The sequence below is a fragment of the Cervus canadensis genome, chromosome 18 (genome assembly GCF_019320065.1).
Source record: "Cervus canadensis isolate Bull #8, Minnesota chromosome 18, ASM1932006v1, whole genome shotgun sequence".
NCBI classification, from domain to species: Eukaryota; Metazoa; Chordata; class Mammalia; order Artiodactyla; family Cervidae; genus Cervus; species Cervus canadensis.
In genome coordinates, this window is record NC_057403.1 from 57,033,435 (window position 1) to 57,098,078 (window position 64,644).

At 45.0% G+C, this 64,644-nt stretch overlaps 1 protein-coding gene across 3 annotated transcripts; it reads right to left on the bottom strand.

The window, feature by feature from the left end:
* Window positions 1-1,156: 1,156 nt before the first annotated feature.
* Window positions 1,157-49,304, bottom strand: GAN (gigaxonin). 3 transcript variants are annotated; one of them, XM_043435341.1, is made up of 12 exons: window positions 48,968-49,096; window positions 36,580-37,205; window positions 24,350-24,464; window positions 21,957-22,307; window positions 20,281-20,498; window positions 19,946-20,067; window positions 16,758-16,870; window positions 15,118-15,267; window positions 14,076-14,212; window positions 13,688-13,816; window positions 6,179-6,288; window positions 1,157-6,056 (listed from the first exon to the last, which is right to left on the bottom strand). In XM_043435341.1, the coding sequence occupies exons 2-12, from the start codon at window positions 36,606-36,608 to the stop codon at window positions 5,875-5,877; spliced, it is 1,656 nt and encodes a 551-aa protein (XP_043291276.1). In that variant the 5' UTR covers window positions 36,609-37,205; window positions 48,968-49,096; the 3' UTR covers window positions 1,157-5,874. The 3 variants fall into 3 exon arrangements, with proteins under 3 accessions (XP_043291276.1, XP_043291275.1, XP_043291277.1); XM_043435340.1 differs by lacking the exon at window positions 36,580-37,205 and having other exon boundaries at window positions 48,968-49,304; XM_043435342.1 differs by lacking the exons at window positions 24,350-24,464; window positions 36,580-37,205 and having other exon boundaries at window positions 48,968-49,077.
* Between the last annotated feature and the right edge of the window lie 15,340 nt (window positions 49,305-64,644).

Genomic DNA, 64,644 nt, shown 5'->3' on the forward strand with positions numbered 1-64,644 from the left:
TGTTATTAGAAATTAAAAGATACTTTTTCCTTGGAAGGAAAGCTATGACAAACCTAGACAGCATATTAAAAAGTGAAGACATCACTTTGCTGACAAAGGTCCATACAGTCAAAGCTATGGTTTTTCAAGTAGTCATGTATGGATGTGAGAGTTGGACTATAAAGAAAACTGAGCACTGAAGAATTGATGCTTTTGAACTGTGGTGTTGGAAAAGACTCTTGAGAGAGTCCTTTGGACTGCAAGGAGATCCAACCAGTCGATCTAAAGGAAATCAACCCTGAATATTCATTGGAAGGACTGATGCTGAAGTTCCAATACTTTGGCCACCTGATGCAAAGAGCCATCTCATTGGAAAAGACCCTGATGCTGGGTAAGAAGATTGAGGGCAGAAGGGGAAGGGGGCAAGAGAATGAGATAGGTGGTTAAAGAGCATCACCAACTCAATGGACATGAATTTGAACAAACTGATAGTAAAGGACAGGAAAGCCTGACGTGTTGCAGTCCATGGGGTTGCAAAGAGTCGGGCAAGACTTAGTGACTGAACAACAAATTAGATATTTAATTTCATAAGAAAGGGAAGGAGTTTAAAAGTCCTTCCACTTAGAGAACTTCAAAGGTAGAACTGAGCAAGAACTAACTTTCCTAAAGGGTACGAATCAGACCAGAGGAGATATAGTTATATGTGAGGTTCTCACATGTCACATATCACAATGTGACAAAGTTGAGACATGTTTAAAATTAAATAATAGAATTACCTCTGAAAAAATACAAAAATTTAGAAGTTTTACTAGGTGGTATGCCAAAAAAAAAAAAAAAAAAGAATAGATGAAGCCACCAGTTCAATAATCACTGGGACTTCACTGGCAACAGGCAGGGCCAACTCACCTGAGCTCATGTTCTCCTCAGATGTAAGCAGGTTTGTCACATTCCTCACCCTTGTAGCATAAACTTCTATCATTTCTGAACCAACCTCAAAAGATACTTCACGGATTACTAGAAAACTAGAAAAATGCTTTCCTCAACATTCTAAGACACAGTATCCTTTCCTTAAATGTGGTAAGGAAGTGAAGGGTAAGTGAAGCTTCAGCTTTTCAAAGTAAAAACAGCTTCTCTCTCAAACACAAATACTTATTACCTCTGCTCTTACGATATTTTAGTAAATTCTTAAATTTCCCACAGCTAACTGACAAAGAAAACCAAAGATCTTTCAGTTTATATCTGTGTAACTTGTAAAGGATATGTTTGGGAGTTTAAGTTACACTATAAGTGATTCTTATATGATTAAAATACTTGCCTGCCTATAACATTAAGTGATATTCTAATTGGCTGAACAGTGAAATGAGAGTCCACAGACTGGATTCCATGTTTTGGTTTCCATCCACATCTGAAGTAGGGAGTGAAGCTATATCTACTGGGATGCTTTCTGTCCACCAGAGACCACTGCACCTGTCACAGACATGTCAGGGTCAAAGAGTGTATTCTGGGAAGATCCTGCACCCCATATAAAAAGCAGTGAAAACAAAATTAAATGTGATAAGCATTATTAGGTATGCTGAGGATAGGGTCTCAAAAATCCTATGGAACAAACAGGGACCACAGAGCTGTGCATAATATAGGTCAGGCACTTTGCTTTTTTATTCTGTACAGGTTTCCAGCTCTATGTTAGCAGGCTGGCCCCTCTGTGTACAAAGCTTCTCATTTAAAAGTCCCATTTAAAAGCAAGTCACTTTCAATCCTGTGAAGAATGTCACTTGGATCGCAAGGACACTATAGTCATTGGTCATAATAAATGACTACCTACTGTGTGCTGAGCACTGGGATTAGCGGAAGACTAAGGTAGGGTCCCTCCCACGAGGAGTTTACAGGCTAGAGGGAGGGCAGTATTTCACCTGCCTCGCTGTGATGCTCCCCAGAAGCCCAAGCAGAATTCTGAGTAGGAGCTTTATCAACACTGGTGATTAAACCCAGGGTGGGCTTTTCTGTGCCAAGCGGGATCACTTCTCTCAGAGCCCACAGGGCAGTCCCTGAATCCAAGCAGCCTCACCCTTCCTTCCCTTCCACTGGGTGCTCTGTGAGGGGGTTCCAGCACCTTCAAAGTTGATGCAGTGCAAGTGCCACCTCATTCTTTCCCTGGACAGTTGCATGTCTTCATCTGACCACAGGCAGCCTCCTCTTGAATCAAGACAGCCAACATTCTAGAAGGTAATACTGTAGTGTTTTTAGAGCTCCTTGGAAAATTGCTGGGGATCCCTGGTCTGGCGCACCGTAGGAAGGACGCACCAGGCAGAAACCCGGTGGACCAAGGCAGCTACCACATTTCTCTAGAACCCTGCCCTGCTACCCTGAGCAACTGGAATGCTACAGCAAAGGAGCCCGGTCTTTACCACGTCAATACAAAGGATGTATCTCCGGTGCATCGCCCAGGGAACTCCCCGCTCGTAAAGGACAGAATGGCACTTCCAAAGCGTCGCTGAAGAGAGTGCCATCACTAAAGTGGTAGTGCAAGCTGAGAGGATCCTTCAAGACAAACAGTATACTGTCCAACAGCCCCCAAATATGCCTTTTCGGTTGCTGCACAGTTTGAAAAAAGCCTACTGTTAGCTATCAACTCCTGACGGCGATCAAAGAGTGGATTAATGAAAGAAATGGTGAATTTAGAAATTTCTTAGGCCAAATTTCTACAGTATACCAACTATGAGTTGGTAAGCACTGTTTTTACTATGCTAAAGAAAAGAAATGCAAATGCCAAGTAAAACTTACTACAAACTACAAATACATCAATATATTCACTCAACATGAGTTTAACACAGTAGTATAAGCTGAAGGGCCACAGGCTCAAGAATTTCTCTGAAGCACCAGGAGACAATAATATATGTAGTTTGGAATGACAATTCCAAAAGTAAACATATATAAACAGACTTACCAAATCACATCACACACACACACACACACACAAACACTCTCTCTCTCTCTCCCCCTCTCACACACATTTTTATGTCTCACAGGATATAAGCACTATCACAAAAAATTAAAAACTTCATTTTAAATTAAACACTTAAATCTTTGAAAAAAAACAAACAAACAATGTTTGGATGTATTAAACAAAGAAACAAACAAACCTACTTTAGACTGTAGCCTAGAAGAAATCCTTTCAATATTCACTTACTCTAACCTGAGACAACCTGGATAATGAAAATAAATTGCACTTCCCCCCAAGATATTGTATTTAAAATTTTAAGACCTTTAGCCACTAATTTCAGCATGTATCTGGTAAAAGTGCCTTCTGTTAAAAGAAGTATCAAAAATTTACCAAGAAAGGATGTTTCAAGGCGTAAGTGGATGGTTAAAACACAAACCTGCATGAAATGAGTTCAAATTTACTTCACAATACTAACATAACTGTGATTTACAAGAAAATCATGATTAATTTTGGAACATAATAAAATTAAATACATCCCGACACTTCAATGTAATATTTTTATATTTATATATAACAAAATAACAGTTTGGCACTTAGCAGCTTTTGTTGGTTATTGCATCCCATATTATGTGGCAAATTTACTTTTAGAAAACATTACCTAACTTCTGCAGCTACAGTGTCAACGAACTAAATAATAATAATAAAAAAACTTTTATAAAATGAATTGACCAAGTCATGCAGGCACTGATAGTATTGCAATAGGGATTCATTCACTCCTGAACAATGAACTGTCTCCTTGGAGAGGCCTGGCGTAGCCTGGAAATAACTTTAAACTTCAGAAATTAAAGAAAAGAGAATTGCTGACTGTCACGGCTTTAACAGGACATCGGTTACCACTTTAATGTACCTCAGTGGTGTCTTCTGGGTTCTGTTCTGTATGGGGCATTTTACCAAAGAAAACCCACTCTTTCGGCAGTTTCTTTCCCATAAAATTAACATCTAGTTTTACAAAGAAAGTTTTCTTTCTTTGCAGTGGCCATGTAGTTTGCCTTGATTAAAAGACATCCAAGACATCCTGGGGAAAGCGTGCAGACAACAGTTGAGTGGTACATGGTACAAAGCAAAGAGGCTGGCTTCGACGTACAGGTAAGATCTGCTATGTGAATGGCCTAGTGCCTCTGACAGAGAAGATAAAAACCCCGTGCCTCTGTGACCCATGTCTTCTGCCAGGATGGAGAGCGAATGTGCACACATAGCATTCTTCAGAATCCCCACAGGCAAGGCTGCTCAGCGACCTTTTCTAGCATTGGATTGACTTCTAACAAGTAGAAGAAAAAAAAAATGCACATAGGTCCCCCTTCTACTGTCCCTGCGTGGAAGAACACAAGTGATGTTTCATATGCATGTGAAAAGCATATGAACATTCTAGGCAGGAAGTTTCCAGAAGAAATTCCTATTCTCAAATTTATAACCAAAGGATACATTTATACATTTGTTAATATTTAAGACTAAATGCTGCTTCTTATAGCCATATACTAAGAGGGAGGGGAAAAAAAGCTGTAGAAAACAATTAGAAATAAAGACCTCTATATTGATTAGAAATCTGATATTGCATAAATTTCAAATGATAAAGTCATCAAGCACTTTGAAGTCCCTGGTTTCACATGAAAGTGGCATAATCCAAATGGAAAACAAAGTATCTTACAAGGTTAAGTGCCACTAAAGACAGACTTTTTTCCCCCATGGGAAGAGGGGTCAATGTGGGTTGACATGGAGATGAGAGAGGAAAGGATTAATTTGCTCTACTATGAACAGAATGAAATTAAGTTGAGGTAGTTTATTCTACCAGCCAAACTTTACTTGCTATGTAATTTGTCAGAAACTCGTACTAGTGAACGGCATTGAGAAAATTCTGCTACAAAGGCTAGATTCTTAACATGAATTCGCGTTCTAAGACATTTTCAAACCCTAGACAGTAGTAAACAAGACTTTGTGTGCTTTCAGGCAGATTTTTTTTTTTTAAGTTTTTGATCCCTATGTATTTTCTCTGGACTTCTTTTTTTTTTTTTTTGGTCATAGCAGACCTTTATTATTTGTCCGACTCGGGTCCTTCTTTTATAAAATCTCCTACTCACTAATGTCCTCAGATTTATAAAATGGTTCTGCTTAGTTGGAAAGGAAGAATGGCACTGCAGGAGGTCCTTCTCAACCCCAGACATGACAGCATGACGCATCTTCATCTGAATTAACACAGAAGCTACAACTTCCTTTAAAGTCACAGGAGGGCTGCCACCTGACTCCTTAATTTACTGACCCTTTAGATTACTAAGATAGAATGTCATACAAGAGAAATTTTATCTTAGTTTCGATTCATCATAATTTAGTTCAAAAAAGATTCTTAGGGTAGAGAACTAGTACACTGTTAAGTGGAGACTAACTGGCATTGAGTCCAAACTAACATTTTTAGGCACAAACCCTTAAATGGTTGGGCAGAGTTAGGCATAATATCTCCTTCCAAGTGCAGTGGAAAAGCAATCCTGGTATGTTTGGATATGTTGATTTGCATATACGGATTTTTTTTTTTTCCCCAACCAAAGCCAGGTACTTGAACACAGCGGTTAGTCACACATGAGATCCCCTCCGGGAAAATGCACCTTAGGGTTTTAACTTCCATATTTTACACGATTCCCACTTCCCTTTTCCTCGGACACTGCCTAGCCCCGGTTGGTCTAGGGACACACCTACAGGAGAAACGGATTCCCCACCTTGGTAGTTTTTTTTTTCAGTTTACGTGTTCTCCGGAACTAGAGCTGAAGCCCAGGCTTCGAAGCGTTAGAAAACCACCCGCGTTACCGCACGGAGGCCGGCGCGGGGCGAGGGGCCCCGCCGTCTGTCCCCTCGCGGAGCGTGGCGTCCGGCGCGAGGTCAGGAGCGGCGCGTCCCGCGGCCACGCGTCACGGCGAGTGCACGCGGATGCGGAAGAGGCCCTGCTGCAGCTGCAGGCGGAACAGCTTGCAGTTGGCGATGCGCAGGGCTGCGCACCCCGTGCGGCGCAGGTCGGAGGGCAGCAGGGGCTTGGTGTGGTGCCAGGTTCCCGTGCTCCTTTTGAACTCGCGCACGTAGTCGTAGTTGGTGCCTGCGCCCCGGGAGAACAAGCGGAGGTGACACACCCCCCTGGGGAGCCCGGGACCCCCGACCCCTCCCCCCATCCCCACCCCCGGGAAAGGGCTCCCATGAGATCACTCTTAACATGCTGACCCGTATCGAGATCTCCGATGACGTAGATACTGGCACCTATGGGGACGGCTCCATACACGAAAGAGGAACTGGCCGGGATGCATAAATTCTGGTCATTAAGATAGATCCACCTGAAAACAGAGGGAGAGGATGAAGGAGGCCAAGAGGGTGACCCATGACATCCGGGCAGGCTGAGATGACACAGCTCGGGGCGCCGCCAACAGGAGGAGGCACGACCCCCACACCCCTATCTTGGGGAAATGCTCATCTCCCTCCTGTCACTGAAGACTGAGTCGTGTCTGTTCCGGAAGGTGGCATGTATTGAATCACAGAGACTGCACTATCCAGTGTGCTTCTGTCCCTCAGCACAGTGCTTCTGAGAGTCACCCATGCTGTGGTTTCATCATTATCTCATTTCTTGTTATTTTAAGTAGGACTGCCCTACATGGATTGGAGAAGGAAATGGCAAACCACTCCAGTATTCTTGCCTGGAGAATCCCAGGGACGGGGGAGCCTGGTGGGCGGCTGTCTGTGGGGTCGCACAGAGTCGGACATGACTGAAGCGATTTAGCAGCAGCAGCAGCAGCAGCCCTACACGGTGTAGCAGAATTTGTCAACCATTGACCTGTTTAGGTTCATTTGGGCAGCCTCTAATGTCAACCTTCCCTTGTGGTTCAGCTGGTAAAGAGTCTGCCTGCAATGTGGGAGACCTGGGTTTGATCCCCTGGTCCGGAAGATCCCCTGGAGAAGGAAATGGCAAGCCATTCCAGTATTCTTGCCTGGAAAATTCCATGGACAGAGGAGCGGGACAGGCTGCAGTTCATGGAATCGCAGAGTTGGACACGACTGTGGGGTTAACTAACTTTCCCGTGTCTGGCTATTGTGAGTGAAGCTATTTTGGACATTAGAGGGCAAAGCTCTTTTGTGGGCTTATGCTACGGAATTGCTTGTTTATACGGTTAAAGGTATATTTCCTTTGATAAGAAAATGCCCACTGTTTTCCAGGGTGCTGTGTCCTTCTGCATGTCAATGAGCAACGTGTGAAAATTCCAGCTGCTGGTCATTTCTGCCTGCTCTTGGTACTGTCGGTCTTTTTTCACTTTAATGATGCTGAGCATCTCTGTGTGTGCTTACCGGACACTTTGTGTATCTACTTTGGTGAAATGTCTGCTCAAAGATCTGTTCATTTTTCAAACTGGGTTTTCTGTCTTACTGAATGTTAAGATTCTTTTTTATTTTACGGTTACAAGTCCTTTGTTGGATATGTACATCACAGATCCTTTTCCCCAGCATGTAGAGTGTCTTTTCATTATCTTAATGGGGGCTTTTGAGAACAGCAGTTTTTTAAGTTTGGTGAATTCCAGTTTATCATTTTTTTTCCCTTTTTATAGTTCATGCTTCCTATGTCCTTCTAGAAAATCTTTGCCTATTTCAAAGTTGCAAAAGTTTTTTAAATTAAAATTTCTGGAAGTTTTTCTTGTTTCAGTATTAACATTTAGGTATTATGATACATTTCAAGTTACCATTGGTATATGGTGTGCGGTATAAGAGTCAAGTCCTTTTTATCCTTATATCTAGGCATAGAGATAGCTAGTTTTCCCAGCATCATTTGCTAAAAAGACATTTCTTTCCCTGCTAAATTGCCTTGGCTCTTCTGCTGAAAATCAATTTAATAACCACGAAAAGGAGCCAGGGCTCCATGAAGAAGTGGCTGATTCCACAGCTGAGACAGAAAACACAAGATGAGCCTGGACCATCTTGTGCTGCTGTGGAGGAAGCATTTCAAAAAGGATGAGGTGTGTCAGAGGACACAGCCGACATGCAGCTCCTGACGGCCACAGCTGGAGCAACTGGAGCCACACAGGAAATGACAGTCCTGGATAGGTAACTCAGAGAATAAAATAAACATCCATGAGTCCATACTGATATAAATAAATGGCTCAATCCATTAAAAAAAAAAAAATAGGAAGGGACAGGTGTTCTTTACAGAATTCCAGCTAAAAAAAAAAAAAAAGAATTCCAGCTAACAAAGGGAGAAGGAATGAGGGAAGCAGAAAAATCACCAGGAGGCAAACACCATGGTTCTAACTTCTGTGACGCCAGTCCATCGAGGTTGCTCAATTAGTGGTGACAATTTAAGGAGAAATAGTATATTTGCATATTCTCAAATTATCTCTTCCAAGATATTCATGAATTACAAAGGGAGAAGCAGTGACTTTACAGTGGGGAAACCCCACAGATGGCACTTAACCAAGTCATCAAGATCAGCATCACCAGTAATGGGACCAAGCATCTCTCCCCCTGCCACCGGGCAGAGAAGGGCCCGGAAGCACTTATGAGGGGTCCCTACCCCAAACGCAGAACCTCAGCCTCATCATGGGACATCATCAGACAGACCCAGATGGAGAGACATCCTAGAAAAAACCATCCAATAACCTTTAAGGGTAAAAGATATTAGTGGATGAACGGGTGAAATTCAAATAAAGCCTGCAGTTTACTTAATAATACTGTACCAAAGTGAATACTACAGCGTGTAAGATGTTAACAGTAGGAGAAGCTGGGTGAATGGCTTAAGGGAACTCTATTTTTGCTACTTTTCTACAGGTCTAAAATTATTCCCAAATAAAAGCTTTTTGTTTTTTTTGCTTTAAGACAACACAAACTAGACTCTGCTATATAATAATGTTCACTTAAGTAAATTTGATCAATTCCCTTTCATAGCTAAAGGCATAGCCAGGTCAGAGCAGACCTCAGTTAGAGGAAATGTATGTAAGCCCTTTAGCACCACCAATGTCCAGGCCTCCACTCACTACCAGAGCACAGAAGATTACTTCACTACAAGCAGCGCTTTGTTTTTCCCAATGCACACTCTCTCCAGACTATTACAGAGTGGCACATTCCCTATTTTGAATCCCAAGAAATGTAGCAGCAGAATGTTGTCCAAGATCATGGAACTCAGAGGCCAAGCTGCTATAAAGTGAAGATCCGATTCCTCTAATATCTGAAAGCTGATTGGTATCAAGCAGTTTGTGGGACTGGGAATACACCTTGGCCCCTGCCTCTGAGCTGCCTCTAATAAATAGAAAAAGGGAAAAATCTAAGAGCTCTCCCTGTAAAGTGAAAATGGGTGATCGCTGACCTCACGTCTTATGGGCACTGGACCCACGGATGCTTGCACCTGAGGCTCAGCAAGTCTGAGCATGCCCACTGCCTGCAAAACGCTAGGAGCACCTCTTTGGAGTGCCAGAAGAGATCTCAGGTCCTCAATAGTGTCCTGCTCACAAAGCCCGGACATAATTAAGAATTACTCAACAAAAGAGCCAGATAAATAAGAACCCCTTCTAGGGGGACTAAACAATTAACAGAGGCCAACTCTGATGACTCAGATGATGGGATTATCTACCAGGCAGGGATGTGGACACAGCTAGCACAACGATGCTCAGTAAGCAAAAAAGGAAAACAGGCTTATGATGGAAAGATAGGAGACTGCGGCAGAGAAATTTTAAAAATCTAACATGCGACCTAAGGAAGGTAGAAAAGGAAAAACAAAATAAACCCAGGGTAAGTAAAAGGAAGGAAATAAGATAGACAAGAGGAGAAACCAATGAAACAATACACAATGGAGAAAATGAACACTGATGTGCAGGCTCTCTGAGAAGGTAAGTGCAATGCTAAGCTTTGTCAACAGAGGGCACTGGAGGGATTGCAAGGCTTGGGGAGTAAAGGGCTTCTCCCCTGGTGTTGGTGGTCTGCTCTGCGGTCTCCAGTGTGCAGGGGACCCGGAGGAGCTCACCTGTGCGGAGGTGCTCTGCTAGCCAGCAAGCAGCTTCCGGCGCACCAGCTCTGGCCCCGGCGTCCCAGGGCTCTGCCGAATCCTGGGCCACTGCACCCCCTCCCCCACAGAGGTGAATCCCAGCCCTGCAGGGTGGGGAGCAAACTTCCAAGTTTGTTCCTTCCTGGGACACTTTCCCTTGGTCCTAAAGGCTGCCACTGCACTTGTTTCTTGGCTATTTCTGTTTTCATCAGCGTCTCCTCTCACAGGTTAGCAGTTAACTCCTCCTGCTAGTTAATCATTCGGTCGGTGACCACCTAACCACCTGTTTAAGTTTATGGAAAGCTGACGGCTATTTTCCAAACTGCAGCTGACTCTTCTACTTGTTCTAAGTGAATTAAGTGGGGATGTGATGGGGCTCCACCCTCGCACTTTCGAGTCTTTGATGGTGGCACTGAGGTCTGCACGTTCCTCAGGATGCAGTTCTCTACCTTGGCAGGGGAGGAACGTTCCGGTGACTTCCACTTAACTCTTGCTCCCATAATGGTCCCTGACCCGCACGTCAGAGAACCATATGGGGATGTGGCCAGTGGTCAGAGATGTCTATCCAAGTATACGTTCATCAAAAGATGAAGCTGACAGGTCTTGACTTCAGAGAAGAGTTAACATGATTTATCTGTTAAAAACGTGAAGGGGAGGGCACGTGGGCTGACCAAATGCACAGAGGCAGTAAGACACAGGATGGCCGTAAGAAGTGAGCCGCACTCCAGAAGAGAGTGGAAACGGCCAAACACTTCTCAGCCTCAGATCACAGAGTGCCCCGAGGAGGAGGCTAAATACTAATGTCTTTACTTGGTAAGCAAGGGGTAACTAGGAAGAACCTCCATCTGAATGGAATGACCAAAGGCAGATTAGTCTTTCAAAAGCACAAGCAGGTGAAATGTATTAGAGAGACTGGTTAGAAGGCTAAGGACACCGCACGTATGACAGTGAACTCGCTGGAGTCGTGGCAGAGAAATAAAGGTGGCTGTGTGTGAAAAACACTACAGAGTTTAAAAAAATAAGATTTGGCAACTCATGAGATGTGAAGCGTAAGAGAGAATCAAAGATGACTTTTAAAGAAATATAGACCACTGGGAGGATGACAGTACTAGTCTAGTACAGTACCAGAAGTAGGAATGCAAATAACAGAAGTGGATACATTTGTCTTTCTGGATATGAAGTTGTTACTGTCACTCGGTATAAATAAGGGCAATTTTTTTGTTTTTTATTTTGCTTTCCTTCAAACAGTTTTGCTTTTAGTCAGAAACACAGAAAATAGTAAGATGTGGCATTTTTCCAGGAAACTTTTAACCTAAAAATAGAGAACAAAGACAGGAAAGACAAGAGATTACTTAAAAACAATAAATGGTCTTCAATCTAAGGCAGGTTGCTCATTTGGCAGCAGCTTCCAAAGTATGCAAATACCACACACTTGGGAACATCTGAGCTATAAAGAAAGAAACTACTCATAGATGTTTTCCCCCTTCTATAGGTTTTCATGGGAAAGACTAAGTTTTTAAGGCACTACTGTGTGGTAGCTGAACTGGTGGTCTCTGAGGCCAGAATGCCCGAGTTCAAATGCCAGCTCTGCCACACGCTGCCTGTGTGTTTTGGGGCACATGACTCAACCTCTCTGTGTTTTGATTTCCTCATATGCAAGACAGGAATGAAAAGAGTACTTGTATTTCAGAGGGCTGTTTTGAAGATTAAATGTGTTAAATGAGGTAATATATGGCACTTAGTGTTACATGTTTGTGTTTAGCTTTATCTAAACAAGAGTCCTGTATATTGACAACAGAAATCAAGCTTTCTTCATTCTATTTGTGAACAAACACTGAAGAACTTGAATATAAGCAAACTACAGATAAGTGAATTTTATTGGGAAGTACTTTAAATAGCAATGAAAAAGTAACAGTCATGTTTAACAATTACGAATGAAAGCAAGTAATACTCTTATTGAAAGTGAAAAGTGAAAGTGAAATCGCTCAGTCGTGTCCAACTCTTTGTGACCCCATGGACTGGAGCCTACCAGGCTCCTCCATCCATGGAATTTTCCAGGCAAGAATACTGGAGTGGGTTGCCATTTCCTTCTCCAGGGGATCTACGCAATCCAGGGATCGAACCCACGTCTCCCACATGGCAGGCAGACACTACCATCTGAGCCAACTGGGAAGCCCGATATTCTTATTACTAAATACTCCGCAAATAGGAGACAACCTGAGAGAAATCTAAAGGTTCTAATGATGATGGCATATCAAGGCAGACTGAAAACTTCACAGCCAGCTTCAAGTCCTATACAATCAAAACAGGAACAGAAAATGGTAAAACCATAAGCAACCTTGATTACCCCAGCAAGTGAGATACAGCTCTCTAGCTCACATTATCCAAACAGTAATCCAGTCATTATGAGAAAGGCTTATATCAATATTTTATCAGAAACCAAATATACTAACCCCTGCTTGTTAATGAACTTGGGCAACTTTTTTTTTTTTTTTTTCTGGGGGGGCAACTATTTTGAGATTCATTTGGAAAGGAAATTCATATACTACTTTGTATTGTGAACAGTCAGCCCTCATTGTAACACATATGGAAGACAGGTGTAGAAAAGTCTTTGAAATTCTGCCCCTGTCCCGACCATAGTAGCAAGCATTCTCAAATTGCTCTCACACTTTGTCTAGTAGACTTTCATAAGATTGTCTGCCCCCAGTAACTGAAGGGAAAAAAACAAACAAATAGGCTATGCAAACATCATAAAATTAAAATACATTAATAAAGAACATACATATTTCTAAAATCTTGGCAACTGTGCACTGTTTACCCTAAAATAATATGAGATTAAACATTATATTCTGGCACCCCCTTCTGGCAACACGATCAAAATGCTATTACAAGATTAGCACAGCAACTTCCCTATAGGATCTGAACATAATTTTCTGCAAGAAAAACGCTGTTCAGTGGTTATAATAGAACGTGTGAGAGGAGCGAAGTGAGGGGGACTGGACGGATGCTGCCCACTCCACCTCACATGTGTGGCAGCCCGTCAGATGATTTAAGAATCTCTGATACCACATTTACTGAGTGTCTGATACAGGCCAGGTGTGAGGCCAGAAGCTAGGACCCAAAGCTGAGCTGGAACCCGCCCTGAAGGAGCTTCAGCTCACAGTCACAATCTGAAAAAGACAGGCATGGGATCACAGACTGAGGAGCCTAACTCAGACTGGGAGACACGAGAAGGCCTTCTCTCGGTGGTGATCATTAAGCTGAGTTCTGAAGAAGCCAAGTTAACTGGATAAACGTGAGAAGGGAAGTTTTAGGCAAAAGGAAAAGTACGAAAGCACGGAGCTAAGACAATGATACCATGTTTTGGAGGGAAAATGTCACCCAGTGGGACTCAAGTGAAGCCCCTGGGTGGAACAGGAGCAGAAAGAATACACACAGGTCATATCACAAAAGGCCATGAGTTAAGGAGTTTAAACTTTCTCCTAAAAGCTATCAGAAGTGTCAAGGTCTGCTCTACACTTCAGAAACATTTTTCTCTGGCTTTCCTATGAGTTACCAAGACTTCTGAAGTCACTAAATAAATATCCAGTATGCATTAGATATAAATATATGAGTTCAGTGGAATAATTTGAAAGCAAAACTAAATGAAGCTAAGACATGCCTTTGAAAGCATAAAGAGAAAGTTGCAGAAGCCACACGAAACCATTCATAAATACCTTTTAAACTCATCGTGGTAGAACTCCGACTTGCAAGTTACCATCTCGCCCCCCTGGATGTCCTCGCGACTTCTGACTCCCCCAAATACATACAGTTCCATGGCGACTCCACAGGCCACTGCTCCAAACCTGAAAGGCCACATAATGCATACATACTAAGCATTGGATTCATCAATATATCTCAGGACTTGATTCCCTAATTCCTCTTTTGCTTGTTTTAGCTCTGCGACATTCAGTGCTTCACAAATACGTGAGTTTTCCTTTTTCAGGGAGTGGATTATTCATTTAGTGTTATATGAACCAAATGGCAAGTCAAATAGAAGATCCGTTCAAAAGAAGGGAGAAGCGAAAGCCAGGCGAACGGGGCTCTGCATCCCCGTTCTCTCACCTTCTCTCTTTCAGGGGACAGATGGCGGTCCACTGCTGGGTCCGGGGGTCATAGCATTCCACAGACTCGAAGAGTTTCCCATAGGACCCTCCACCCATGGCATAGATTTTCTTTTTCATAGCTGCATAGCAGCCAATCTGGAACGAGGAAGCAACAGTGGGGGAGGCAACATTTATCATTAAAAGTTGGCTGAGTCAACACCAGCTTGGCTGGAACCCTGGGAGATGTTTGGAAAAGGGTCTGACGGTAGGAGTCTGGTGCCTTCCCATATTACAACAGAGGCTTTCAAAAATGGGAAGAGCATGGGTAATACACATACCATCCTCAGGGAAGGATTAGCTCCACCTAACCTACTCCACTAAGTGAGATAAGCACCCAAGCCTTGCTTTTAAAGCTTTCCAGGCTCTCTTCTTTCACCACTCTTTGAAGAGTCCAAGATGCAGAGTCCACAGAGCAAGATGTCACTCAACTCCTGCCCCAGATTAAGTCAGCTGGAAGAGCACACACAGTGAGCGATTGTGTTACCAGTGAGTCCCAGCACCAAGGTGTGAAATACCCAGGGCGCTAGAAAGGCTCTGGCCTGCTGATGAAATGCCCGTCTCCACCAGGCAACAGAAATACAGGCCCTGAACAGCTAATGGGAGCCCTCTGTTTTCATTCTTCTCAGAAACCAATGGCAGTTCTTTACCTCTGGATCAATGGGTTAACGTTTCCTCCCAAGCGATCACGACGATTAAGAAAGCAGGTTTGGGAGATCTGATTACGCCTAGGTTAGTGCCATCACGGAGTATTTATCAGGTGAGGGCCGCAGACACAGCAGAGCTGCCCAGAGCCCACTGCCCCCGTGAACTCTCTCACACAGCTCCCCAGCTTGGTATGTGACTGGCAATAGTGAAGGCAAGAAGCTACCAGCAAAGACAGACTTCTGTAATGTTAATGCTTTAACACTATCAATTGCATTAGAAGGCATCCGTGGGAAATGAGGAAATAGTAACTTTAAAATCCAGTGTGTGAATTAGTTATCACAAGGTACAGTTCTCACCTTTCTAACCATGGTCAAATCAGGTTGCTTTGTCCAGGTTTTAGAATAAATATCATAACATTCCATTGAAATTAGCTCTTTTTCACCATCTTCTCCTCCTAAAACGTATAGCATGCCATCTATCTCCACAATTCCAAAATTATGTCTTGCCTGAAAAACAATAAAGAGTTTTGTAGACAAAAGGCCGACTATCATATTGAAAGCTGATAATCATAAATTTAATACAAATGACAGATATTATTCCATTCCTGCAAAGAAATACCAGACTCAGAACTGTGTCTCTCCAACAGTTCTGCTTTCCCCAGAAGCTCACTTTTCTATCACGAGAGACAGAGAACCCAAGTCCAGGAATTTCCTGGAACAAGGGAATTTCACACGAGGTGGATTCACTGGCAAAATACTTACCTTTCGCTCGTCAGCTCATGACAAGAAAAAGAACAATTACCGCCTGGTTCCATACAATGATTCTTGTTCAGCAGTGGGCAGTAGTGGCTCCCAGCTGACATGTGAAATTGTGTAAGAGCCCCAGCAACAGGCTTGCCCGTGGCGGGGAGGGGTGGGGTACGGGCCTGCATGAAGGCTGCCCGCGGTGTGACACGCACCCACTCACAGCACTGACCACTGAGACAGAAGCCCCTGCCATCCAAAAGTCTGTGCGAACAATTTAAAAAGGCCTAGTGCTAAGATCATGGCATCTGGTCCCATCACTTCATGGCAAATAGATGGGGAAACAGTGGAAACAGTGTCAGACTTTATTTTTTTGGGCTCCAAAATCACTGCAGACGGTGATTGCAGCCATGAAATTAGAAGATGCTTACTCCTTGGAAGGGAAGTTATGACCAACCTAGACAGCATGTTAAAAAGCAGAGACATTACTTTGCCAACAAAGGTCTGTCTGGTCAAGGCTATGGTTTTTCCAGTGGTCATGTATGGATGTGAGAGTTGGACTGTGAGGAAAGCTGAGTGCTGAAAAATTGATGCTTTTGAACTATGGTGTTGGAGAAGACTCTTGAGAGTCCCTTGGACTGCAAGGAGTTCCAACCAGTCCATCCTAAAGGAGATCAGTCCTGGGTGTTCATTGGAAGGACTGATGCTGAAGCTGAAACTCCAATACTTTGGCCACCTCATGTGAAGAGTTGACCCACTGGAAAAGACCTTGATGCTGGGAGGGATTGGGGGCAGGAGGAGGAGGGGACGACAGAGGATGAGATGGCTGGATGGCATCACCGACTCGATGGGCATGAGTTTGAGTAGACTCCAGGAGTTGGTGACGGACAGGGAGGCCTGGCGTGCTGCAATTCATGGGGTTGCAAAGAGTCGGACACGACTGAGCGACTGAACTGAGTGTGTGAGGAGGGCTGATGTGGTATGAAGAAACAGAAAGCAAGGGAGGTGAAAGGGGAGCTGAGGGCCAGTGGGGAGGCCTCGCTGAGGAGGAGGCGGGCAGTGTGCCACGTGGGTACCTGGCAAAGGGCTGAAGCAAGCATGTTCCCAGGAGGCGGGGTGGAGGGAACGAGCACATCAGGTGGGCATCTTGGCAGGGCCGCTGTCTCTGTCATTACGTCAAAGGCAGAAGCAAACAAAAGTGCTAATAGGGGTAAAAAGAAACACCAAACAATAAAAAGCAAGGCTTTGTTCACCTCGTTCATCGGTGGCAGTGCGGTCCACGTATTTGTATCTGGGTCGTACTTTTCTCCTGAGCTCAGGGTCTGCTTGTTTTCATCTTGGCCCCCAAATACAAACAAAAACCCTTCTGAAAAAATCAAAGGAGACACACAAGGAAGTTGAAGCGTAAGTTTTCAATACCCACCCCCAGGCAAATGCAAATGCTGTGAAGGCAGAGACAGTACGTGGAGACACCTTCTTTGATGACAAGCGATTGGAGATCTTTGTCACACTTCACTCAATCCTTGATGACACAGTTAATCTGTCAGTCACTCCAACCATTTCACTTCACTCAGAATCTCTGAGCAGATTCCCACTTCCCTGTGGCTTAAAAGGAAAACCAACACCAGCCCACCCAGTCATCAAGTGACTCTAAGTTACCTCAGTTTGTCTGTTCTGTTCCCCAGCCCGTATTTTAAAATAAAATAGGTTTCTTAGAGGAGAAGCAGCCAAAGAGATACTATGCTAAAACGGAAGGGAAATGTAGGCTGGAGAGGTTACCATGCATGGAAACCATTTTGCTCTGAGGGCATTAGCAACGTGGGAAAAACGCAAGCTTTCTCTTAATGGCTGTGAGGGCATGAAGAAGGTAGACATCTAAATCGCAGGCCCACAGAGAGTGTGGTTTCTGGCAGGAAAGCCTCTCCGAAGTTCTAACCCTCAGGACGCAGGCCAACCAGAATGAGAAGCCAAGTTTAAATCTCCTTGCTTATCTAAGAAATCTCAAAATTTGAATTTGATTTACAGTAATTACAAATTAGTGTTTTTAGGCAACTGGCAGAAACAAATGCAAAACTTCTATGGAAGACAGTACCTTTATCTAAGTTTTAGAATCTAACATTCCAAGATTTTAAATCATTAAAGTTTTCCTACAAATGATTTTTAATAAAATGATCAGCACCCAGCCAAAGATACTCAGGTAAACAAAGGAACTAGACTCTACAAAGATGAAGCAGTAGAAACAGACAATAGGAAGTAACCTAGAAAAAGACTGCAAATTTCAAATGTTAGAGTAATGAGAGATGACAAAACAAAAATGCTCACTATGTTATTTAAAGATAACTCTATATGAAGGGACGGTAGAAGTGACATAGCAGGTTTGAAAAAAAGAAAATTCTAGAGGGAAAAAAAAGATTAAATAGATTGAATAAAACATTCAATGGATGGATTTAATGGCAGATTCATCACAAAGAAAACAAAACAAAAAGAAGGCAGGAGGCAGGGGATGGAGTAAAAGGTCTAGCCGTGTTTAATCTGACTTCCAAAAGCAGAGGGACAGAGGAGAATGAGCAAGGACAACATTTGAAGACATAATAAATAAAAATTTTCCAGATTTGATGAAAGGCCAACCTTCAGAGTCAAGATGCCCAACAATCCCCAAATACGGTAAAATTTCAAATAAAATGTTCACCTAATACTGAAATGACAGGGGAAAAAAGACCAAAAAAATAAAAAATAAAAAAAAAAAACCACCTTAAATATAGTCCAGAGAAAAGACAGAGTTTTATATCTGACAACTGACTTAACAACTAGGAATAACAGAGGCCAGCAGAAAAATATCTTCAGTGTGCTGAACAATCATAGAGGCCAACCTAAGATTCTATACCCAGCAAACATATCCTTTAAGGACGAAGGCAAAATAATGACATCTTTAGACAGATCTTAGAGTCTGCCATCATTAGACCCACGTTAAAGGAAATTCAGAAGGATGAACTTCAGAGAGAAGGAAAATGATCCCAGATGGAAAGTTTGAGGAGTAAGAGGGAAAAAACAAAGAAGTTGGTAAATATGTGGATAAATCTAAATGACTACTACCTATGTATTCTACTAGGTAGAATACATACCTAGGTATGTATATAACATAGATTAACAGAATACATATACATGTAAACATTTACTTGTAAATAACCATGTATTTTAATACTGTAAAACTGTGGAACATGAAAAATAGCATATAAATGTACTGATTAACTCTAGACTTTTTTAACAATACAGGCTGAGGATGCTAATGTAACTTTCAAAAGGACACAGACATAGAATATAACTTCTAATCTGGTAGAGAGGGAAAAAATTGAATGACAAAAAAAGCCAATCAAGTTTTTTTTGAAAGAAGGCAGGAAAAGAAGAAACATGCAATAGGCTGGACACACAGGAACTACTCAGTCATGTCACAACTTTGGTCAATGTGACTGGAGACAACTCCTCTCCTCACTGTTTCATGTTTCTGAGACAACCACCCCTCCAGGAAACCTGAAAGTTAGTGATACAGGGACCTTTGTGGTAGGTGTGCATGTGCGAAAATTATGCACAACTATACACATTATGGGAGGAGAATTTAAGGAAGGTAAGTCTGAGAAAAAGAGCAGAGAAATCAGATCCACGTTCTGTTGCCTACACCACTCCATTTGGCTGACTAGTAACGAAAACATCAGTAATTGTGGAACCTATGATTTCATTTCTATTCCACAGCTTTAGCCGTATCTACAATATAGTACAGTGTAGAAGAGCTTAAAAATGTTAACGTAATGTTAGTGGGCAAACAGAGACTATGAAAGAAGAGTTCCAGGAAGACTGCTGACAATAGTTAGAACGAAGTGAAATGGCACCTGTGAGATGAAGTCAGCAAGGTAGTGAGAATTTCCAATAATGTTCCAAACTTGCAAAGGTTAATTAAAACATAGTTTCTATAGTAAAGTAACTTTAAGCCAGAACTAATTTAGGTAATATTTTCTCAAGTCTCCTATGAAATGCCTGCTCTTACATGACACTTTTACTTTGGATGTGTGTTACATGCTGTGACTCTAGAGTGCCGGACTCTCCAAAATGGGGCACTAGCACGGCTCAAGGAAATCTGCATCTCAGATATGATCATCCGGCCAGTGGGTGCTAAGAGTCACTCGGTCCTGCTCTTCTAGCAATTAAGTCATCCAATAAAAATGCTCCGCTACTGATGTCTTAAAAACAGCTACGTATTTAAGACTTGGGAACAGTAAGGACTGGTCAGAAGACACTCTTCTTAACACAATCTTGACAGCTAGAGCCACGCTAAACATGTCCCCATAGAGGGGCAATATCTTTAAAAGGTTCTGAGTCATCCTGCACAACACTGAAATTGCATCTCACTTGATCTTGTGTTTAAGTGAAGCAGATGAGGGCACGGTACCTGCTGATAGGACCCCGTGGTTGATTCTCGGCATGCTCAGAGGGGCCAGTTCGATCCACAGCTGCCGATTGGGGTCGTAAAGGGGGCACATACATCGCATCGCTGCCGTTGGCTTCCGCGAACTAAGAGGAGGCAGACGATCAGTTAATATGTTTATATTCTGCTTAGAATAACCACGACGAGTTTTACTGCTCTCAAGAATGTTTCAAACATTTAACAACAACAACAAAAATCGATCGCTATTTAGGCTTTAGATACTGAGAACTGTTCTGAGTTCTTGTGCACATGGCAATCTCTCTTCCCTTACTCAGACCACAGCTCACGGCCACACTTACACTCTCTCCTCTCCACCCACGGTCACGATGCACTCCGAGTAGCCGCGGGGCTTGAAGCTGGCCAGCATGGCCTCCCCCTGCTGCGGCTGGCTGAGGGGGATGTTGCTGCATTCCTTGACGATCTCGCGGACCAAGGGCTCGTTGAGCATCTGCTCCCGTAAGTAGCTCGAGTCCAACCCTGAAACCCACAGCGCTGACATGACATCCTTCATGTGGACCTGCAGAGCAGGGCGGAAGCACGGGGAGGAGAAAGGGAGAGTATGCATTTAGAAGGCACATTTTTCGGCTCATAGAAAACTACAGTTGTTGACAGGTGAGATGATCAACAGGCAAGGAGTAAGGGCCAGTGCTGCTTGAATGTGTGAGGCGGCCCCTTTCCTTTCTACTTCCTCTGGCCTTGATAAACAAGAGTTTAACTTAAAACATCGTCACTTCAGATTCGTATCTGCTGGGCCACTGCAAGTCTCAAGAAGCTTCCACCACACCCTACAGGGCTCCCACCGCAACAGGAGAACCTACAAGAACTCTGCCACGATTTGCTTTACCTCACTAACTTGGGTGTGCTATGAGTGTATCCCATTTATACAAATAATAGTTACCGGAAGAGCTTGATACAATATGTCAACTAGATAATGAAAATGTACCAACATTAAAATTGTAAGGAAAATCTGAAAAAGCCCAAGTTTCAAAAACAAAAATCGTGACAACTATGTCATCATTTCTTTGGGAATAACTACTAAAAATGACCTAACATGTATAATATGAATTGTATGCCTTTCATGCTCAATCATTAAATTTGAACCAAATGACTAGAGCACTCTACATATGTAAGGTGACCAGTTTTTCTGGGCTTTGGAATCATCATTTTAAGGTACACTCTTCTACACCCTGAGCAATGAAGGCCCGCAGTCCTTACAGCGTCAAGCTGGCATTAACCAAAGGATGAAGAACCGCCTTTTCTTTCCCAGCAGCCACTCCACCTTTGGCATCCTCATGGCTTTAAGGCAAGAAGAGGGTCAGAGAGAAGCTAGTTCAGTGGTGTTGGCAAGTTGGAAACTCTTCTTTCCTCTTTCCTAAGCTACCCACCCACCCACGTGGAAAACAGAACACTGACTGTAGCAACTGAGCGGAGACTAAGAATGCGGTTTCCACGTGGACACAGCTTATGGACCTACAGAATTTAAAAATACAAGCTAATCGTCAACACGTAAATCAAGGGTTACTAAGAACAATTAACAACGCAATTATGCATTCTGAAAGCCTCTCCAAAGTGTTATATATTTATTTTGGAGCTAGCCTCTAGAACATACACATGAGATTCAAAGCCCTGTGATGTAAAGGCTAAGGCACCCTCCCTGAATGTGTTAACGGTCTCAAACCTGATATCCTCTAACACATTTCCCATTAAAAACAACATGCGAAGGATGTCAAGTCACTCTTAAGTGTTAATATTTTCATTGCTATATGATGAGTTACACTCACTCTGGTAGACAGATCAGAAAAAAACCAACCACTTTAGAGAGCCTATGGGAAGATGTTTTACAGGTCATGGTTTAGATCACAACTCTGCACGTTTGTCAAGTTGGAGGAGAAAGATAAAACATGTAACACTGGGGTGAAGAATACACAAACAGAACGAGCAGGTGGAACGTCCGAGTCAGAGCATGCCGAGGCACCTTTCTTAACTCTGTGTCGTGCGCGATCCAGCGGATGACCGCCTCGAACACGTATCTCTCGTTGCCGACGTTCAGCTTCTCGAGGGAGATCACCTCCTTGAGCTTCTGGGGGCTCAGCTCGAGGAACTCCTCGGAGCCGCTGACGTCCCGGAAGTGGGTCTCCAGGTACTCGGTGGCCAGGTAGTGCACGTGGTGCAGGCAGTAGTGCAGCGCGAAGTCCCGGATGCCAATGCAGTTCTCGGCGGCGATGCAGCCCTCCAGGAAGGCGCAGCACAGCGCCTTGAGGTCCGTCAGCAGCAGCAGGTCGGCCGCCTGCACCACGTCCTGGATGGTGTCCTCACTCAGCCGGATCTGCGGGGCCAGCACAGGCAGTTTACATCTGAGGGGTGCATCTAGAGCCCACACCACTCATCTAGCAGGCCAGACCACGGGAGCTCCCCTTCTGGAGGTCAAAGACCTCCAGACTGGGGATTGGCAGATTTCACACGGCTCCGCTTTGCTTTCAAGAGCGGACAGAGGGCCCAGGGCACCTGGGGACGACACAGACCCTGCGTGGCTGGTCAGCTTCTCCCAGTCCTTGCCTCGCTTTACCCACACGAACCACCAACAGCCCTTCTGCGTGAACTGTCCATGGTGCTCACGCTCAACTCTGAGGAAAACCTAACATGACTGAAATGCTTATCAGGAAGTGGCAAGTTCTGCAATTCTACAGTAAACAGAAAGGGATTTCTATAAATGCAAACACTTCAACTAATGAAAATCTTTCCTCCAAATAAATTAGGGTCCCTCCTTGTGCCAAATGGTATATGAAAGATACCATGTGGCCCCGCTGAAGAGAGGGAGAGCCACACTGCCTGAGGGGCTGCCTTCTGGACCCCAAACACCGCACTCGGTATGAAAGATACCATCTGGCCTCAAAGCTACCTTTTGGAATAAATCCCCCCAAAGTTCCATTGCGAACATTTACTTTTCCTTAATTTTCTTCAGTTTTCTGATTGATGCATCTCCCTCCACCCCCTTCACAGTTTTTCTATGCTACGGTGAGGCAACATAAAGACACAGGCCCCTAAAATACTGCCATGATCACAAACAGTCCAGAGTCTCCCAAGGAATGGGTGCTTATCCTCCACAAGGAAACATGAAGGAGGGATCTCACACTGAAGTGTAGCAAGAAACATTTTACCATGATTCGAGATGCACACGTTTGGTACCACAGGTAAGTAAGGTTTCAAGTTTCAAATGCAAGCCTGAACATGGACATGCTCTAACTGGCTTCTAACCTCTCATAACTGTCGCTGAATTGATTTTACACGTTAGGTAAGAGTTGGGTCCTATGTCTGGTTTTGTGATGCTACACAGCATCACCAGTATTTTAAGGGCTGTCCCCAAATGGATTTAAGTGCATTTATTTTAAATAATCACACACATAACCTTACTTCCACACACTCACCACCCAGTGTTTAGAGAAAAGAGAAAGTGGTAACATCATGAAATGAGATAGAAAGCTTCAAAGAGGATGACAGTCACCGAGTGTGATTCTGAACAGAACGAACGTTGAGAGAAAAGCAAGCACTGCACTCAGAATACTTATGCAGGAGACAGAGACTTCACAGGAGAAAAGTCAGAAGAAGACTGAGGAGAAGGAAGGAGAGAGAGCAGGACACGCGCCCTTCAGAGGAGCAGAGAGAAAACGCACTCCAGGAACCAGGCATCAAGTGCATCAGCACCCCCCTAATTCAAACCCAGATCGCTGAGTCTTCATGCGCCCCTTTAAGCCACATGAAGAGCGGGGTACCGGGGGGGGGGGGGCGGTCAGCGGAGGGCAAAGAAAAGGGAAGGATCCCTAGCCACTGACCACTTCCTTCCTTGGGTTTTGTGAAATCCCCAGAAATGTAAGGGTACAGAGAGTAAAGGGGAGTGAGCAGGAAAGAATGAGGCGGGACAGGACCGAGGCATCGAGAAGACAATGCAGGTGCCCATCACCTGAGTCTTGAAGTCTTTACCTGTAGAGAATAATCCCCACCGCCCACAGAGGTTCCTGGGTCCGTGCCATGGAGACAGACCGAGTTCCCCGAGAGTGTGGGTCCAGGGCAAGAGGGTTTAGACACCAGAAGATGGCAGTGAGCGGGGATCCCACGTGCACACGGCTCAGACTGGACGGTGGCGCTCAGGATGGGAGAAACAGCCTGGGATCTGGGTAAACCAGCCTGCTTTTCTTTCAAGGGCAGACCCCGGAAGAAGGCACTCAGGTGCCACGTGCAGCAGGAGACGCAAGTCAAGTCTGCGGTGAAGATGGAGGGGACGGGGCTGCTCGGCCACAGCGTGGATGGAGGAGACCCTCACCCTGAGCCTGAGGGTCTACTCAGCCCTCCTTCCTCTGGGTCTCAGCATACCTGCCCACTGAAGATGTAATCCAGGATCTCTCTCATAACCATTACCGATATCCCTTCAAGTTCAATCTTATAGGTTGATCCATCATCTTTTGGAGGATTATAGTTTAACTTTGTCCTAAGAAAGGGAAAAAAATGTAAAATTTCTATGAAAGAACAGAAATAGCTAGAAATATTTATGCACTAAATACTCTACAAAGTATATGATACTTATAGATACATGAATCCCATCTAGAACATTTTGATTGTTAACTTTGGAGCAACATATGTTCTATGACTTTCAACTGCAAAGTATTTGTTCAATGGTTCAGTGCTTCTTAAAAAACAAGCGAAGCACACAACCAAAGCACTAAGGGCATGGGAGTAAGGGTCTCTATTTCACCTGGGGAACCCCGCCCTTTAAGCTTATTTTTCTCTGTATTTAATTATCCAGTTATTTTCAATAATGTAACAAGGACCCCACACATCCACCACCCAAAACAAAACCTCGACAATAACCTACTTCTAACCAAATTATCCTCCCCATTGGTTCATTCCCCTGCTTCCTCATCTGAAGTAACTGTTAAACCAAATCCTGTATTCAAGTTTCCCTTTTAAAGTTTTCGATTTTATAAAAGTGTTTCATGCTGTCTGTAACCTTCTGGGGCTGTTTTCATTTGCTGTTATATTGCTGAGTCATTCGTCTATCACAGCAGCTTTGTTTGGGTCTTTTTGGCTGTATAACATGCCACTTTCCTGTTGATGGGCCCCTGGGCTGTGGCTCCAGGTTCGGGGTATTGTGAACAGTACTGCTAGGTACTCTTGTGTGTGTCTCCTTTTGTAATATGCTAAAGAATTTCTCTTGGGTGTACCTCTGGGAGTAGAATTAAGCTAAATTCTTTTCCAAAGTATGAGCTAATACTCAATTATTCTGCCCAGTAGCTGGAGCAGTTTTCAGCCTCATCTGGTACGGGTAAGGGGACTGTGTGGACCCGCGAACTCTACGACATTGGTCTCTGTCCCACTTCCTAATCCTGCCAGGCAGTGAGTGAAGTGTGGTCTCTGGTGTGGTTGTGACCGGTCTTCCCTCACCACCCAGGTGCTGAATATCGCTTCACAGGTCCGTGGTCACATGTGGCTCCTCTTTCATGAGATACACGTTCAGTTCAAGTCTCATTTTTAATTGAGCTCACTGCCCTCCTCATAGTGAGGTGCAGGCCTTTAGTAAATTCTTGGTAAACCTTTGGAAGACTTGATACTTTTTTTTTCTTAAGGTGATGAACAACTTGAAGAATAATTTTTCACAGTCAATGCTTTCTGGGTCTTGTTTAAGAACAGGTCCTTTACCCAAGGTCTAAAAGATGCTCCTAATTTAGCAGCAAGGGAAGCGAAGACACACCGTTAGGAACCTGCCCAAAGGCTTGGAGTTGGTAGAATAAGGCAGCCATGGAAGGAGGGTGAAGGATGAACTAAGTGCAGAACAACAGATGGACAAAGTCTTAGGAAACAGGTGAGTTCCCAGACTCTTGCTGCACGTAGGTAACAACTCCCCTGCCCAGCTGAGGAAGGCTGCCCAGCTCCAGTGGAAGACGAGTGATGTACTCTGAAGGGGGTGCAATGGGGAGTAGTTTAACCGGCCAAAATGCTGCCCAAATATCAGGACAGAATAGATATTTTCAGCTATACAAAGTCTCAAAACAAATGATCTCCCCTGTAACACTTCTCAGAACGCTGTTCTGAAAACTGCCCCAGAAAACATCCAGAAAGAGGAAGATTTTGGACCAAAAAAGACATGATCCAACACAAGAAAGGAGGGAAGGGAATGGTGAGGGATGACCCTAGGATGACAGTTCTGCACAAACAGAAAGAAGCCAGTTCACTCTGGTGCAACAGGAGGCCTTGCGAGGCCTTTAGGTAGGTGGAATTGATGGGATATACACCGTATCTGAAGGTAGAAAGAGGATATTTAGACAACTCTGTTTCCCCCGTATATTCCGAATCTGCTGTTCCTGCCTCTGCAGTTTCTCCTGAACTAACAATTTTACACAAAAGGCACTTTTCTTCTGCTCACTGCACTCTAGGTGTGTCTATATGAGTGACACTAAAAGTGAAGAAAATATTTTTCAGTCAATTCTCAGTCAAGAAAGACAGCAGAAGTGGTAAGAATCCCGCTGAAATGACTAACACTGGGCTCTACCGTCCACTGTACGCAGACGCGCCCTCAGGGAATGTTTCACTGAGGATGGTGTCAGCGTTCATATTTCTAAGTCACTGTGCTCACTATTACCATGTCACCGCCTCAGCCCCGAGTCCACCCTTCTTGCAGGCTCCATGAAAACAGATCTGAGCCTTCTGAAGGGTGAACTGGCAGGGTGCGAAGCGTCTCAGTGGAGGGTGCTGGGGAGACACCGCAGGGGGAGAGTCTGCCGCCTGGCCCTGGTCCCACAGCCGGGCAGGCTCCTGGGGGTACAGCTGCCCGCGGCGCCCGGCAGCTTGCCCTGGAACTCCTGGAGGCAGGTTTGCAGTAAACTGTCTCTGGTGAGACTCCTCCCTGTGAACTGCGTTCCCCGGCACCACAGAGGGCAGATTTCTGGCGTGTTCCAGAAGGCTGACTTCAAGAAAATTCCACCAGCGTGGCTTCTCTGCCATGCGCTGATCTGTCCTGGCCAATCAAGCCTGCATCTCAGCTGCTCCTGACATTGGCTACGCCTTGAATTTGTCGAGTTTCCTCTTTGTGGCCAATCCCTCATTCCTCTATAATCTCTTGTTGTAGTTAAAAATTCTTTAAACTTTTGTTGCTCAGATTACTCTGGCTTCTTAATCCTGACTAGACGCAGTCTTGAACCTATTTAAAGGCACTAGTTTCAAAATGTGTTCACGGAGAGGAGCGCCACCGAGAATTCGAGCGGTTCCAACCAGAGCCGGCTGAGCTTGCCCACGGGCTGCGGACAGTGCAGGGGCAGGGGGGCCGGGTTTACAAACAGGCTGGTCAGCGTGCCCCCTTTCTACTTTTCAACCACGTGACTGGACTTTTGTTTTAAAAATGATTATACAGTCATCTCTTGGTATCCTTGAGGGAATGATTCCAGGACCCACAGAGATACCACAATCTGCAGACTCTCAAGTCCCTTAGTCCAGCCCCCCGCACCTGCATCTACAGATTCAGCCAATCATGGATCATGTACAACTGACCTTTGAACAACATGGGTTTGAACTGCATGAGTCCACCTACATGTAGATTTTCTTCAATTAATCTGTGTATCAGTAAACCCATGCAATACTGAAAAAAAAAAAAAAAAATCCGCATATATGGACCCACACAGTTCAAACCCACATTGTAGAGGGGTCAACTACCGCTGCGTGTTTTCACAATGAAAAATAATCGCTTTTAAAGAGTACAGTTTTCTGGGGGCTTCCCTGGTGGTTCAGTGGTTAAGAATTTGCCTGTCAAGGCAGGGGAAATGGGTTCGATCCCTGGTCAGGGAAGATCCCACATACTGTGAAGGAACTAAGCCCATGTCCCACAGCTACTGAACCCACACACCACTTGTCGCATCTAGAGAAAGCTCACGCATAGCAACAAAGACTCACCACAGCAAAAAAATTAATAAATATATATATATATATTTTAAAGGTACAGTTTTCTTTCAGCAGCTGGCAGAGTATAGTCAATGGCTAAGAGGACAGAAAAAAAAAAGATTTCCTTAAATATTGACCATTTCAGATGTCTATTAAAATCTGACCCTTTTCAGAGTCCATGAAAACTGAGTCATTGTGCTATCAAAGTCTTTGAAAGTCTGAGGGTCAAATCACAAAACTTTAATTACAGTTTAAATTCAGATCCAAAATGTCCCATCTTCCTGTCCCACTTATATTATCATGGCCAGGTGACAACTCGCAGACCATCACCAGTCTGCATGTCCCAGGAGGCTGATGTCTGTCTGTTTGTCAGGAATGTAGTGAAAGTTGGCCGTTAGTCCCTTCCCACCTGAGACGCTAAGAGTCACTCAGACCTGTTGTGAAACTGTCTTGCTTCACAGCCCGTGGCCATTTGCAATGACTTCCTTCTTTCATTTCTTAGTCACCATCCTTTCTCACCGATAAACCTTATAAACTTGCCTTATTCCTCCTCCTTCCGTCTTCCCTTCCCTATCTCCCCAACTAAATCTCCCCAGTTTTTGTTCCATTCTGTTTCACATTTGTTTCCTCCAGTAAGTACCCTCATTTTCCCAATATCTACCAATGTATTTCCTCCATACTTTCCCTTTTTTATCTAGAACCTTCTCACCTTGCACATCGTTTCTATCTCCCTTGCCTCGTTTATATCACATATAAACAAGCATTCAATGAACTGGACTGAATGAGTTAATTTTAAGAAAGAAAAGGCTAAGCCAAAGAGCTAATGACTGAGTTTTGTTTCATAGTTAGTCCATATATTTGTTGCTGTTGTCTAGTCCCTCAGTCGTGTCCAACTCTTTTGCGACCCCATGGACCATAGCCCTCCAGGCTCCTCTGTCCATGGGAGTCTCCAAGCAAGAATATTAGAGTGGGTTGCCATTCCCTTCTCCAGGGGATCTTCCCAACCCAGGGATGGAACCCAGGTCTCCTGCACTGCAGGTGGACTCTTTACCACTGAGCCACCAGGGAAGCCCAGTCCATATATAATAGTAGGTAAATCAACTCTTCTGATTTCTTTCTTTTTTAATTGAAGTATAGTGATGTACAATGTTATACAAGCTACAGGTGCACAATACAGTGACTCACAGTTTTTAAAGGTTACAGTCCATTTACAGTTATTATAAAACACTGTCTATATTCCCTGTGTACAATACATTCTTGTAGATTATTCTGTGGATAACGGACTGTGCCTCACACCTATGTTGCTGTGCTCCCTCTTCTCTAGTCTTCTCTCTCTGCCCCGGGTTTAGAATCACACTTGAATTCATCAGAAGTCACAATATCCTTGTTTTTATTATTATGTGACATCAATTTACAAACTCTCCAAGAAGCTGCAGTAGTCTTAAAATATCACTTTGAGAATTTCATAACACTGTTCACAAGAGGGAATAATGGGGAGTGTTCTGAGACGGGGCCTCTGGTGCTCAGATACAAATATCCATGCCTGTCACATTCTTGCTCGGTTTTCTGTTTCTGCCCCTTCGCTCTCCCTGTTCTCTCGTTTGTAGAAAGAAGAGGTTAAATGAGGTGACTTGAGCGCTTCGCTCACCCCCAAACACTCCTGGGCTGACTGCTGAAACAGACCCAAGAGTTACTGTGGAGACTCCGCTCTGGAGACGCATCTGTTGAGTCCTGGATGATACAGTCCAGCCAACTCAATCTGTTTCCGAGGATTTATAACATGCCTCCTGTGGGTGACGCGGTGTGAGTTCCTTTTCCCTCCAATTACCTACTCTCTGGGCAAGCACATATTTTCTGTTCTATTAAACAGAAGCAAAACAAAATCAGCTTTGCTTTCTTCTGACAACACTGAAAAGAGGTATAATAAGAAAAAAGTCATTGCCTAATAACGAAGCTGGTATTATTCAAAGTTTTACATTTATGAAAGAGGTCCATGACTCTTAAATAAGTATAAGAGAGCAAAGTCCTCTGCTGGTTATACACTGTCCTCTTCTAACTGGCTTCCAATGGCTGGGAAATTTTGGTTGAGCCTAGATGTCCTGACAAGCACCCGGATCATCAGGTCTGCTCCTCCTCACCGCAGATATTACTGATCCTGGGATTTGAGGTGACAGTGACAGAGGAGACATCTAAGTGACTTTTCTTCCCCTCAGCTGCACAGACTTGTCTCCAATAAGAGCAAAGAAACCTACTCAGACAGGATATGAGAGACTGCAATGCTCAGGGAGTCATGCTTCACAGAAACTCCAGAGAGAGCAATTCACGGGCATTACTCACACCGTTTCAAATGATTCCCGTCAAACCAGGCAGCTCCCAGGAGCAGAGGGGCACGGGCTCAGCACTGCATATGCCCACGGAGGCCCCACTGATTATGTCTGCACCTGCGGGGAGTCTGTCTTACGGACGCCCCCTCTCCTTTCGTCTTCATAAGCTCCTAAAAGCCAGACCAAAAATGGACCTTTCGGGCAGAGGAATCTCAGGGCAGCAACACTAGTCAGTACGATACCATGATGGTGGATACCAATCATCCTGCGTTTGTCCAAACCCACAAAATGCACACCAAGGGTGAACTCTAGTGTCAATCATGGACTCTGGGTGGTGATGGGGAAGTGGAGGGTCGTCAGTCGTGACTGAGGTTCCCCTCTGGTGGGGGAGGCTCTGCATGCGTGCCAGTAGGAGGCTATGGAACCTCTCTCTTCCTCTCAGTTTTCCTATGAACTTCACTCTAAAAAAGAAAGTCTACTTTTCAAATAATTTTTTTTTCAGTCCCAGCTGACTTCATGAAATACATATGTGCAGGCGGTATTTTCATCAACCGACGGCATCCTCTCAGGACAAGGCCTGCTTTTTGGCAGTTGGGAATGCAGGAATCCATCTATCTCCCAGCTCCCACCTCCTGAGAACTCCATCCACCGGGGAGACACCCACTTACACAGACGCCTGGCACGTAAGCAGTGTCCCAGAGGGAGGCCCACGGAGATCCTGGGTGCACGGTGGGATACAAAGCAGGTGCAAAGAACGACATTGAGTAACCCCTCACACGGCACCTGGACCTACAGGATGCCCCTTCTACAAGGCCCTGCACAGTCAGGGGCAGTGAGGAGAGAAACCAGGGGAAGCTCAGGTCACGGTGCCGTGTGACCCACCTGGGGACTGCCACCAGTGCAGGGGGTGCCATGAAAAAAGCAGAAATGGGGGGCAGGGTCACATTTCTCTATGACTCTTAAGAATCGAACTTAAGAGTGGATACAATGTTATTTCTTTTCCTTTGTTATTTCCTTTAATTTCCTCTATTCATTTCTCTCTGCCTCCAAGTCTTTTTTTTCACCCAGAGAGAGTGTGGTTTTTACTTATTTACCATTAAAACTTTTCCCCTCATATAGATCCTGGCATGACTCATAATTTTAATGGATTTTAACAGCGGCTCCCCAACCTGCTTCCCAGAATCTTCTGGAGAGCTTTTACAGATAAAGCAGGTCCTAGATCAATGATGTCAGGTCCTAGACAGTGTATTTTCAAAGTTTCCCAGCTTAGTCTGATGTGTGCCCTCCTGCCTGGAATATTCCGTCCGCCTCCCACTTGCCTGATTAGTGGAAGGAACATTTAATTCTTCACTGACTTTAGGTCTCTGCTCCGGTAACACCCACAAAGAGTGGTCCAGGTACTGTGTTATCTAAAATAACACCCCTTTCCCCTCCTGCTTTATTTTTCTTTCTAGAATTTACCACCATCACATAGACGGCGTTTGTCTCATGCCTACACCTCTGAAAACAGGGACTCTGTTTGGTTCACTGCTATACCCCATCAAGTGACTGAACGGGCATTTGGAAAATATCAGGGACTTGATAACAGCACGCAGCCAGTGGGTTTCAGCGCTGCAGTGATCAGCTACTGTGCTCGTTTGGCTTCAAGACAAAAGCAGCACCAGTGTTCAGAAGTGGCATTATCCCCCGGCCACGCAGCTGGACGCTCCCCTGCACGGCGCCCGCGGGTTGGTCCACAATGGGGGAAGGTGACGCTCTCGCCCGGCATCCGCCCGGGGGTGCTGCAGTCAGCAATTCAAGAACTGAGAGCCCAAACGTTCCACCACCCAGAGGCCCCCGAGGCAATCATCAGCCTTTGTGCCGAGGCCCAAATGGACACTGGCCGCAGGGCAGGCTGGTCCTCCGTGAATAAGCCTGACTGCCCAGCACTCCATCCTGTCTGCTTCAGGGCCGTCCCCTCACCGTCTCTGGTGCACCGCGCAGAAAACTAGGAGCTACGGAGTGATGGGCAAGTGTGAGGCTTAGGAAAGGGTTGCAGGAAACCAAAGGTTTACTGTTCGGGTGTCACCCACCCACCCAGCCCCCAGTAATGAGGCCAAAGCAGAGCCACTTCATCATAGAGGATGCAGAGGCCACGGTCTCCACCCGCCCCTGACCACCTCCCCACCCCAGAGCCCGTGAGGATTCACAAAAACGCTTTCCATCTTCCTCCTCTTCTCACGTCATCCGCTCTGAAGATGAAATACAGCGTTTCATATTTAGATCTGCTCTGAGTAACCACATCCAGTGACATCAATATCTGGAAGAAATACGAAAACACAAAATATCTGCCTTCCAGAGTCATGTGATTTGAACAAAAGAGAAATTTATCTAGGGAAGATGATGTCTCCTGAAATAAGAGAATGTGGAAAAGTGTGAAGTACCCCTCAAACAGGGACAGCTCAAGGAAACTGCAGAGAGTGAGTCAGGTGTGAGCCTGGGGGACAGGGAGGGCAGGACAGTGGGTGTATACGACCGTGGGGGACACTGATTATTCCTGCAGAAATGCAGCAATTGCCAGAGGAAAAGATGTACAGACTACAAAACCCAAACCCATAAAAATGGTGCCTCTGTTTTGCACGGCGTTCAGCACTGGGCATGGATTTAGGAACTGGACCTCACCCAGCTGGTGGTCCCCACCCCTGAGAAACTGACCAGCCCCACTTCTAACCACGTGCTTAATGTCAGTGAAACGAAACGGTGCCAGCCGTTTCTAGGAGTTTTAAACTCCCTCATCTGAAGCCTTTGGATAAAGTGCCCATTACTTTATTCTACAATAAATGCTCTGTCCCAGTCTGCTGAAAGCCTGTTTCTCCCTTCGCTGTTCCTTTACAGGTTACTGCAAAATACTGAATAGAGTTCTATACTGTGCCATACTGTGGGTCCATACTGTTTGTCTGTCTCATATACAGCAGGGGTATATGTTGGTCCCAAACTCCTAATGTATCCCCCTGCTCTCCCCTTTGGTAACCTAAGTTTGCTTTCTATTTCTGTGGATCTCTATTTTGTAAATAAGTTCATTTACATCCTTATCTTTTAGATTCCACATGAAAGCAACATCATCTGATCTTTGTCTTCCTCTAACGCACATCATTTTAGCACAATGACCAAAGCTAAGAAATAAAGACTGGCACAATGCTATTAGTTCATTCAGATTGAAGCAGCTCTCCCCCTAACGTCCTTTCTCTGTCTGGGGACCCAAGCCAGGGCTCCAAACTGCACTTGGCTGTTGTGGCCCTAACCGGGGACTCTTCCTCAATCTCTCTTCACCTCTCATGACCTGCCGCTTTGGTGCGCCCTGGTCAATTATTCTGTACAATGTCCCTGAACTTGAACTGAATTTCTTATGATTAGACTGAGGCTGAGCATTTCTGCAGGCACACTACCAGAGTGATACTATGTCCTTCACATCAGGGAGAACGTGATGTCAATGTGTTATTACTGCTGACCTTAACCATGGCCACTTGGCTAGGTGATGTTTGTTGGGTTTCTCCACTGTTAAGTTACCATTTTCCCCTTTGTAATTAATAAATACATTGGAGGAGCTAATACGAGAAAATGCAAATATCCTTTTTCTCCTCAAACTCTTGCCCACTAATTTTAGTTTCCATAGGTAGCTCTTGCTGGCAACATTAACGTGGTGTTCAACTGATGGTTTCTGATTCTTTTATTCCTTCTTCTACATTTACTAATTGAGCTTCTTCTATAAGAAAGAACTGTCTCTTCTCCCCCATTTATTTATCCATCCTCAGATACATCAGTGTTTCTTTATTCTATGGATTATAATCCAATGTTATTGTTATTCATTTTCTTGCTCACATCGTTCCACCTTTGGCCATCAAGACTTCTTTCAAGGCAGCTCCATGTTCCTTCTAAAAGCCTCTATGTTCTTTTGAGCCCCTCCTTACTTTCTGGCACAAATACTCCAGGCACACAGTCTATTTTTCCTGCCCCAGTGCCTGAATCAACCACATCCCCAAAGACACTGGAGTTTCGAACATTATCTAATTACATTCTAGAAACATCACTCTGGCGGCAGCTTTGGGAGACGGGTGGAGCCTGAGCATGGAGGCAGACAGGCCAGCAGGGAGCCTGCCACAACTCAGAAACAGTGGAAGTTCGAACCCAAGTGGCGGCGATGGCAGAGAGGAGAGGGCCTCCGGAGATTTGTGAGGATGGAACGACAGGTCTTGGCGTTAACACGACGCTGAAGGGAAAGGGAGGAGGTGGCCTCCCCGAGGACTGCCCGGGTCCTCCTGGAGAGCCTGGTGGGACAGCAGCCATCACAGCGGATGAAGGACCACCTGCCTGGGGGCAGAGGCAGCTGGGCCGCCCTGGGCTTGGGGTGGCCGTGCGGCCGGCCGCCGGATGGACACGCCTGGGGCTCAGGAGAGAGGAGACAGACAGGGAGGACCAGGAAAGGAGATGGGGGGAAGGGACAAGAAGGGTCCAGAGCGCGATGGACCAAGAATGGTAAACACAGCAGGCAGACGGAGCAGGAAAGGCACTTAAAGTCTTCACTTAAGTCACAAAGAGACAGGAATGCCACAGGGCGTCAGTTATACGTGGAACCTGAAATACGACACACATGAACCTTTCTACGAAACGGAAACAGACTTAGAGACAGAGAACCGACTTCTGGTTGCCGAGGGTGAGGGGGCCGGGGGAGGGTGGAGTGGGAGGCTGGGGTTAGCAGATGAAGCTGTTACACGCAGAACGGGCACACGGGGAACTGTACTCACTATCCCATGATAAACCACAATGAAAAAGAATGTGTATGTATGTATAACTGAATCACTTTGCTGTATGGCAGAAATGAATACAACATTGTAAATCAACTCTAAAAAAAATTGTTTTTTACCTGATTTGGCCATTATATTTAGCAGTTTTTAGAACAACAGTTTTAATGGAGAAGACAGGCGCCTATGGGCAGAGGGGAGCAGGGGGTGAGACCGAGGGCGAGATCATACACTCTTCCTTCACAGATTGTCAGCACAAAGTCAAGAAAATCGCACACTTGTTGGAGGAGGATGCAGAGTGTGTTTGCTTTTATCAGCTGCATTTATTTATCATTTGTGCACTGCCTGTGTACTGGGTCCTGGGAAGGACTTAAGCATAGTTTTATGATCAGGAAAATCAGCCAGAAAGGAATGAAAATTATTACTAGTTTTTAAGGACAAGGAAAAGGATACACTACAGAATGTCCTAGAAGGAAGAGATGAATATGGGAGCAGGGGAGAGCCGGGGAGAGAGCCAGGGAAAACCAACCTTGACTGTCACGACTCTGCTCTCTGAAGACTGGCATGCAGATCATCACACAACATGTGAACAGCACTGAAGATGATTTCAGAGTTAAAAGATTTCATATCCACATTTAAAAAAAACAGATACTCGAGATCATGGCCAACACACTACAAACCACAGCCTGTTTTTCTACGCCCTTTCAACTAAAAATTTTTTTTTTATATTTTAAAAGATTGTTGTTGAAACAAGAAACAAAGAATATGTGACAGAGATCGTATATAGACTGGAAAGCCTAAAATATTTCTGACCCTTTAGAGAAAAATTTGCCAAACCCTGCTCTAAATATTTTTACAATAGCTAACATATAACATTTAAAAATTCAGCCTAACAAAACAGTAATGATATGCAAAACAGTAATAACTTTGAGAAGCAAACTGGAAAAGTGACTAGGCAATGGCAATAAATCTAAAGGGAAAAAAAAAATCAGATACATACTGTCAGGGTCTTGATACGATAATCCAGTCTTCCTGGACAGTAATCTGGTCTCATATAACAAGAACAAATCTGTTCTATCTTCAGATACAGATATGCCTGGGACAAAGCCCCTAAAGTGGGTTTACCCACAAAAAACACAAGAAAAAAGACCCAAGAATTTTATTTTTTTTCTAACTTGTTTATAGTGCTACTATTCAGGAGGAAAAAAAAAAAGAACTGAAAACTAAAAGGTCAAAGGGGAATGATGAAGCAAATTATATGGAACAGCAATGATGTCATAACAAATAACTATTAAAAATGATTATGGGCATTACCTTGAGATATAAGAGGGATACAAAATGACTTCAAATGAAAAGATGAATCAGAAATTACATATATATATGTGTATATGTATAGACAGAGATTACAACTGTGACAATATATTAGGACACTGTTCAGAACCAGAACTCGGAGACATAAATAACTGAACTCTTATGTGGCTTCCCATAAAACTTTTTGTATTAAAAAAAAAACTCTTAAAATGTAAATCCAGTTTTTATATGTTTCAAAGTAAAGCAGTCAATAAAAATTTACCTTTTAAAAGACAAAGTTTGAAAATGCATGTTAAAATTTTAAGGCGAGTTCAAAGACAGAACCATGACGCAGCAACTTGAGTAGCAGAAGGTTCTTCTGGGATGAAACAAGCCTGATCCCTTGTTCTGGTCACACCCTGGCCTTCCAGAAATAAAAGAAAGACATTCATGCCTCAACCTGTCAAACAGTTCCAGATTTTCTACTCAGGTAGGATTTTTCCGGTGCTCCTTAAAAGAGGCTCCTCCTGTAACCTTAAGAGTCCATGGAAATGGCCATCTCAAGAAGAAACCCCTTTGGATTGGGGGCACTCTTTTTTCTTTTTGGCTGAACCACATGGCTCTTGGGATCTTAGTTCCCGACCAGGGATCGAACTCACAACCCATGTTGGAAGCTCAGAGTCTTAACCACTGGAGCACTGGAGAGTCTCTCAGGGGTATTCTCACAAGTCTTCTCTAATTAAAAACTGGCGGATCCGGTTCTTCTTTGCTGCCACACACAAATGGCGCTGAATACTACAGAAATTTCGTGTCACAGAAGTAGGTCCATATTTCTCCTCACTTTCTATTCCCTCTTCTCAATGTAGAGTCAGGAGAAAGGCCTGCCTTTTCCAAGGCAAAATGGAACTCCTGATTAAATTCAAAGGAGAAGTAAGAATTTATATGAATGTATTTTCTTGTTTTTGTATTCATCCTTTCAAAGCAGTTCAAACCAAAGCATTAAATGATGCTTAAGAAACTTTTCTTTTTTTAATTAAAAAAAAAAAAAAGATAGTGGGAACAGGAAAACAAAACCCAACTATGGCCTGAAATACAACCCCACCGCACCCCCACCCCCCGCCACTGCCCTTTCAGTTCCCTTTAATAAATGAGAGACAGCTCATGATGACTTTCACTTCAGCATCTCAAAATGTTCTTTCTGTTTCTGGCGCCTCCTTCATTTATAATCTGTTATAAACTTCTCTAAACAACCTGAAGCTGAAAATGCCTTCCAAAATGTTGTCACGGGAATGAATGCTTCTCTATTAATTCTTTAGTCATGTTGTGACAAAAGCTCTCTCTCTGGAGCTACTACTTTTGAAGAAAGAATTTGGTTCCTGCTCCCAGGTTTCTTGGCACCAGGAATGGACTTTGTTGAGCTTGACTGTGCCATCTAAAGCGGTACAAAATTCAAGACTCTCTCCTGAGTTAAAATCTGTCCTAAGATGGTTTATTCTGCCCCTCTCCCCAGTCCCCGATACACGTTCAGCTATATAGTAAAATGCCATGGCCAAAAGCTTCATCACACTTCCAAGTAACATGTAGCATCCTAAACTCTCATCTCCTACCTCCTCATTAGCACTAGACTGCAGGCAACTCAATTCTCTTACCTGCAGACTTACTAATGGATCTAGTGCCTCTGGCCCTGCAGATAAAAGACGCTTTAAGAGCACCCAGTCCATCTGTCTGTTCTGTTTCTCCTTGCTGAATAAGACAGACACATGCTGCACTGAAGGTACTCACCATCCCCCACGGAGAAGTAGGAGGGAGTGATTATTTGGCAGAACGGGAAAAATATTACAAAAGAAGGGGTATTGGGTCCTGAAGGGTGAAAAGGAATCCCTCTGCCGATAAAAAGCAGGAGGTCAAGAGAGGCAGAGATGAGAAACACACATGTTCACAGATATGTGTCACCCTCCGTAGAATTTTCAACAACTAGAAGAGCCTAATTAAAGTGTTTCTAGAGCAATGCTACCTTGAGTTGGACACCTCAGAGACAGACTGTAATCTTCCCCATTCTTCACAGGCAGCTGGGCTCAACACCTGTTAGCTCTTCCCTTCCTCCTTCAGCCTAATTCCCGCATCCAAACAGCAGTCGGTTGATCTCTCCCCAACGTCTACCTCGGCCACGACTGACACTGGGCCCGGACAGTGCCCCGGGGTGCTGACCTGAATCAGTCAGCAACTCTGGCGCCCTGTGGCCCTGGGAACAAACGACCACCGAGCTACCTTCTCAGAGCACAGCTCTGTTCCCTTTACTGGTGTAATACCACTGGTGAACAACTGAGTAAAACTAGACGAATTGGCTGGGCGCTGGAGAACACCGTCCCGATCGGCCGTCACCCGCACTCCCCACCACCCCGGGCCAGCGCCCAGTCCGGCCCGCGCGGTGTGCTTACCATCCTGAGCACACACCCGAGCCCCTGCACGCACACCTGTGCTAACCTGGACCCTCCTCTCTGCCCCGCTCAGCCCTCCACCTCTGACTCCTGCCCAAGGCCGGGCTCCACTGCTTCCTCCTTGGCACCTTAAGGGTCAAGCAAGTGGTCCCTCCTCCCTGGAACGCTGGCGGTATCTGTACAATTAAAACAGTCTCAATCCCACGCTTTGTTCTGTCACACCTGAGCTGTCACCCCTGAGGACGGAGCCTGTACTCGACAGTCTTTGAGAGCTGTCCTTCACATGGCCGGTAAGTGACAGCCAGCGCCGTTCACTGATAAAGAGGACGTGAACCTGGGCTCTCCTGGCTCTTCCCTTTTTCTCACCAGGTCCTACTGCTAACCCTCTACTCCGGCCACTCCAACTCCACTGATGAACCCAAGCCCAGGGCACCCCATCTCCTGAATGAACCATTCTCAGTTCAGTTCACTCACTCAGTCGTGTCCAGGTCTTTGTGACCCGTGGACTGCAGCACGCCAGCCTTCCCTGTTCATCCCCAACTCCTCAAGTTTGCTCAAATTCATGTCCATCAAGTCAGTGATGCCATCCAGCCATTCCATCCTCTTTCGTCCCCTTCTCCTCCTGCCTTCAATCTTTCCCAGCATCAGGGTCTTTTCCAATGAGTCAGTTCTTCATGTCAGGTGGCCAAAGTATTGGAATTTCAGCTTCAGCATCAGTCCTCCTAATAAATATTCAGGACTGATTTCCTTTAAGATTGACTAGTTTGACCTCGTTGCAGTCCAAGGGACTCTCAAGAGTCTTCCCTAACACCACAATTTGAAAGCATCAATTCTTTGGGACGCAGCCTTCTTTATGGTCCAACTCTCACATCCATACATGACTACTGGAAAAACCATAGCTTTGACTAGATGGACCTCTGTCGGCAAACTAACGTCTCTGCTTTTTAACACGCTGTTTAGGTTGGTCATAGCTTTTCTTCCAAGGAGCAACGTCTTTTAATTTCATGGCTGCAGCCACCATCTGCAGTGATTTTGGAGCCCAAGAAAATGAAGTCTGTCACTGTTTCCATTGTTTTCCCTCTACTTGCCATGAAGTGATGCAACCAGATGCTGTGATCTTAGTTTTCTCCTTGTTGAGTTTTAAGTCTGCTTTTTCACTCTCCTCTTTCACTTTCATCAAGAGGCTCTTTAGTTCTTCACTTTCTGTCATAAGGGTGGTGTCATCTGTGTATCTGAGATGCACATCTGATTGCATATTCTCCCGGCAATCTTGATTGCAGTTTGTGCTTCATCCAGCCCAGCATTTCGTATGATGAACCATTCTAGCACCCTCCAAAATGCCTCTCATCAACGCCTGACCTAAAGTCTTCTGATAAAATCTAAACTATCTCACACATACTAAACTATATTGGAAAAAAAAAGTTTGAGGCCCCTTTCCTGTATCTGCCACCTGCCCAGCCAGCTCTCAACATACAGCTCTCTGGGAAATGTTGCAGAAGTTGGACTTTAGCGGGGAGCAGTGTACATGCCACTCTGAACTCAGGATTACGAGGCCCTGCTGCCCGAGTCTGATTTCCTGCAGCTCCACCAACTGTGCATCATCTCCTCGGGCAGGTGTTCCAATCCAGTCTTGAGTCGGATCACAGCACTTCTGCTCCCTGTGCGCTCCCTGTGGCCCCCAGCTCTGCCCACACCGAATCTCCCCCCTCCAGATCTCAGGTTAGACAGCTCTTCCTCAGTGGCGCTCCCCCAACCCGGTCCACCCCTCACATCTCTCTGTGACAAGATCTCGTCACTGTCTGCCTCCCCAGACGAATTCCACGGATCCAGAGCCCTGGATGCCCAGGGCATGGCAGCACCATGCATAAATGCTCAAGAAACGTTTAATGAATGATCAAGCATTTAGGAAACCTTTGACCAAGGGTCTATATTCTCTACTGAAAAACAGCTGTTTCTGTAAATGTAATGAATGGGGGTTACTCACACAGTAGCGAATGATTAGATGAGTCATTTAAGTATACTTTTTAGAGCAGACTTTCAGAAGTAACTCCTCTGAAAATAAAATCAATGTCTTCTTTTTCTGTTCTTGAAATTCTGGTACTACCACACCACACAGTGTCGTGAAAAATTAAGCGAACATCAAAGATAACTTAACACTTGTTAGTTTTATGTTTCTTTCCTTTACTGCCCCCCCAGAGGTGGAATAAATAAGTTGCGTGATCTCAAGCTCCCTGTGTTGAGTCTCAGTTTTGACACTGTTTGTGGGAGATCACTGGATCTACGGTCAGATGGCACCCGGCCCACAAGAAAGACGGTGGAGCCCGGGAAGGCGAAATGTTCCATAAACCCTGAAACACAAGCTCCTGCCGATCCCCCACTCTCCACCCAGCACCCAGCTGTTGCGGATACCCAGGGTCTCCGGCGTATTTTTTGAATGAATGTCTATCTCTAATTAGTCAACACTAGTTATATAAGGTCTCTTTATAGGGAACTCTGATGAATTAATCCACAGCACGTCTCAGTGATTTTAGACAACGCTAATTCTAGGACTGGACTCTATCACTGGTGAGCACAAGGTCACAAGCACCCGGGTTAAAGGGCGAGGACATCTCTAAAGAACGTCCCCACTCTTGTGACAGGGGTGTCCATTCTCCTAACTCCCCTTCCTATCAATAGGTAAAAAGACCAGCAAGGAAGGAAGCAGAGCCTCTCGTTTGCGTCTGCTCCACTGCAGGAGTGAGATAAAGAGAATCTTGGTGTGTCTGCAAGCAGTAGGCCTCATCCCTTTCGGGCAAAGGCGGCTCTGTTCACATGGGTACCAGTGTTAAGGAGCCAGGCAGGAAAATAAATATAAGGACCAACCAACCAACCACCTGCAGGAAGTCTCCAATCTGCGAGGGTAAGTCTGAACTTCCCACACCAGCTGGAGCACAGAGGAGGAAAAGCTGGACGGGTGTGGGAAACTCTTCCCGTGACTAAGAGATGAAACATTCAAGACAACGCTGACTTCTGCTGGCCTCCAACTCACATCCCTGAAGCAGAAGTGGGCTCTAGTGAGGAGAGAGCAGCAAACAGTGATCACTGACTTTGCTTTCCAAGGCTTTTCTTGCTCTTCGCAATCCCACCTCCTCACACTGCCAGCCACTCACAGTGAATGGGCTCAAAGTGGTAGATGAGATGCAGACCAAACTCACACCTTAAATGCAAGGCTTCCTCCAATTCAGAGAACTGACTGAACTATTTAAGTGACAAAGGTCTGAAAACATTTTGAGCTCAATAACACATGACAATTTAGAATTATTCAGAGGCAGAGGCACTTGGCTACTGATGAATGTGAATGTGACTATAAAACTATGTTTTACAATATTTCTACTCATGTTAACACAAAAATTGCAAGTGCCAAATGGTCTTTAAAAAGAATCACAAAATACTTATGAGCAAAAATGTACATTTAAGGTTCTATATCCATTAGCACATTAACTGTAAAAAGAAAAACAAAGCACATTTTATTGGTCTATACCCCATTACAACAGTCTATTTTTAAAAACCAGTCTTCCCCACTTCCACTTGATATGTGCTGCTAAAGCTTTATTGCCTGAAGGCCAACTCTTTTATCTAACAAAATATTTCCCTGAGAGCTTATTTTCCCTGAGTATTCTATTTTCCTAAAATCTCTGAAAAGAAGGGGAAAAAGTTACAATTTATTCCCATAGAGAATTGAAAGCACCAAACATTAGACCATCATTTTACGGTGAAGACATTCTTGGGCAATAAATGCGTAAGTAGAGAACTTCAGTCTCTGCTCTTCTGACACAGGAACTCCAGCTGAGCGATGAAGGACATTTAGAAGGACACACTACCTTCACCCTCCACACAGCTGTGGTTGCCAATTTTACGAGAGCCTTTGATCTCCTTCCTTCTTTGGACCCATCATGTTTTAGGAGGCAGACGACCCATGGGAAGCACTCAGAAGTCAAGGCTGCAACCGTAACCTGCCACTTGTCAGGCTCACACCCCTGCATCTCCACCCTTAACCTAGAATTCCAACTTACAAATTATTTATATCACTGCTTGAGCATACAAAATGATAGACTTGTGTTCTTCCAAAGGATGATGCCACTCCCCAAAGGACTCAGAAGCAAAACAACTCCTTATTTGTTCTAATTATGTTTTCTTTATGGAATATAAATAGAGTTTAAGCCTCACTTTGATATCATGAGACAGACTAATTAACAGTTTAAACAAGAGATAACGTGGCTTTATAGTCTGGATGCTTGGTCTGTATTATTCAAACCTAAATCCTTGGACAGCAAGGAGATCAAACCCGTCAATCCTAAAGAAAATCAACACTGAATATTCATTGGAAGGACTTGCTGCTGAAGCTGAAGCTCCAATAGTTTGGCCACCTGATGCGAAGACCCAACTCATCAGAAAAGAACCTGCTGCTGGGAAAGGCTGAAAGCAGATGGAGAAGGGGGGCAGCGGAGGATGAGATGGTCGGATGGCATCACCAACTTGACGGACATGAATCTGAATAAAGTCCAGGGCTGTGGAGGACAAAGGAGGGTGGCATGCTGCAGTCCATGGGTGGCAAAGCCAGACACCACTTACCAACTGAACAGCAACAACAAATCTGAGAAGCCAGACTTCCTATGTGGAAAAGCACTTTGCTCAACTCTCTAAATTATATAATAAAAATTAAAGAACACTGAAGAGAACTTGCAGAAGAAAATGCCAACTGGAAGAAGAGGCAGAAGTCAGAGGGCACAGTTAAAGAGGGAGAACTTACCAGCTGGTATTCAGTGGAGCTAAGATTTAAATATTTACCTCTGTCACATTGCTTTTTACTCAAAATAACAAGCCTTTGGAAAGCTATACAATAAATCTAAACATTCAACACTTCACTTAATGTTAGATCCCTTGGTCTAACAAGAATTTTATTGATCTGTTTCATCATTTGAAACCTTCTGAGAACCTGTCCAGAATTAGAGCATTCACTGCTACCTTGTGGCAACCGCTACCTTGTATAAATAAACGTGTATCTTTCCGCTGAAAGGAGTAATCTATGTTAAACTTAGAGCTCCAACTTACAAGCTCTTGGTTTTCTTAGGAGCCCTGAGAAAATCTTTCTTTGATATTCTGAAAGAGAACATGTTTCAATATTGGTTTTGGAAAGTCTCACATTAAGAACAGGGTTTAAAAAAAAAAAAAAGAACAGGGTTTAATCTAATACTAAAGGAAGAAGAGGAAGAGGAGGGAGAAGAGGGGGACGAGGGGAGGGGAAGGAGAGGGGGAAGAGGAGAATGGAGATGATCATTTTGAACCATGTGACTGTACAGGCAGATTTCATCTTTTTAAGCAGTTGTTAGGGATGCCTTATAATAAACGGATAGAAACAAACAAGGCCAAACACGGCCTAGATCCATTAATAAGATATTCAAGCCCAGTGTATTTTCCATCACCATCAGAGTGCAGCATGAGTAGGTACAGTTGATTTAAAGATTGCTCAGGACTCAGTAAGCATCTCAGAACCTGGAGTTTCCAGCTGAACCCGTGAGGACTAAGAAACCTAACAGGTTACAATCACTATGCAAAACCCTTATGATAATCATTCATGAGCTGCTTTGAGGCAACTAAGTACTCAAGCACAAGTGAAAGAAAAGAGACTTCGGGGCTGCACACAGCAGACAAAACTAGTAGACATCAATGCTCAGAAACTAAAGGGCGGATTTCAAGTACCCAAGGAAAGGATGACAACAATTTCTACATTACCATGAAACTTAGACTCCCACAGAGATCATATTAGTCTCGTTAAGAAGTTTCATCAGCATCATCTATGAGTCAAATTTTAGATTTAAATGGCAAAACAGGCTCATCAATAATTAGGCCTTGGAACACATCCAAATTAACAGCATAAAATAAATGCTTGTAACAAAAGAACTCTCCAGAGCTGGATTTATGCAGCAGAATATGCAACCAAGTCCTGCATGACAAGGCAAAGGGATGGCTGTAACATCAATGTGCAGCAAAATTAAAAAAAAAAAAAAAAAATCTTTTTAGCCATATTGCATAGCATGAGGCATCTCAGTTCCCCAATCAGGGATGGAACCTGCACCGGCTGCAGTGGAAGCTCTGAATCTTAACCACTGGACCACCAGGGAAGTCCCAACAAAACTATAGATGATACAATAAAGCTGTAAGAACAGAGAGAGCCCTCTGCCTCCTCACGACACAGACACCCAGAGCAGAGCAAAGACAGCACAGAGCCCAGCCCACCTCACTTCACGGACGAGCCGACGGAGGCCCACGGAGCTGTCCACGATGATCCAGGCTGGAGTCCAGGCCCAAAGGCGCCACTCCACACACACCAGACCAGCTTTTTCTCAAAACACAAGGGACAGAAAGCGCCATTCTTACTGTTGGCTAACTTATAGCAGGGTCCAAATTCTTAGGAATCTTTCTTTCCTTTACTCTCCGGGACTAAAAGCTAAACAAACTCATGTTCCAACAGATTCCCTAGAAAAACCAAAATTCCCCAAAGTGGATAGGGGACTGGAACCTGTACAGAGCCCTATTATACCACCGCAGAACCAAAGGCAATTCACTTGCAAATTCTTTCACAGACATCACGCCCCAAGAGCCACAGCTCGCGAAAGAAAGGAGGGCCAACTCCACACCAGATCAAGGGAATTGTGCCAGAATGAGAAGAGCCTAAGACATGAAGCAAAGCAAACTTTGCAATACTCCGGAGAAAAGGAAATTTCCTACAGCCTCAGGGAACCCTTCCCAGAAGGTCTCACAGTTGCTGAGAAAGGAAAGGGTTGCTGTGGGTCGTCATTATAGCTTTGAATTCAATGTCATCATTCTTAAAGGTCGAGATTGTTTTTTTGCCAACAAACCAAAGGGAAAATGCCATTCAGGGATCATGAGAAAGTGCTGGGCAGAGGACATGCCCGGAAAGCAGCATCCCACAGTAAGCTGTGGGGAGTGACGAGCTCTGGGAGTCTCTGCCCGTCCTCCCTGGAGCATCTCAATCTTCGGAGGTGTGACACATATCCCACCCAGCCTTCCTTCAGGTGATATTAGGGGTTTGTTGCTGAATTTAGGTTTTCCTGGCTTTTTCCTTTTATAATGAAAAGTCCTTCTGGTGCTAAGACAATCAAGAGGAAAAACAAATGCTAAACCAAAGATAAAGCACAGAAAAAGATTAAAACCAAGTTAGGCTAAAAGATTTTTTATATGGAGTAAAAAGTATGCCAAATGATTTGCTTCAATTCCTAGTGCCACAAAGTTGGATTGGTTCCCTTGGCTGATGATACAGAAACAATATATAACATTGTTTCTAAGCCACACAACTTCAGACACCTATGACACTTACTAAAACCAGGCAAACTGAAGACCTTAAACAAAACTCAGCCTACCAAATTTGTAAACACACAATCCATACATTAATGACATCACAGACCTAAGTGTTTACGCTTCAAAAGGGAAAGTAAGAAACATCAAGTTCTAGAACATACAAATTCCTTTTGTTTCACTATAACTCTTTAAAGTTTCACTCAAACAAAATGGAGATATTATAAAAGACCAATATAATCAGCATCAAAAATTAAAGTTTGTTTCTAAATAGTAATATAAATTAATCATATTACTTTGAAGAAGCCTTGAGACTGATAATTTTAAAAGAACCCCAGGAACAGATATACAGCTTCAATGACCAAATAAACCTACAGCAATCAATCAGTCCCTGAAAAAACACACACTGACCAATTCATGTTTATCTAGAAAATATCAAAAATAACTGCCCTACCTACTGTGCACGATGGCTGAAAATAAAAATCAAAATGAGACAGTATGTGAGAGTACTTAATAAAGTCAGTAAGAGAGTTTACACAAAGACTAGTTAAATGCAAGTAAGGCTCTAACCTGGTATGGTTAACAAGAAGGAGACTAGGTATCACTAACCTGGAGTCTAATCCTAGTTGAACCACTGAGTGCTAGTCACCTCACTGTAACATAAATCACTAATGCCCACCCTGTTCCATTTTTTTAACTGGAAGGTTAACAGAATTGGACTAAAGGGTTTGAAGTCCCTTTTGCCTCTGCTACTATGATCACTAATATTTCACACCTAAATTACTACTAGTATAAACAACATTTCACATTACTAAATATCCTCATATGTGCCACTATGTCACAAGCAGATACTCCATCTTTCCTAACTTGGCAGATACAGCAGTGATACCTTGCCAGTGATACTTCTGGAGACCTGTATGCAGACCTGCGAGGGGTTTAAAGCCCAATTACCTATTTCTGCACAGAGTTGGTCCAAGATTAAATGACAGGAAGACACATTTTATCCCTCATTGATCAGACTAGTGAGTTGAAGCCGAGATGAAGTCGTCTACTGACAACTCGCAAAAGAGTGAAAGCTGGGAGCAGAAAGCAGGGGCAGGGCTCTTCTCCATCAGGGACAACTGAGCGTCTGAGATGGAAATGCACCAGAGCTGATCCCCTCGTGGCCAGTCTGCTGGGGCAAAGAGGAAGGCAGTCCCTGCTTCCACCCATCTGCTAACCACCAGGCACTGGTCTTTCTGCATGCCAGGGGTGTGGAAATGAACAAAAGCAAAGTCCCTGGCCTCATGGAGCTTACAGTGTGGTTGGGGAAGAACCACAAAGTAAATGAGTAAAATGCAGGGTATATCATCGTGGTAAGTGCTATGGAGAAAAATGAAGCATGCCAAGGGAACAGAGAGCATGTATTTGGTGATTCACGATTTTCTTTTAAGCCAGCTGGATGCCACTTACAGAACTACAAGAATGCATCTAAAGTAGTTTTCCTCAGCATTTCCTCAAACAAGGAATTCTCTATACACAGGGAAGATGCTAGCCGGCTGATTCCAATTTTATATTGATTGCTCAAAAGCTCTAAACTGCCAGCCATGAGCTATTTGTCACGTGGGCAATCTAAACCCCACACTAACATCAACTCACCCCAAGCCCACCTTCGAAATCCACAAAGAGTGGAAATAGATTTTAAGAAAGAGAGCCAGGAAGAGCCAGGAGAAGTTACCAGAAATTAGTTGAAATGCTTCTGAATAGGCAGAGATGTCTCTTAATGCACAGGTTAAAAAGCAATTTGTGTGCCAAGGTCTGATAGGACAAGGCATTGAGAATACAGTACACATCATTTTGCTTTTTTCTGACCTGTCAATTCTAGTGACATTCTCTACTATTAGTCTCTGTTTAACCAGCTTACTGGGCAGTTTCTCCAGCTTTTAGCATTTTCCTTCCCTTTTACGAAAAGAGCAACTCAGTTTACAAGAAAGTTCCTACAACATACCAGCCCCTGCAAGATGTGATACCCTTGTATGAACACTGTCCTATCCACCTTCAAATCACCTCGTTAGTTGAGCTGACAAAACAGGCTGATCTTCGTTTTAAAATGCCTTCTCTAAATCGCTAAAATCTCATAATGGTCCTCGGGTTGTATAACAGCATCCTGAGAATTACAGTAAGTCTTTCCGAAATGTGCGCCAGCTTACTGTAACGTCTGTCTATAACACACTGCCCTTCTTTTTAAACGGAGGACCCACGGGGTGGCAAAGTCAGTTTTGCGAAGAGCCTGGGCCTGGGGTGGAGGGTGGGGTGGGGAGGCGGGGCGGGCCGTCCATCCTAAGGAAAAACATCCGATGTGTTTTCCCCCTGCCCACACCGAAGGCGAGGCGTGTGTTTGGCTTCTCCGCGGGAGGGGCGCTCCCTGGCCGCGTTCGCGGCCCGGGGCCCGGCCCACCGCGCGTCGATTCCGAGGCGAACCGACCGGCAAACTTGAGCCGGGATCCGCTGGCCGGGCCCCGGGTGAGGGGGCAGGCTCTCCCCGGCGCCGCCCCGCCCTGCGCGTGGGTGCGGGCCCGGGTCCGGCCCAGCACGGCGTCTGGGGGCCTCCGGGGCTCTGAGGCCGGGCGGCGGGGACCCGAGGAGCGAGGGAGGGCAGGGGGGCGGAATGCGGTCCGGGGTCCGCTCCAGGGCGCAGCGTCGGGCCCCGGGGAGGCTGTCCTGGGCGGGGGTGAGGCCCGGCGGCCGGGGCGTCTCCCGGGAGGCACGCCGAGCCCAGCGCTGACCACGGGGACCCTGGCGGCTGGCGCGGGGTGGGGGCCGGGGGCTCCGCGCCCCGCCCGGCTCGCCCCGCCCCCGGGCCCGGGGCTGCGCGGCCCCGGCCGGTCCCCGCCTCACCTGATGTACGGGCTGGCGGCCGCCAGGATGTTCTTCTGCACCGGGATCTCCTCCCCGTCGAGGACCAGGTGCGCGTCGCAGAAGCGGGACTCCTCCCGGAACGAGCTCAGCGCGCGCAGCAGGCGCGTGGCGTGCTGAGGGTCGGACACGGCGCTGCCCTCGGCCATCGCGGCACCTGCTCCTCCGCCCTCTCGTGGGGGCTCTGGAAGCCGCCCGGTCAGACCCCGCGAGCCGCCTGCGTTCGGCGCGCGCCCAGTCCGCTTGGCCCGCGCGCGCCCCGCCCGCTCGGCCCCGCGCTCGGCTAGGCAAGATCCAGCCTGAGCCTCCGGAACGCGCCTGCGCCGTCCGCCCCGCGAGCGGCCGGCGCCTTTAAGGAGCTGCGGCTTTGCGTCATTTCTCCGCGACGCCCCTGCGCCCTCCTTTCTCTCTCTGTCCCGCCCTCCGTCGCCGGAGGCGGCCAATCATAAGCCTCGTCCCCCTCCCGAACGCCCCGATCCCGGAACTGGAGCTGCCTGGGCGCGGGTCGGCGGCTGAGAGCGATCTCTGCAGCGCTGGAAGGGTATGCTCGCGCGCTGGCGCTCCAGGGTTAAGTCCGTGACTCTGGCGCCGTGAATCTGAATCTGAGCCTCGGCTCCTCCGCTCACTAGCAGTGTGACCATGGGTAAGGTGCCCATCCGCAGTTTATCTTCCTGCAAGATGAAGATGATTTCTTAGGTGGTGTTGCGGGCTAATGTGAGATAACCGCACGTTAAAGAGGGCGCACTAGGTGTAGCTTTTATTATTTACGAGAGAAAAGGCGCTTCCCAGGTAAGAGCACAGAGATCCGAGAAAGCCAGCCCCGAAAACAGCGTTTGGGTTGCGGGTCCGGGAGGGAGATGCAGCAGATGAAGCTGAAAGACGTAAGCGAGATCTCTTTGGCTTACAGTCGGGAGGTTGGTCTTGATCCCATAGATGTTATAGGAACCGTGATAGGATTTTTCACGAAAACCACTCAGCTGCCGCGTGGAGAACTGGAGGGTGGGATTGGATGCCTACGGTAGAAACGTGGTTAAATATTGCCTTACTTGAGGGAAGGGACTGGTTGCCTAGATGGAAGGGTGATGATGGAGGTGGGCAGTAGCGGATGGCTTTAAAAGAACAGGCAGAATTAGGAGGGGAAGGGAGTCCTGGATAATGTTCTGGATTGAGTAGCTGCGTGATGTTGGTACCTTTCAGAGAGAGACAGAAACGCTGAAGGAGTGGAAGGTAGAGAGCCCAGACAGATGTGGGCTCTGTACAGGTGTGACCAGGCTCCCCACCCAGTGAGGATCAAGGTGCTGACAGGAAGCAAATGTGGGACAGCTCTGTCTGCAGAGCAAACCCCATACTGTCAGAGATTTCTGGGAAGGCTGTTAAGGGCACATGGGAACATGGAATGTAGCCCCCGTTTTGTCCAAATGTTAGGGACTCCACAAGCGCCTAAGGAATTAGCAGTTTTACGAGGGCCAAAGGCCCAAAGAACATGGTCAGTATTCCAGGTAGGCCGGGATAGGGTTTTCACTGGATCAGCTTAGGTTTTTCCTTCAGCCAACTCAAAGGCCCCAATAAAGTCTGACGTCTTTACCCTGAACCAGCCAGGGGTTTGGGGTTACTGGCAGGAATCAGGGTATTTAACTTTGGTGGAGTCACTGACTGAAGAATAGATTGGGAGAAGGAAGTTACTAGAGGGCTTCCCTGGTGGCTCGGCTGGTAAAGAAACAGCCTGCAATGCAGGAGACCCCGGTTGGATTCCTGGATCAGGAAGGTCCCCTGGAGAAGGGATAGGCTGCCCACTCCAGTATTCTTGGATTTCCCAGGTGGCTCAGATGGTAAAGAATCTGCCTGCAATACAGGAGACCTGGGTTGGGAAGATCCCCCTGGAGGAGAGCATGGCAACACACTCCAGTATTCTTGCCTGGAGAATCCCCAAGGACAGAGGAGCCTGGTGGGCTACGAGTCCATGGGGTCGCAGAGTCGGACACGACTGAGTGACTAAGCACAGTGGAAAATCCAGACATTCCTAGATCAGTATTATGGATAAAATAATTAAAACATCTAGGATTGGATACAAAACAATATGAAGGGAAGTAGGTGGGGGTATAAATGAATCAAAAGTGGCTACAAGTTAGTCCTTTTAAAGCTGGGTCACAGATATGTGGAGATTCGTTGTGCTAGTCTCAGTATTTCTTTGTATGTGGTAAAATGTCATAATACATAGTCAACAAGATAAGCGGTTAGAGCTTATATCCTCCATGATAGCTGCCCAGTATCCCTGGGAGCAGTCGAAACACTTCTTCCTTGAAGTTGTTGCTGTACTTTGAACATTGCTCTGGCAGGAAAATTACTGTAAGGGGTTTACTTGTTCCTCTCGCCTGCTAGCTTGTAAATTTAGTGCATCTCCATTTCCAGGTGCCAAGTCCACTGCCTCGCCCTGTTAGTGCTCAGTGGATGTTAGATGGATGGGGGATTTTAAAAATTGTGAATACCGGGCATTTAATAAATGTTTTCTGAATTGCAATCTGTTTTTAGTTTATTTGTGTTTGTCTTCTTTCTCAACTGGCTTGTTGCTGAAGTAAAAAATGACACATATGACAGAAAGCCTTCATATCAAATATGTAGGTACTTGATAAACACTTACTTGGAATGCTGATCTAGTCTTCAAATGTCAGCGGTTCCAAAACAAAGAGCTCAAATAACAGAATGACCCTCAGGTAACCAGTTTCCCCAGAATGGGAGTGTTGCCTTAGCTGAAGTAACTGGAGGTGAATGGGCATTAGTCAGGCAGGTTCTTCCTGGCAGAGGTGAGACCTCTCTGATGTTTTGACAGAAGGAAGGTATAGGAGGGCCTGGGCAGAGGGTTGTAGACAGACCACCATCAGTCAGGGCAGCCTCCCGCCTGACACCTGACAGGGGAAAGGCAGTTGCTGGCTTGAGAGGTCCCCCTGTGCAGCAGGCAGCGGATGGGCAGGAGACCACGTAAATGTTCTGCATTCCATCCCCACCGACCACCTGCCTGAATCACTCATATTCATCCTTCGGAATCCAGCTCAGTGACCTTCAGAGGACCTCCAGCCAGCTTCTCAGGGCAGAGTCCCTGTGCACCACCATGTTCATGCCCTCTGTTCTGCACTTGGCTGGCAGCACCATAATTCACCGGTTTACATGCTGGTTTGCGAGCTCCTCCAGGGTAGGAGGAGCTGTTACGTTTATCTGTTTCAAGGGACTTGCACAGTGCCCCCTGAATGCCTCACATAATCAGAGGTGGCAAGTTGGATGAAGGAGCATGGGGGGCAGGCTGTAACACAGTAGGGGCAGGTGGTCCCACAGGGAGCTGAAGAGCACACCCTCGGGTCAGGTGGAAGGCCGTCCTTCACTGCCAGCTCCAGGAGATGAGGAGCCAGTGGTGCCAAATCCAGTAATTTTTCAAAAGATCTGAAAATTCAGATCCACATGTGCAGTGTCCCAGTTTTTCAACATTAGCCACACAGTCCATTTGAGAAAAAAAAAAAAAAAAAGATGCCGCACGTGTCTGCAAACAAGATCTGCCTTCCATTCATTTCCAGAGGCAATCAGAAGACCATCTTGGTTTACTGAGAAGGGAGTTAACAATCCAAAGGGCGCTAGATCCTCAATAAAATGGTTGAGTTGAACTCGGGTGCCCCCACTAAGCCTCATCCTAATGCTGTAGAGAAGGAAGAGGTCCCACATGTGGGAGGATCTGTCGGGCAGCTGCTGCCGGAGCCACTCCTGGTTAGACCATGAACTGTCTTGCAGTCTATTGATACTGCTCAAACCAAGCCACCCTTGATATTGTTTATGGCCATCAGAGTGGTGTATTCAGTGTTATTGTTTCCCTACATTCCATGTATATCAGACATCAAGCTGTTGTGAAACATGTAATCTAAGAGATTTAATAAACGTCCCAGCAGTTTCAGTCTCTGGTGACTATCAGTGACCCCTCTTTAGAGGCTAAAGAGCCCCAGAGGAAGGATTCTCTTTTGGGTGTGAAGACTGAAAAGGATATTTTCACAAGGTACTAACAGTAGTCATTCACTCAACAAATATTTATTGAGCACCTGCTATATGTTGCAGAGGTGCTGATGGTGAAAGCAAACAGTTTCCTCCCATGCCATCATCCAAGAGACTTTTTACTCTCTTCTGCTTTTCTGATCATGTGTCATTTTACAATCAGGAAAAAACAATTTTCATTTGCAAAAAGAAAATACTTTGTTTCCAAAAATGAACCCTCCAAGAAAAGAATCACTTTGGGGTTTTATTTTAAAATAAATGTTAGAAAGAGGAATAAGAGTCCAGTAAAAGAGAGAATGCAAAGCAAAAGAATTAATAGTTTGGAAGCTCTTTCGAAAACATTGACTTGAGTGGATTCATTTTATTGAAGTGAAAACTGAAGCTCCAGGAGTAAAGAACTCAGTCAAGGTCATACATGTGACCTAGTTGGGGCAGAACAGACCGGCCCCAAACTTCTGCCTTCCAGCCCTGGAAGCTTTTCCATTACACCAAGTTGACTCTTTGTAAACATTAATTTGGTTGAGACAGTCTCTTCTGATTCATTTTAAGGCAGTCTTCAGATATTTTATTAGGTAAATCTGTCTTTGGTCCAAATCTATATATGGCTCCTTTCCGAAAATCTGAGCTCTTCCAAATTGCTGAGTCAGAGAACATCTCAGTATTTATAACTCTTTTTTTCCCCCCCAGTATTTATAACTCTTGAGAGTTGATTCTACATATTTACACAACATTCAGAGAAGTATCTCGGAACCAGTGAACTAATTAAGCTGTGATGAAGATAGTGACTTTCTGTCCAAATCCATGCTGTGTTGCTAACACCTGGTGCAGTGCCTGAGACACAGTAGGGACTCAGTAAATCCTGGCTGAGTGAATAAATGTTAATAAGTGGGGAGACCTGGGATCTTTCTATCCACAAGGGGTTACTTCAGTTGTTTACCACAGTCCCGCACTGGACTCCAACTAGTCTATGCAACAGCAGGCTAACATCTCCGGTTGAAAATAAGCTCCTGATTTTACTCTTTAAACCCAATCATTCCCAGACTTCCCTGGTGGTCCAGTGGCTGAGACTCTGCTCCCAAAGCAGGTTTTGATCCCTGGTTGGGGAACAGGGTCCCACATGATGCAATTCAAAAAGATCCTGCAAGCCGAAACTTAAGATCTGGTACAGTCAAATAAATATGTAGATTAAAAAAAATTTTTTTTAAACCCTAATCATTCCCCAAATAAAGTGGCAGCATTATTCACTTAACCACAGACAGAGATTTCTGGACATTCTTGACCTTGTTTCTCATGCCCTTCATCCAATTCACCAGCAAAACCCTGCAGACTCTGTCCTGAGTCCAGCCTCATCTGACCCCCGTCGGTACCACCCTGTCCAGCCACTAATCAGCGCCCCCTGGACTCCTGCACCAGCCTCTTAGCGGTGCTGCCTGCTTTTCCTCTTGCCCCCTTCTGAGTTCTTTCTCATAAGTTAACCAGATCCAGTTGCTTCCCACAACAAGACCCTCCAAAGGCTTCCCATCAAACTTGAGGGAAAAAGATCCACAGCAGAAAGCCCTGTGTGGTCAACCCTCTACTTCCTCTTCAATCTCATTTCCCACCACTTCCTCTCCCCTGATGTTCACTGACCAAACCAGCCCTTTTGCTGTTTCCTGGACAGGCCTCACATATGCCCACCCCAGGGCCTTTGCACTGGCTCATCTCAGCCTGGAAATGTCCTTCCTCATATTCTCAGACCTTGTTCTTTCCTTCTACATAGATCAGAGCTCAAATGCCAACTCCTCAGAGAGGACTTCACTTATCTTCCTGTATAATGAATGCCTCACTCAACTACTTCATTTTTCCTCACTGCATTCAGTCACTACCTAACATATGTTTATTTGTATATTATGTGTCTCCTCTGACTTTAAGCTTCCTGAGGCCTGGCAGGAACTTCCCATTTTATTTATCACTGTTATTCCCTAGCCTCTAAAACAATGCATAGGAAATAACAGATATACAATAAATATAGACTTGCTGAAAGAAACAGACAGAGGGAAGAGAGGAAGAGAGGAAATATTCCTGGATCTTTTCATCCCTTGCCACCTCACCTGACCTTACCAACGTGGAGGAAGATGAATGGCCAAGGAAGTTAGAGATTCAAAGGACGTGAAACTTTCAAACCTCAGAAGGTTTGGAAACAATATAACAGCTATGGACGGACGTTGCCTCAGTTGCTTCTTTCAAACCAAGTCCTGTGCGAGGACCTTCACACCCTCCTTCAAGCCACACCATTTTCCACTTTGTACCCTTTAAATTTAGTTTGAGTATTATATATTGTTACCATACCCAACAGCATGTAAAAGATACTCAATTTCTGTCCTCCCTATAGAATACAGGGATATTGGCTAGACTATCTAGCCAATACAAGGCAAGGTGTATGAGCTGATTTATTCTGCAACATTTATATCATATAAGTAATTTGCCTGCTCCTTACACTTATTTAAATGTAAAGGTCACCTGAATTCCTTTAAGTCACTGGACTTCCTCTATACCTCCCTGCAGGTCTCTTCCTCCTATTCTGGGAGGCTCCAGGGCTCATTACTCCACTACTTCAGTTTCTCTGGCGTAACCTTAGTAACTTCCCAGAGCAGTTGAGAAGCTCTGAAGCAAGGGTCTGGCACATAGTAGGAGCTCAACAAACGCTAAGTGTTGTTATGTTTCCTATTTCGACCATCACCACAGTCATCATCCTGGTTTATAATGGCATCTTTCCCAGCTCAGGAATTACTATCTTCTAGTTGACTTTCAAGTCAAAAGTCTAGCCTCATCACCTCTACAATCAGGGCCCCACCAGCTTCAACCTCTCGGGTCCTGGTTGACAGCTTCATCTCTTGTTTCTCTCTGATGTTATTAATGCTGGACTATAGTGAACTTAATTATTTTCTGACTCCATCTGCCATTTTCCCTTCTTCCTCTTTAAACATTCCATTCTACTCCTTTGTATTTCATGCTCCATGCCTTTAATTTTATTTTTTTACCTTTAGATTCATTCTTGTAGTTTCTGTAGATTCATTCTTGTATGTTAGATCTCTTTAACAAACAATGTTTGAACTAATTAACACTTTAATATATTTATTATCTTTGGAACACATCTTGATTGAGGTATAACATAAAGTGTATGGACTGATTAATTGTTTCATATGGATACCTCTGTGAACTCACCAGATGGATGAAGATAAAGAACATTTTCAGTAACCCAGAAGGTTCCTTCAGACCTGCTTCCGATCAGAACTTCCCAGCGGAAACCACTATTCTGACTCCTATCACTATTGATTGGTTTTTCCTGTTCTCGAACCTTTGCATTTGACTTACTCCGCTTGGGACGACATCTCTGAAATTCTCCCATTTGTCGCGTGCGGCGGTGGTTAACCAGCCATGCCGCTGTGCCACCACTTATGTATCTGTTCCCTGCTGCTGGACACTTCGGCTGTTTCCAGCTTGGGGCTATTACAACGAAGCTGTTATGAACATTCTCAAACAACTCTTTGGGTGGGCGTAAGTACTTTTTCCCCAGTGGATGTGCCCTGGTTCAGTTGCCGGGTCATAGGAAAGGCACGTGTTAAACTTTAGCAGATAACTGCCAGGTTTCCAGAGTGGCTGTACCAAATTTTGCTCCCACCAGCTTTGCATGAGAGCTCCAGTTGGTCCGCATCCTTTGGTAATTGGTGGTGTCCGTCTTTTAATTACACCCATTCTGGTGGGTGTGTAGTGGTATCTTGTTTCAATTTCTATTTCCTTAATGAATAATGATGTTGAGCACCTTTTTACAGGCTCTTTGATCACTTGGATATATCTTTTGTAAGGGCTGGCTTAACTTTTATTTCATATTTTTAAAGTGGATTTCCACATTGATTTTCAGGAGTTCTTTTATTATCTATATGGGAACGCAAATTTCTTCTCCTACCCCATGGCTTGTCTTTACACTCTCTTTGTCTCTGATAACAGTCTCAATTTTAATTAAGTTCAATTGATCAGTTTTCTCTTTTATGGCTGGTGCTTCTCATGTTCTATTTTAAAATCTTTAAACCATGATGACGTTCTCCTATGCTCTCTTGTAGCAGTTTTATTTTGTTTGTTTATTTCTCTTTCACATTTAGGTTTATGACCCACATAAGCTCCATGCATTTTTCTTAAATCCAGCTTAAAATTCACTTATTCAGAAACTCACTCATTCATGCTTTTAATCACTCCTCCATTTAACAGAATTTTTAAGCACCTACCATATGCCAGGTATTTGTGGGAGAACAAAAGCAATTAGAGTCAACATTTAAGGAACTTACAGGCTAGTAGGAGAAAGGGTTAGACTTGCACATAAACAATATTTAGAAAGTAGTAATTTAGTTGGAAATTATGACACAGCCTAATTATTTAGACATACCACCCAGAGTAATTTCCCCTTTGAACGTCGGCATAAATTCCATTCCCTACAGGCCATGATGCTGTCTTCCTCCTCCTTCGCTGGTCCCCCGAGTCCCTGTGCCTGGCTTGCGAGGCATCCCACCATCTGGCCCACTCCTCCCTCCTCACCCTCACCGTCCTCTATCCCAGGCCCTCTGCACAGACCCAGCTGTTGGTCCTGCCACCTCTCACCTCCTAGCTGGACTCTTTCTCCCACCACTTTGATGCCTGAAAAACTGCTCGCTGCTCCAGCACCTCCTCTGTGAAGCCTCTCCTGGCTTTTTTCTGTCTCTTCATGCCTTGAAATCTGCCCCTGAAGCCAGATTTCTGGGTTCAAATACTCCTTCTATCACTTGCCAGCTCTGTAGCCCCGAGTGTGTTACTTAAACTATCTAAAACTCTGATACCTCATTGGGAAAAATTGTGGTTCCTGCTATATAGGGTTTTGTGCAAATAAATAAGGTGTCCCAGGTACAACCGTTTAACCAGTGTCTGGCACATAGTTAAGTACTCCATGAAGGTTCACTTTTTTAAAAAAGAACAAACGAAACGAGACAGTCATACCCAACCCACGAATGACATTTATCTGTTAACATACTGGTCTTTTTCACTAGACTGGGTGTTTCTTGAAATCAGAAGTAGTCATGTCCTTCATTTTTCTACAACTGCCACTTCTCCTAGGACCCCCCTGTGGAGTCCTTAGTGCAATTCACTGCGCAGGGAGCTTTACACACACTTCCCCAGCAGATCTTTACGAGGAACTGCAAGGTAAATATTGGGATCTCCATGCCATGGTTTACAAAGCCATGTCCCTCAGCTGATTGGTGGAGGAGCCAGGATTTTCACTCCCTGATTCACTGCAAAGTTTTGAGCCATTCATTATCCTGCCCTTCCCTCCATGTCCCCGGCACCTACACAGTGACCTTGGTAACCATCTGCTGAACAGAACTGAATCTAACAAGCCTCAATCTACCCAAGTTTGTCAGAAAGGAACCCGGGTTTATCTGTGTTGCTAAAGTTCTGAACATGACCCTCAAAGGTCAAGCAATCAGGGACTGAGACCCTTTTGGCAAAACAGACAGCACCGAGAGCAGGTGGCTGTTTTCAACTTTCCCTCTTGGGAAACGGCAGTTTCAACATCAGTAATTTGTACTTTGTGGCTTGAAGGCGTGCTCTTCAATTGATACAGTGCTGCCTTTCCAGAGGAACAGGTTGTTGCTTTTCACAAAATTTGTCCTATTTAACGAAACTTCTTGTTTGCTGTCTTAATTACCTACCATCTCGCCCACTGCTCTATTACAGTGGAAATGTACCAAGCTTTTAAAATGCTGTCCCAAGAGGCGTGGGAAGATCCTTTTCAAGCAGATTCTGGAAGCTTGGCCTCTTCGGTTCAATTGTAAATATCATGAGAGCAGGAACCACCTCATATTTGTCGATATCTCCCATGGCACCTGACTCGGTTAGGCAGGAATTCAGTGGGTATTTGCTGACCCCATTATCTGTCTGCTTGTTTTGTGCTGGAGCTGGGTTAAGCCTTGGAACGGAGAAAGGAGGAGTCAGATTCAGGGATTACCCTCCAGGAGCTTCTAGTCCAATGAAGGAGATAAAACTCAAACACAAATAAGGAGCATCTGATATGGAACATGGTGTTTGTGACAGTGATTCCCTGCGGCTCAGACAGTAAAGAACCTGCCTGCAGGCAGGAGACCGAGGTTTGAAGCCCTGGTCAGGTAGATCCCCTGGAGAAGGGAATGGCAACCCACTCTAGTATTCTTGCCTGGAGAATTACATGAACAGAGGAGCCTGGTGGGCTATAGCCCCTGGGGTTGCAAAGAATCAGACGTGCCAGACATCAGATTGAGTGCCTAACACACTCCACTGGGTTACCCCCCAATATACACACCCAAAGCATCACTTGTACCTAAAGATTGATGGGAAATTCTTTGCTATTAAAGCAAGCAGGGAAATACTGTGGAGTACTCTCTAACATGTATATGCATTTTAAGGTAAAACCACAGGTTTCAGGATGCTTTATTTGGTAGACCTGTGCCCCCGCCTTTCTTTAGGAATGGTCTGGTGGGCATGATGTTGAACATTGCCACTGGCATCAGACAGAACTGGGTTTTCATTCAGACTCTGCTCCATCACTTTCTAACTGTGTGATTTTGAGCAAGTGGTCTGAGCTCTCTGAACCTCAGTTCTCATGATATTTATGAGGATTAGTGTTTTATGTAAGGCTTTTGTCACATACACGGTAGCTTTTATGCTCGTTGTGAGAATACTAGTGTGGGATGGATGGATGGAGTAGAGAACAGGCCAGTCTTGCCACAGCAAAAAGGGCACACGTTCCCTTTGACAAGAATACTTGGCAATTCTGTAGCATTTTGTACTCTTGAAGCACTTTCATAATCACACAAAAATCAAAGAAAGAAGAGCCATCCCAATTCTACCTATGAGAAAAGCTGAAGCCTCAAGAAATGCCCTGAGTCTTGTAAGAATTGGGACCGGTCATCTTGAGATTTGAAGGAGTGCCTGGTTCAGTATCTTTGACACAGGAGCCTGGGGACTTGTTAGGGGGTGGGGTGGGGAGGAGGGGGCCTGCCTTTCAAGCTGCAGCCTTCCCTTGCTGAGCCACGTAGGGCCTGCTGACCTGACCCACATGTTTGGAGACAGAGCCATAGAACCCACGTGGCTGGGGCAGCACACAAGTCCTTCGCTTTCCCTGGTGAGAAGCTGGTACAAGCAATGGACTCCACTCTCCTTGTGGACACACAGATGTACAAAACCCCACATACAGTTGCAGGAAGCCCTGGGCACCCTGAAGCCCCTCCAGCATGCCCCCTCATAGAGGACTCAAGGCCATTGCTCATGTCCTCGACAGCAACCGTTCTGAACTTGACCCACTGCAGAAATCACAGACTCATTTCCTCCAGCAGACCAGTAGAAACAGTAAACCCAACATAACAAACCCTGGCAGTGTCATCCAGGGACAGCTCGCCCTCCCAACTCTGCAGTCATCCAGATTCCAGAAAGTTTATCCTTCAAAAACGGCCAAACCGTCCATTTCCCTCCCAGACTTTGGCAAGTCTTGGTGGAGATGAGAATTGAGGTTATCTGTGTTTTAGAAATCAGAATTGCCAGTGTGTTGATAGAAGGGGGTGGAGAACAGGGATAATACACAGGTTACCTAGAATTGACTGGCTGCACCACAACCCAGGGCCTTCGTTGTCGTGAAAGATCGTCAAGATCTTTCGTCAAGATCGATCGTCATGCTCGTCAAGATCGAGCATGAAAGATAAGAACTCGACCGGCAGCTGAGGGAAACTCGGTAAGGCGTTAAGTTTGCGTGTTCATTCAGCACTCGTTTATTAAGCGCCCACTACATGCCAGGCCCTGTTCTAAACACCCAGGAAACATCTGAGACTAGAACAGAAAAAAATCCTTGCCCTGAATGTAACCTCTGAGCTTACATTCTAGTGAGGGAGATGGACAAATACCAATAAGCATAATAAATAAGTTAATTTTATAGAATTCTAGAACACAGAAAGTGCTACAGGGAAAAAGAAGTTAAGCAGGATAAAGGCATCAGGTGTGTGGGGGTGATGGAGAAATCAATTTGCAATGTTAAACTACATACAGGAAATCTACACTGAAGGTGACATTTGAGAAGATTTGAAGATGAGGAGACCACACGCATCTTGAAGCCCAGATGATGCCAGTGAAAACAGTAAGTGGTTAACATTCACACATTCACTCACCAAATACTTACTGAGTGCATTAAGAGCTAGTTGCTTGTGGTAGGCTGAATAAAGGCCCCCAAAGACACCCAGGTCCCAACCCCTGAAACCTGTCTGTGTCTGTCAGCTATATGGCTAAAGGGACTTTTCGGATGTCAGGAAGTTAAGGATTTTAAAACAGGGAGATGGTCCTGGATTATCCAGTGGGCCCTAAATGCAATCATGGGGGTCCTTATACAAGGGAGGTAGAGGGAGATTTGACTTTATAGAAGGAAAAAAGTGAGGTGAGGATGACAGCAGAGAGAAAAAGGTGTTGGGAGGCGGGACCACGAGCCAAGGAAGCTGGAAAAGGCACTCTTGCCTGGAGACTTCAGAAGGAAGTTGCCCTCTAACACCTTGAACTTACTCCCATAAGACTCATTTTTGACTTGTGACCCCTAGAACTGTAAAAATAGATCTGTGTTGTTTTACACCACCAGGTTTGGGGTGATTTGTTACAGAAGCCACAGCAAACTAGTACAGCACTCTTTTAGATGAGAATACAGTGAAGAACAAAACTGATGAAAATCCCTGCCACGTGGATCCCCTGGTCACTCATTCTGTGCCTGGCGCTGGCCTGTGTCTTCGATACATAGCATTCTTTTAATGATCACATCCATCCTAGGAGATGGCTGCTATTTGAGCTGAGACCGTGTAACTTGGAGACCCTGTTCTTTACCCATTGGAGGGTCTTCTGCTTATGCCTGATTAGACTGCTTGTTGTATGATAGCTATTTTAGGTGTGCTAGTGATATGCTTATGTCATATCTGATGCCACGGGTCACTCTGGGTGCCTGGGACACAGTCCCCTTCTTCTCTCCCCAGACCATGAGTAAGGCCCCTCCCAAAGACAGGAGGACCAGCAACAAGTAGCATCCTCTGCATGAACTGCCCCGAACTGCCCCCATAATCTGCGTTACATCAGATGGTGACAACTCAGAGGCAGGCACTTCTTCTAAGGGCTACAAGGACATTATTTCATCCTCACTGTAGCTAGCCCTGTGAGGTATGTTCCAATGTCACCCCCATTTCACAGGGCAGGAACCAGAGGCACTGGGAGTTTAAACAACTGATCAAAGGTCTTATGACTCATAAGGTTTGGGAGCCAAGATTCAACCTCTTAACTGTTTTTAAGGCTCATCAGCAACAGAGCTAAGACTTATTGAGCAACTGCTGTGTGTCAGGCAAACTTCATTTAAGTTTTGCAACTCTCTGAATGAGGGACATGTACTGTCTCTGTCTTACGGATGATGAAACTGAGGCGTCATCAGGTTTCGAGAGGATCAAAACCTAGGCGGTAAGGCTGGAGCCCCTGTTCTCACCTCCGCGCTGTCCTTTAATTACACACCCACTTTGTCCCAGGCACTATACAAAGTCCCGAGGGCGATGCAGTGAATGAAATCAAGACAATAGAAGTAGTGGTTAAGCAGTTTGACTTTAGGGTCCCAGGAACCACCTGCGTGATCTTGGGCAAATCACGTAAGTGTTCTGAGACTCAGTTTTCTCACCCATAATATGAGAACGGTACCAGGACCGACCTCAGGGCTGCTGCAAGGATGATGTGAGAACCAGCACCCGTAGCTGTCAATACATGCCAGCTGATGTCACGCTGTTGCTACCAGTACAATAAGCTCTATCTCTGCCCTTAACTAGAGAAGAAGCACAAGCAGTGTAGCCATCACTGTCCCTCCCACATTAACTCCGATGATAATTTAAGGAACCCTGAACTAGGCTGAGACCTCCTGCCTGTCCAACCCGAATGGCAGACTAAAGACAAAATCAGGGAACCCGTGCCTTCCGCTGGTCCCAACCTGCTGGAGGGGGTCAGCACCTCAAGGAACACAGTGGACACCCTTATGGAAAGAAAGTGCTAGAAACTCCTACCAGGGCATGTGATTCTGAATTGAACATGCACATGCTGGACTTTCCTGGAACTTTGTCAGGCCCCAGAGGTGAAGATGGAGGAAGACGCTACATCTCTACTGACTGAGGCTTCCATCTTGGCTTCCTTGTCCCTGGACCAGGCCTTGCTGGCACCAGCAGAGAGCTGTCCTGCAGTCTCTTCCCATTAGTTGAAGGAAACCTCTTCTAGGGAATGGTGGAGGAAAAGGACATACTTTTGTTTTCTCTGTGTAGCTTTATCAACCCTAAATGGTGACTTCTATACTTGGACAATTGTATATCTGAATGCAGAAGAATGAAGCGGGACCCCTAGCTCACACTGTCTACAAAAATTAACTCAGAATGGACCACAGACCTAAATATAAGTGCTAAAATGATAACATTCACAGAAGCACACAGAGGCCTACATCCCTGGGACCACAGATTCAATAATGGTTTCTTAGATACAACACCAAAAGCAGAAGAGATAAAAGAAAAATTAGATTAAACTGGACTTAATTGAAATTTTAAAACTTTTGTACCTCAAAAGGCACCATCAAAAAAGTGAAAAGACTGCCCAAAGAATGAAAGAAAATATTGCAAAGCATATATTTGAAGAGGGATTTACATCTACAATATATAAAGAACTCTTACAACTCAGTAATGATTAAAGAAAAAAACTCCAAATACCCCAGTTGAAAAGTAGCAAGTGATGTGAGAGGATGTTTCCTCAGAGAAGATACACAAATGGCCATTTAGCACGTGGAAAGATGTTCAACATCATTAGTTATTACGGAAGTGCCAATCAAAACCACAATGAGATACCACCTCATTGTATCTAGGATGACTAAAATGAAAACAGCAGACAATAACAAATGAGGGAGGATGCAGACACACTGGAACTCTCAGATGCTGCCGGTAAAACTACAAAATGGGGCAGCCACTTTGAAAAACAGTTTGGCAAATCCTCAAAATGTTACACATATTCATCCTAGGATCCAACAATTTCATTCACTTAAATTTCACAATTTAAGAGAAATGCAAACATACGTCCACATTAATAACTTGAACATGCATGTTATTCATGACAGCCAAAAACAGGAAACAACTCAGATGTCTCTCAGCTGATGAGCAGATAAACAAAATGTGGTTTGTTCATACAATGGAATATTATTTATCCACAAAAGGAATGAGGTACTGATTCATACAACAACATAGGTGAAGCTCAAAAACATGCTAAAAAGTCAGTTACCAAAACATGCACAGATGGTATGATTCCATTTATATCAAAACACACACACATGGTATGATTCCTTTTGTATGAAATGTCCAGACTAGGCAAATCCATAGAGAGAGAAAGTAGGTTTGTGGCTGCCTAGAACCGGGTAGGGGAGGGGATGCAGAATGAGGGGTGACTGCTCATGGGTACAGGATTCTTTTAGGGGTGATGACAACGTTCTAAAATTATACAGTGGTAATAGTTACACAATACTGAATATACTAAAGGCCACTGAATTGAGTACTCTAAAGGAG

Excerpts from the sequence above, each read along its gene's own strand:
- GAN (XM_043435340.1), bottom strand. The coding sequence starts at position 49,134 with ATGGCCGAGGGCAGCGCCGTGTCCGACCCTCAGCACGCCACGCGCCTG. Across the intron at positions 15,268-16,757 it reads CACTGCCACCGATGAACGAG|GCAAGACATAATTTTGGAAT; the intron begins GTGAACAAAGCC and ends ATTGTTTTTCAG. Across the intron at positions 13,817-14,075 it reads TGTCCCCTGAAAGAGAGAAG|GTTTGGAGCAGTGGCCTGTG; the intron begins GTGAGAGAACGG and ends GTGGCCTTTCAG.